Here is a 72,089-nt window from a genome sequence, read left to right on the forward strand (position 1 = left end):
TTATATATTTGTTAAAATTTATTGGTGATATATTTTTATTGGATTTTTTGTTAAGTATTAATGTTGGGTATGGTTAATATTTGTTTGGATTTATTGGTGAGGAATTTTTTTTATTTATTGAATTATTTATTTTTTATTTATGAAAGTTTTATTGACATTTGTTGGGTTTTGTTATATATTTATTAACTTTTAGATGTGTAAGATTTAGGGTTGGGTAATTTGGGTTTGATGTGTATTAATATTTATATATATTTGTTAGGATATTTTATATTTAATAGTTTTTAAATTTTAATAATAATTATAGAAATTAAAATTGTTTATATTGATTTGAGGCTATAATTTATATCTTACTAATATCTATCTCGTTTTGAAGTAAGTTATATATTATTAAGATTTATATTTATTTTGAAATAATTTATATATTTGATAGTTTAATGAAATTTATATATTACTAATTATTGAAATATTATAGTTTTATTGTATTGATCAAACTTAATATAAATAACTTAAATTATTCTATTTTATTCTTCTTTTCCATAATCTATCCATGAATGTGTGTTATGAAAGTAGGTTTAGGTGGATGTGTATTATTTTATTAATAAGATTTTTTAATTCATTTTCATCATACGAATTGGCTTAATTTTTCCATTTCAACTACTTTGAAAATAAAATAAGTTTCATATGTAGAAGTGTCTCGATCAAAGAAAAGTTTCCCAAAACTGATGGAGTTGCTCTAAGAAGGCCAAGATTAAAGGTAAAATTCTTTCATTAAAACCAATAATATTTTTTCGTGAATGTGTTGGCTTGTAGTATGTATGATGAATTTTTGCAAGATCATTTGTGTCATTGATGGATTGTTTGTTAAAGTAGACTAATAATTACCTTATATTATCATTTAGATAATTTTGTTTAGTATAACAATAATAGCTCATATGGTCAATCAATAAAAATGTTTAACACTTTATATGACTTTAATTACTCATATTTCAATTTAATTAGGGCTCAATAATGGATAAATCTTGCTCTTGGATGTACTCTCATTTAGATGTTAATGGATTCATTATTCAAAACTTCTGCGATTGTGTGAAGGAATTTATTAAATATGCTTATCCTTAACCAAACTTTATTAGTAATGGGAAGATTAGGTGTCATTGTCCGAATGTGAGAATAAAAGGTTTTTAAAAGCGGATGATGTGCATAAGCACCTTTATTATAAGAGGTTTACAATAAGTTATACAAGTTGGATCTCACATTGAGAGTTAGAAGTAGGACAACCTTCTTCAATAAATAGAGAAACCTTTGAACCAATAAAAAATGAGAATAAAAAAGTCCTTTAATAAAATGTATGGATGTTATATATCCTAATTTTATGGTGGATGCAGCAAGAGAATTGGGTATGGATACCAATGAATCCAAAGAAGAGCCAAATGGAGATGCGACAAACTTTTATTTTTTATTGAATGATGTGGATGAACCATTGTGGTTAGACTGTATGGAACACATAATCCTCTCTGCTATGTCTCAACTTTTAAATAGTAAATCAGAGTTTAACATTAGTGAGTCATGTTTTGCTCATTTACTAAGCATAATGAAGGATATGTTGCTAGTAGATGATAAATTATCAGAAAACTTCTACAAAATGAAAAAAAGATGATGAAACTGGTTCTTAGTTATAAAAAATTTTATGTTTGTGAAAATAATTGCATGTTATTCTTATAAGGAAGCAGCAAAATTAACATATTGTTTGGTTTGTAGTCATCCTTGATATATAAGGAATAAGTATGGTGGTGAGATAAAAAAATTTTTAATAAAATCTTACATTATATGTTACTAATATCGAGACTTTAAAGACTTTATATGTTGACTAAAACTATTGATATATGATATGGCATGCCTATAACTAAAGTTATGATGGTGTGTTTTGATATTCTATTGACGGTGATGCTTGGAAACATTTCAATCATAGCCATGAATCATTTGAACTTGAAGTGAGAAATGTATTATTAGGATTATATGCTGATGGTTTTTGTTTGTTTGGTTCAAATGCGAAACCATACTCTTGTTAGCTAGTAATGATAGTGGTATACAATTTGAAACTATGATGTTTCAAAAAGTTGAAGTTTCTATTCCACAAAATGTTACTATCTTAGAAAAACTTGATAATCCTACACTTTTTGTTGCCGGTGAATATGAAAAGATAGATTTAGTAGAACAACTTAAGCTGAAGAACAAGATGATGATGATGATGAAACACATGAGTTTGCTTATTTTAATAGTGATTGGTATATACAATGTGACTATTAATGCTATATATAATGTTTATTTGATGTTCACAATATATCTCAAGTAAATATAATACTTTGTTGCTTGTTTTGTATGAAATTAAATATATTTTGTTGATTTCATTTAATCTTGTATTACTAAAATAATATTATATATATTTTTTGTGTTATTGGAATACTAATGGAATGTCTTTGTTCTGTATAGATCAGATGATGGGACTTCATGCAAAGAGTACTATCCATCAAAGTGGTTCTAGGGCATTTAGTAGAGGTGATTTACATATCGAGTTATCATCAGAACCAATATAGCATAATCCATTATTTGAGTTAGCTTCACCACATAGGTCAAGTTCACCCCAGATATAGTTTGATCGACCATACTGGTCACCTCTAACACTGATCAAAGGTGATCCATTAATGAAGTAGTACCTTAATCTAGAATTAGCTAATGATCAACTAGTTGGAAAAGAAGAAAAGAGGACAACTGGGTAGAGAATAAGAAGGCACATAAAGGGTTACCAACTTTTTCAGATCCATATAAGCGAGTTTTGATTATTTTTCTTAGAGACAAGTATTAATTGATTTCTTATTTGTTAATGAATTTATTCAGTTAAACTAATCTTACTAACAAATGGATGTTGATAGTTGTTTTAAGCAATCATCGGTTAGCTCAACAATTTTAAGAATAATTTAGTGAATTAAACTAGTCTATCACCGACATGGGGTAAAGTACTTGCGTCAATTAAGTATATGATGTTTGATAAATTTAAGGTAGTAAATGGATTTTTTTTCGTATATATTTTTATTTCATTTGAATAAAAAGTTCAAATTATTGTCAATGACTTATTGCATTCCTATTTATTATGTTAGGAAAAATATTAGTGGCCTAAGTTAAATGATGATCTTATTCAATGAGCTTGGAACAATATTTTGAAAAATCGATAGAAAGACTTATTGCCCTACAAGAGAGACTTGGCATGAAAAAGCGTGGAGTTGATATCATCGTAGAGTGTAAAGGTACGAAACAAAGGTAGATCACAACTCCAATTTGGAATGCTCTTATTGACAATGTATGGGACACTTCCCAATGGCAAAATATCTTGCCAAAGCTAAACAAAATCATCAAACACAAAAAAAGAAGTATTACAAAGTATACTGGTAGCTCAATTTCTTTCCCTATTCATAAAAAAAAATGATACTATCTTATTTCACAAGTTATTTTTATCATCAAATGTCAATAAATTATATAAATTGTATTGTTGCATGTTTCACTGAATGTGTCTAAACAAATGCAGTCACTTGAGTAGGAATGAGAACTCGCCTTTATAGAACTTTTCAATCACACTTACAAACGTTCAGGAGGATGTGGTGACTTCATTGACAATAAGTCCAGAGTTGTCAGTATAAATGACTTTCAAATGAACGAATAATAATAAAATTACTGCCTTGCTTATTGAAATAGATAATATCTTGTGTGTTTTGTGATGTAAAGACTTTGTGAAACTATGAAAACTATTGCGTAATTTGTTTTATATTTCTGATCATAAATTGTGATGACAGTTGTGTATTATGGTTATTGAATAAGTATTGCATTTTTTGCATTATAATGATGGTTGTGTGTTATGATTATTGATGAACTATATATGTTAATAGTATATTGCAATAACTATTTATTTGTGAAAGGTTTCTGCGTATTATCTAGATGAGATCACATTTGTAAAAGGTAAAAATTATTGCATATTTTCATTTGTGATTTTGTTTATGTATTTTTATTGTTGATGAAGTACATAGTGAAGTAATTGAAAGCAAAAACATTGTAGGAAATCTTGTATTGAAGTAGATAATTTGGTATATATTGAAATGCAATGAATTTGTAAAATGTGAAAATTATGCTTGAAGTTGTGATATTTTAGTGAACTATACAGATCATGTAGTAACAATTATTGTTTTAAATTTTTTGTAGGAAAACTATGCTGCTACATTATCTTAGAAATATGGTGAAAACTATTTCAATTATCCAGATTTCAATCCATAAGCATGGACTAAAGTTATTAGAGAGGTTGAAGCTACATGCTCTTATGTGTATGGCTTAGGATCAGTAAATAGATCTAAGGGCCTCCTTCACTCAACTCAACCCACTATTACAACATGATCATCTAACTCAGTTTGTGGTCCATCAATTGTGCCTTCTTAGACTCGTCAACCTTAGATAGAAAAATGAACTGATGAGTTGAGAACTAAGCTGAGAGTTGAGCTTAGGTCATCTATGGAGCAAATGACGTAGTTGATGAGGTCTAGACAGAATCAACTATCACAATATTCTATACCTGATGACGACATCGAAGGTTCTGAATCATGAGATGTAGTAGCTCATTGACATTTTTTGTTGGATTTATATGAGGTGTTAGATAGATAGATGCTATGGATGTTTTATGGATTGATATTTTACGATGTTTTATGGATGTTATGGAGATTTGATGGATATTTGATGATGTATTTGACAAATGTTACTTGGATTTGATATTTTAATTAATAACAATAGCATATTTAAATAATTATACATGTTTAAATTATAATTTACAGATTTTTTTAATAATTATAAATCTTTTTATTTAAATTATTGATGAATGTGTACTTTACTAGTGGAATTTTACTATTACTGATGGAAATTTTATTGTTACCAATGGATTTACCGACAAAAAAAATTCTTTTGTGACCATTTTCATAGTTATTATTGATGGAATTTTAATTATTACCAATGGATTTTTGTTATTATTGATGGAATTTTATTATTACTGATGGATTTACCGATGGAAAAAAAACTCATTACTGACGATTTTATTGATAAAAAATTTTGTAGCTAATTACCAACAGAAAATTCTATGGGTAAGATCATTGCTAATAAATCTATTGGTAATTACCAATGGATTTTAAGCATTATTGATATAGTTAGCACTGTCGAAATTTTTCTATCAATAAAATCGTTGCTAAAACTATTACAGACGAATTTTAAGTATTACCAATGGAATGGCATTACCTTACGCTTGTTATGAAAATTTTGTTATCCCAAAAGAATTCAAGATAATTGCCAATAAAGCAAGCCAGGATATAATTTTTGTTTCAACTCGAAACATTTTTATCCTTGTCTACCATTACTCCCTTTAATCTCATACACTAAACACCAACAAGTTTGCAACATTTTAACAATTTTCTCTCGATGCAAAAATGAAAATAAAATGATTTCGATATTTGAAACTTTCTATGCATGTTTCAAAAGTCAATTTTGTCAATTTTTTTTTCTTGTATCTTTCTCATATGAAATATGAATTTCAAATAATTGCTTTTAAATTGTTAGAAAAAATAATTAAGAGAAGAGAAAAGATAGAAAAGAATTTTTGGCTTTAAGACATGAATAACACTTTCTTAAAGATAATTATACCTCTGGGATATAACAAAACCTCAAACTCTCTAATCAGAAATATTGAGAATGGTTATGTTAAAAGATTTATTTATAATGAATGAACAAACATAAATTTATATTCAAATGATTATGACCATTTGTATAATTGTAACCATTTGTATAATTATGACTTATATGAACAATCACCTATTTATATTTAAATAGTTATAATCATTTTTCATATAATAATTTTTTTATTTAAATATAATTATTCAGAATATGAATAAAATTAATATAAAAATTAAGTTTATTTATCAATAATTAATTATTTCTATTCAATGTAGAATGCACCATATTTCAAATCAATACAGAATATGAATACGTTTGAACTCACAAAAAATAATCATGGTTTCATTCCTAATAATATCATAATTTAAGACAGAAGAGAAGATTCGAGTGACAACATAATTGCTGAAAATACAGCAGATAACAAAGTAATAGATGGAAATACTAGCCTTGTCCTTCTTAAGAATGCAATAAATAAATAAATATATATAAATATATATATATGTTTCATTAAGAACTCAAATAATATATCATGAATTGATATATTATATCATGAATTGGGAACTCAAATTCTGCTAGTACTGTGGTTTGCTCCAGTGACTAAAATTAAACTAACAACTTCAAATATAAAAATAAATCTAATATAAATTATATTCAAGATAAAAAATTATCGGATAAGATGTGCTGACATGAACACCTATGTGGATGGTCTCTCTTTATGACACGTAGGATAATATTTCTATTATATTATTTATCCAGTAACCCTATTTAATAAATTATTTAAATTTAATATGTTGGAATAATTATGTAAATTTAATATGTTTGGATAATTATTTAAATTCAAATCAAAATCTATAAAATATTAAAAATTTTACATACATTTTAAATTCAAATATATTAAATTATAAATTATCTTTTTTTTAATTTAATCATAATTCCAAATACATATATGCTTAATAAACTTTTATTTGCTATCAAATAATTTTATTTAATAAATTATATAAATTAAATATTTTTGGGTAACTATTTAAATTCAAATCAAACTTTATCAAAAATTAGAAATTTTACATAAATTTTGAATTTAAATATACTAAATCATAATTTATCTTTTCTTTTCAAATTTAATCATAGCTCTACATATACATATATATTATATATGTATGTGTAAGCTTAATAAATTTTTATTTGCTAAAATCAAATAAAAATAAAAATAAAAAGCTCATAAAATGATAGCGTTATCCCCTAACCAATGTTATTTTATTCATTATTATTAGAATTAGAAATTAAAGAATACAATTTTTTTTATTTGACGATTATGGTTTATGAGTTTTGACAAGAATGGGCAAAAATTAGAAAGAATAATAACCACATTATACTGAGGAACAAGTAAATTCATTTTATGTTTTTATTATTCTTTTATTTTTTTATTATTTTTTTAGTTTTAAAAATAAGTTTGTGATGGTGTTGGATTGTTTTTTCTTTGTTTTTATAATATTGATTTTTATTTCTTAGATTTAAATAATGAAAGGAAAATGAGCACACATTTAGATTGGTTTCAACTAGATTATAGGTATGGTTCATTACTTTTCTCATATTCTATTTCTTTTTTTTTTTTCCTCTATTTCTTTGTTTCTTCCAACATTTTGTTTGGTGTTATTTACATTATATGATATATATACATTTAGATTTGATTTATTCTAAAAAAAATTGGTTCATATGTTTATATATATATATATATATAAAGTTAAACTGGATATTTACTATGCGTAAGTATAAAAAAATTAAATTATATATACATTTTCAATTTGTATATTTGGTCAAATTAAAATTTATAAAATATTAAAAATTTTACATAAATATTAAATTTAAATATATTAAATTATAAATTACCTTTCTTTTTTAATTTAATCATAATTCCAAATATATATAGGCTTAATAAACTTATATCCGCTGTCAAATAATTTTATTTAATAAATTATATAAATTTAATATTTTTGGATAACTATTTAAATTCAAATCAAACTCTATCAAAAATTAAAAATTTTACATAGATTTTGAATTTAAATATATTAAATTATAATTTATCTTTATCTTTTTAAATTTAATCATAACTCTACATATGTATATATATATATGTGTGTGTGTGTGTGTGTGTGTGTGTGTATGAGCTTAATAAATTTTATTTGCTAAAATCAAAATCTCAAAATAAAAATAAAGAACTTATAAAGTTAGCGCATCACCTTCTAACCAATGTTATTTTATTTGTTATTATTAAATTTAGAAATTGAAGAATACAATCTTTTTTTTATTTGATGATTATGGTTTATGGGTTTTGACAAAAATGAACAAAAGCTAAAATGAATAATAACTACATCATACTCGTGAATAAGTAAATTCATTTTATGCCTTTAGTATTTTTTTTATTTTTATTTTTTAGTTTTAAAAATAAGTTTGTGATAGTGTTGATTGTTTTTCTTTTTATAATATTGATTTTTCTTTTTTTTTTTTTAGATTTCGATAATGAAAGAAAAATGAGCGCATATTTGACTGTGTTTCAACTAGGTAATAGGTATAGTTAATTACTTTTTTATATTATATTTCTTTCTTTTTTTAAATTTCCTCTCTTTGTTTGTTGCTTCAAACTCATTATTTGGTTTTATTTGCATTATATGATATATGCATCTAAATTTGATTTACTCTAAAATAAATTGGTTCATATGTTTATACATTGCTATGCATAAATACAAGAAATCTAAATTATTTATAATTCTTAATTTGTACATTTGGTTTATGTTCTAATAAAAAAACAACTATGTATATTAAAGTATATATGTAAAAAAAAAAGAACTAATAAAAAGATAATGGTTATGAGCAAATTAATAATTATGTTTTGTAGTTCAATCATTATTATTATTTTTATTATTATTTGATGTTTTATTTTTTGTTTAGCTTTATAAGATTTAATAATTTAAGAATATTTTGCCACTATATATGTCTTTTACAATTTAATCAAATGGTATATTTTTTATATATTCATATCAACATATAAACAATTATTAATTTTGACTATTTTCTTTTTAATAAGCCAAAGTAAAATTTTATTAAAAGTAATGAAATGATTCTAAATATCCAATCACAATTAAGAGTACAATAAAGCATAGAAAGAATGTAAACCTTAAAGAAATTGTATTAACATTGCGTGAGGAACCCAAAAGCGTAGATAACAACATTTTTAACACAAAAAAAAAAAAAACCAATAATAAAAATCTTTATTATTTAAAATTGAACTTTGCTTTTTTGACCGAACAAGCAAAAATGAGTAGTAAAATTTTCATTTTTTAGTAAATAAATTAAAAAAATAATTTTTATGAAAAAGAATAAATTTTTACAATTCTTTGAAATTTTACAAAAGTTTTTACTTTGAAAAACTATTACAATATATATATATATAAACTTTTATTTAGTTATACCTTAACTTATATGAATGTATGATTATATATAATAAATCAATAAATGTTTGCATATTTTTTATTAAAGTAATATAAAAAATTAAGATTAATAAAAATTTTTAAATTATCAAAAAAAAAATCCCGCGCATGGCACGGGTTAAAAAACTAATAATAATAATATTTGGTTCGGCCAAAAAAATCCTGATGGGGTCGTTTGCAGGGTGTAACAGTATTGGATTTGTCTTTCTATGTCTAAGCCCAATTTAGGGGCCCATAGAGAATAAACCAATAACCATCATGGTATGTGTCGGGTCGTCTGCAAGTGAACTCAAAAGACTAATGGTATTCTCACCCATAAAGTTTATGAAGTCCAGCCATAACCTAGTTTTTACAAAATTTATATACTGAAATGAAAATTCGGAGATTATTAACGTGTTCTTCAGGTATCAAACAACATAGAATTAAGCGTAAAGAATATTAAAATTATTTATAATCTTTTAATTTCTTCCATTAGATGCAATCAGATTTGGCCTGTTCGGCACATCCCTAATTCCCAACTATCTTAAGGCACATATTTGCACTTCCGATTGTTGCCCCTGAAGCAATAATCACAACAATATAGAAGCAATAGATAACAATCAATAATAAAAAATGTAGGAAAAATAAAGCACACCAAGATTTACATGGAAAACCTTCCAGTGTAGAGGAAAAAAATCATGAACCACCAGAAAAATCTCCACTATCAAATAATAGGTATACAAAGTTCTTTTCTAGCTAAAACTAGAGCTAATCAACAACTAGAGAAACAATTGAAGAAATCTCACCAAATAAGTGACTCAATAAATACACCTTAGATTTGTTCTTAGAGAGCTTCAAACTCGATCTTCACCGTTCAAAATGTAGAATTCTGAATCATAAACCTTCTGATAAGGATCTAACTCAATCGGACCACAGATCGACTTCCGTTCAACCAACTCTCCCTTCTTCTTTTTCTCTCTACTTTTCTTGGCTTTTCTTTTTTCTCTACTTGGTTTTCGACACACACTTAAAGTAACCCCACCTCTTTTTTATTAAGTAGCTAGAGCTCCGTGTAAAATGAAACCTTTACTTGGTCCAAAATCACTTACATGAGGCTAGACCCAATTTTTCTAACAATCTCCACCTTCAGCCCCATTAGGAAGAGATTCATCACCATAGCAGTTTCATTTGGAACTTACCTTGGCCAGGGAACTCATTCCGACCAAGTTACTACAAAGCTCAAGCTTTTTTCTAGAAAGTATCTTAGTCAACATATCTGCTACATTCTTATCAGTATGAACTTTTTTCAATAGCATCTGCTGTTCTTCAATCACTGAACGTAACTAATGATATCTAACATCAATGTGCTTTGTTCTAGCATGGTACATGATATTCTTACTCAAATTTAAAGCACTTTGACTATCACAAAATATCACATACTCTTTTTGATTCAACCCTAATTCAAGAAGAAAACGTTTCATCCAAAGCATTTCTTTACATGCTTCAATTGCTGCAATATACTCAGCCTCTGTAGTTGACAAAACAACACACTTTTGCAACTTAGATTGTCAAGATACAACTCTTCTTGTAAAAGTGAACAAATACCCTGAAGTAGTTTTCTACTATCAAAATCGCTTGCCATGTCAGCATCAGTAAACTCTTCTAGAATTGGTTGTGAAACTCCATAAGTCAAGCACATTTTTGAGGTACCCCTCAAATATCTAAAAATTCATTTCACTGCTTCCCAGTGAACCTTTCTTGGATTAGAAAGAAATCTGCTCACTACACCAATTGCATGAGCAATGTCAGACCTTGTACAAATCATAAGATTCATTAAAGAACCGACTGTAAAAGAATAAGGAATACTAGACATAGCTAGTTACTCTTCTTTAGACACTGGATAAGATTTTTTACTTAGATGAAAATGGTTAACAAGTGGACTGCTAACTAATTTAGCATGTTGCATGTTGAATCTATCAAGCACTCGTTCAACATACTTTCCTTGTGACAACCACAGCTTTCCAGTTCTCCTATCTCGAATAATATCCATACCAAGAATCTGAGTTGTTGGACCTAAATCCTTCATATCAAAGGACTTAGACAATTGTTCTTTCAACCTGTAAACCATACTAGCATCTTGTCCTACAATTAACATATCATCAACATATAATAATAGGATAATAAAGTTACCGTTGGGGAATTGTTTAACATACACACAAGAATCCGTTGCTGTTCTTTTATAGCTAAGACTCACCATAAAAGAATCAAACTTTTTGTACCACTGTCGCGGAGCTTGTTTCAAGCCATACAAGCTTTTCTTTAATTTACAAACTAAGTGCTCTTTCCTTTTCACTTCAAAACCCTCAGGCTGATTCATATAAATGTCTTCCTGTAAATCACCATGCAAAAATATAGTTTTAACATCAAGTTACTCAAGTTTAAGATTCAAACTATTTGTTAATCTCAGTACCACTCAAATAGAACTCATCTTTACAACTGGAGCAAAAATCTCATCAAAATCAATGCCTGATTTCTGAGAAAAATCTTTTACTACTAATCGAGCTTTGTACCTCACTAGTTTGTCACCATCTTTTTTTAACTTGAACACCCATTTATTCTTTAATGGCCTCTTTTTTGTTGAAGGTTTAATAAGATCATAAGTACCATTCTTTTACAATGACTCCATCTCTTCTTTCATTGCTTTTAACCAGTGCTCTCTATCCGGAGTAGCCTGTACATTTGGAAAGCTTTCTGGCTCCCTTTCACTGGTAACTAAAATAAAATCTGAACTTGGATACTTGGTAGATGACTTACGCTCTCTAGTAGATCTTTTGGGCTGAGACTCTACATCACTTGATGCCAAAGGTAGCTCCCCATACTCAACACTCTCAGGTAGAGATGATTGCCCCCCCTGCTCAAAACTAATTGCATCTGGCTCATCACCAACTGTGCCTGGCTCATTCATATCTCCAAGTTCTGTTTCTTACTCATTTTCACCATCTGTGGCTCTTTCTTGTGGAATTCTTATCGGTGTTGAAACATCACACTCAACAGTAACCTGTGTAGTCTTTTCATTTTTCTCAAGGTCTACTATAGTTTCTTTTTCATGAAAGATCATATCTCTACTTCTGACTGTCTTTCTCTTTACTGGATCACATACCTTGTAGCTAAATTCTTCATCACCATATCCTACAAACACACACTGTGTAGCTTTACTGTCAAGCTTTGATTTCTGTTCTTTCGATACATGCATGAATGCTTTACACCCAAAAACTTTCAAGTGAGAGTATGAAGTATCTTTCCCTTTCCACACTCTTTTTGGAATGTCAAAGCTCAAAGGAACTGATGGTGACCTGCTAAGTAAATAACAAGCTGTGCTAACTGCTTCACTCCAGAATGGCTTTGGTAATTTTGTCATCGTCAACATACATTTGACTTTTTCTACAATGGTGCGATTCATTCTTTCAGCTATACCATTATGCTATGGTGTTCTAGGTTCTGTCATCTCATGCCTGATCCTATGCTTTGAGTAATACTTTTCAAAGCCTTTAGATGTGTATTCCTCACCATTATCAGTTCGAATATACTTCAAGGATAACCCTGTCATCCTTTCAACCATGGCATGAAATTTTTTAAAATACTGTAGTACCTAACTTTTGTATTTCAACATATACACCCAAGTCTTACGTGAAGCATCATCAATAAAAGTAACAAAATATCTGCTACCACCTAATCACTCAACCTCAATGAGACCACATATGTCAGAATAAATTAATTTCAATCTATTTTATTTTCTCTGAGAACTTTTACGAAAAGAAACTCTATGATGCTTACCAAACAAACAGCAATCACATGAATCGAGAGACATACCTTTGGTCAAGGGAATAAAAGACTGCCTTGTCAAAACCTGTAACCTTTTTTCACTCATGTGTGCTAGCCGCCTGTGCCACAAATTTGCTGAAGCATCATTTTCAACGGTATTTACCTAGTTGTCGTTCAATTGCATCCATGTCTTATACATTGTGCAGCATAGTTTTCCCCTTGCAACTACCATAGATCCTTTGAGAAGCTTCCACTGTCCATTCTTTTGTCAACTTTCATATCCCTCCTTATCAAGGACATTAATAGCAAGCAAGTTCATTCTCATATCTGAAATGTATCTAACATCCCTCAAAGTTAACATGCAGTCTGTACTAATTTGTACAATAATATCACCAATCCCAACAATTTGTGAGACACTCTTGTTTCCCATTTTGGTACAATCAAAGTCTCTTGCTTTGTAAGTTGTAAACAACTCTCTCTAAGGAACACAATGATATGTCGCTCCTATGTCAACTATCCATTCAATGTTGGGATCACTAACATGATTACAATCATCATGTGTACAAATAAAAATAACTGAATCACTATCTGAATTCACTGCTGCAACATTGCCATCATCTGAACTCTTGTCTTTCTCATCTTTTCACTCTTGCTTCAAGATTTTATAGTTTCGTTTTATATGACCTACCTTACCACAATAGAAACATTTCACTTTACCTCTAGACTTAGACTATGTTTAGACTTACCACGACCTTTTAAGTCCCGACCTCTGTTGATGTTTTTACCCCTGTTCTCTATGACCAAAGCTTGATTCTCAGAGTCTACATCTTTTCACCTTGCTTCTTCATTAAGCATATTGTTCTTCACCATCTCTAATGTCACCTTATAATCAGAAGCTGAATTAAGAACAGTCACAACTAGAATATTCCAACTGTCTGGCAATGAACCCAAAAGAAATAACGCCTTCATTTCATCATCCATCTTAAGCTCCATAGTAGTTATCTGATTAAATATATCTTGAAAATCATTCAAGTACTCTGTAACAGATCGTCCATCCCTGTATTGTAAAGTTGTAAGCTTTTTAACAAGCATAACTTTATTCATACCTATTTTTCTCTCATACTGCTGCTAATTTTTCTCAAACAATGTGAGCATCTGACTCCTGTGCTACATGATGGAATACGTTGATATCAACTCATTTTCTAATTGTAGCCAGCATCTTTCTACCTAGCTTCTTTCAGCTTTCATCTTTTATATCTATTAGTTTAGCCGAATCACCCAATACTGGCTCATACAAATTTTTACAGTATAGATGATCCTCCATTATAGGCTTCCAAATTGAATAATTCGATGTTGTCAATTTTATCATGGAACCTGTATCACCCTCCATGATCTCAAACAGAATTTACTTCTATCCTGGGTTGCTTCTGTATCGATGTCTCAAAATACCCCTCGCTCTGATTCACTGGCTGCGCCTGAAGCAATAATCACAACAATATAGAAGCAATAGACAACAATCAATAATAAAAAACGTAGGAAAAATAAAGCACACCAAGATTTACATAAAAAACCCTCCAGTGTAGAGGAAAAAAATCACGGACCACCAGAAAAATCTTCATTATTAAATAATAGGTATATAAAGTTTTTCTCTAGCTAAAACTGGAGCTAATCAACAACTAGAGAAACAATTAGAGAAATCTCACCAAATAAGTGACTCAACAAATACATCCTGAATTTGTTCCTAGGGAACTTCAAACCTGATCTTTACTGTTCAAAATGTAGAACTCCGAATCATAAACCTCCTGACAAGATTCCAACTCAATCGGACCACGGATCAACTTCCGTTCAACCAACTCTCCCATCTCTTTTTTCTTTATGCTTTTCTTGGCTTTTCTTCTTTCTCTACTTGGTTTTCGACACACACTTAAAGTAACCCCACCTCTTTTTTATTAAGTAGTTAGGGCTCTGTGTAAAATAAAAGATCAAGGCCCATGACTTTTACTTGATCTAAAACCACTTACATGAGGCTGGATTCTATTTTCCTAACACCGATGTGTAATACATTATCCGAACTCGAAAATCACAACGAATAGTTACCAATAGGCAAGAAAACAACAGAAAACTATACTGAAATTTCACCTCAATGTCTCAAATCTTCAACCAACTCGCTAATGTTATAGTTGGGGAAACATCAATTATTTTCATCGGTTTTGGATGATCCAGAAATCTGCTTTCTGAGAAACTCTAATTGCATCTCCAATTCAAAGTTCTTTCGCCTTTCATGCTCCAACTCCAACCTCAGTTTCTCAATCAAATGCACCAATTGATTTTCCCTGTTGATCACTTCCCCTCCAAACAAGTTAATAATATATGTCACCTTCTGCATTTGATCCTCCAAACTCTGTTTCAACGTCATCAGGTCACCCACCACTGTATATGAATTAACATTACTGTCAACTCCAGACTCATCCCCTGCAATTCGCTCAGTGCCGGACCTTTCTTCACTATAAGAACCATCATTTCCCCCCTCCCCGACTCCCCCTGGTGAACTATCGAACTTGGCTCAGCCTCTGGTAAATTCAAATGTGATCCACCGGAATCACCTGATCCATCCGCGTCACCTGCCTTTTCTGGAATGATCGTTTCGCCACCAAAACAAACCTGTTTCCCAATTGGATCGTCTTTGGACTGGCTGGCGAACACAGGATCAAGCTGGAACCTATCTTCATTGAAGTTCCACCCACTAATCATTCTATGTTTAACATGTTGAGACCTGGATTCCCCATCAACATCTTCGTTATCTACTCCAATATCAACACCCTCCCCAAGAATCTTGCTTACCCTGAACCTCTCTTTAACACTAACACTATTGGCATACTGTCCAATCGAATGCTGAAAATTAAAAACAGAGCGGTTTTGCCAAATCTGTTTCTTCAATTCCTAAGATCTTCATTCATCTACCTTATACCCATTAATTTGTTGCAGACAAATTTGATCACTAAATTTGAATAAAAAAAAAAAGAAGCATAATCACCAAAATTTATCCCTTGCAGTCTTATATTTGAAATTTTTCTGCTTCCCTAGTCACAAACAGAATGGTTGAGGATTTGATACTTGAAAGCAAGAGGCCAATAGCACCTGATGAACTTGACAATTCAACACATGAGAATCAAGGATCCAAAGCACAAAAATATAGTGGAAATGGCAAGAGATAATAGGGTAACTGAAGGCAGAATCCATGCTTTGTCCTTTTCATGAACATCATCCCTTCAATTATAAGGTAATGCACCATTAGGATGTAAAATGAGGGGAAATTTTGTCCAAACATATCATTCCAACCTCTTCCCTTGATAATTATTCTGGCAGGCCCTCCGGAAAACGAGATCATCTTCAAAGTGACTAATGTAACCAGTGGGGCAAGAACGATGGTTGATGCTTGGAAATTGAATATCCTCTTTTGGTAGAATGTTACTTGTTTATCATCTGCAACTTTATTTGTGGGCGCGAAGTTAGCTTCTCTCAAGCCAAAGCGGTACTTCAAAATAGCGTTCAAACCTCCATTGGTGTAAAGAAATAATTGATTTCATCATCCAAATCCTCTGTTCATTCCACCATGTCCAGATTGGATGATCATCCGTTGATAGAATTTCCTCCAAATGTTTCAATTGTGTCATGATAAAAATGTATGAAAAGATCATAAACCAGGAATTTGGAACCTATGTAATTAAAGATTCAGTTTATATTACAATCATAATAAGGGTCAGTTGACAAAAACATCAGTACTGAAACTACAGCAAAATATTGTGATGAAGATGAACAATATCGTCCCTTCAATAATTGAACATACAGAAAGCAGCAATGTAATTTTGTTCCTAATAATGTCATAATTTTAACACAGAATGGTAGATCCGAGTGACACGATAATCACTGAAAATACAGTAGATAACAAGGTAACAGATGATGGAATGCTGGCCTTGTCCTTTCTGATTATCATCCCTTCAATAACAGCATAATTCGTGATTAATATGTACAATGAGAGAAAGATTTGTCCAACCATCTTTTTCCACTGATCTCCGTTATCCTCCATGACCATAATTCTAACAACACCTCCAACAATTGATGCAACGTTCACTTGAATTATTGTAACCAATGGCGCAAGAAACATGGTTGCCGCCCGGAAATCAAATACACCCATCTCATAGAGCTTAAATTGTTCATAATCGGTAACTTTATTGGTAGGCAAGAAACTGGCTTCCCTCATGCCAAGCTTATGCAAAATAGCATCCAAGCTTCCATAGGAAAGACATGTAACTGCTTTTATCATCCATATTCTCCATTCATTTTTCCATGTCCGAAATTGTCCACCGGTAATGAGAATCTCGTATAAACTTTTTGAAAGAGAAGATACGAAAATGAACAAAAATATGCTGAAATTCGGATCCGAAACCTGTGAAACAAAAGGTAAAGATTAATACTAATTGAAAACAAATGAGATTAAAGTTAAATTTACCATTATACTATTGATCAATATTGAATTTTGTTACTGTCAATCATTTTTATTTGTTTCTGGACTAAAAAAATAAAAAAATTTATAGAAATTTGGAGCATTCATTAACAGAATAATTATATTTTATGCAATATTATTCTAATCTTTGTTGTCTGTCCAAAAATAAATAAAATTAAATGTATAATGACAAAATTAAATGAAATTAAAGTATAATAACAAAATTTATTTATTTTTATAAAATTTAATATTAAGTCATAATATAGGTAAAAATTTGATTTTAATCTCAAAACAATTAAGCAAAGAGTTACTCTCAGTTTTTCTCACTTTACCTCTGGATACAAAGGAAAGCCGTGCAGTAGACAGAGTTGAGGGATAAGAGCAAAGCCCCAAAGAGACAGGCAAGAAAGAAGAGGCATAAATGCCATTTCTGCATAGCACATGGCCTGAAGCAAAGACATCCTTAGAGGTCCATAAATAAGAGGGCAAAACCTAGAGATAGCAACATCAACCAATGCAGAACACCCTCTTGTGTACTGAATCGATAGGTCATTGAAATTTGTGGTAGAAGTTCCCAAGAATTGTGGCCTTGGCGGATTAAGATAGACAGATTTCCAGCCCTTGCAGTGTAAAACAAATCCTGTGAAGTAATCTTCCAACACACAAAAATACATAAAACCCACCTGCTGATACAAAATCCATTTAGATTAATTATACTTATGAGAATCTGAAAGAATTTTTAATTTTATTATTTTTTATTTGTTGTTGTTGATGTGCTTGCCTTTGTACCCCATGTTGTCTGATTTTCGTAGGGGCAAGAGGCTAAAACTTTGGCCTCTTCCAGCAACATGCTTGACGATTCCCCATCATTGATGAAAGTAGGCTTATAATCTTGACCAAGGGCTTTAATGAACTCGTTGGATGGACCAAACGATCTCTTAAGTGCTGCAAGGTCTATACCTGTTATTTCCCACATACTACACATTAATTATTTTCAAATTAATTAGATTCCAAGAAATCTCTTTTGGATTTTGATTTCAGCTTTAAATTAAGATTCCTTATGATTGATCCTTTTATTATTTCCTTTTTTAAGCAAAATTTGAAAAAAAATAAAAAATATTGAACATTAAGCAAATCAAATCTAAACATCTTGAAATTAAATTAATTTCTTGCATAGAACTATCGATATAATGGACTTTTTTAAAAATTCAACATTTTATTAATAAATTATGGTAAAAAAATATAAACTTAAAGTGTTCCAAGAATCAAAAGATAAGTTAAAAAATTAAAGAGTAGATTAGGAATTTAAAAAAAATCCAAATTTTATAATTGGATAATCAATGCTACAATTAGTTCAGTACCAACAAATTGACTAACCTTCTTGCGTACTAAAACTGTCCAATAATGCCTCCCTCTTCATATAAAAGTTTGTACCAGACAAAGGTGGTCCTCTTAGCCCATCAAAACCATGCCAGTGTATCTGAAGTCAGGGAAAAAAAAAATAAAAGTTCAGTACCAACAGTCCATATATATATATATATATATATATAACGTTGTAATCCAAGACAATGAGGAAAGATTATAAATAATGAAATGTGAATCTCATATTTGTTAAATATTATGTTTTATAGTAATTATATAAATTAATTAAATTAAATTTTGAATTTAAATATATATTTTTCACGAAGCCACCAATAAAAAATTGACCCTGTAGAAGATTTCAGTTATCTACCTTGAATACAAATCGAAATTGGCTATCGTAGATATCGTATTCACTAATGTTCCGAAATGTTTGAGGGAATTGTACAAATGCTAGTGAAGGAAATATCTCAGGATCAAAATGATAACACATTGCTTGCCTAGCTGAAGTTGGGTCGTTGCAGTACATGTCACAATCAAGCACCAGAATATAAGGAGAATTGCTCATCATCGCCGAAACCCTAAGCTGCATGCCAATGGCAGTAAGACAACTCCATTTGTTAGCAGAAAATAGACATAGACAAGAACATTAACAAGAGTACGACAGTGTCATACAAGAACATTGAGGGCTCCAGCCTTGAAATTATGATGATGAGAAGGCCTTTTCTCACGAGAAACGTAAACAAGAAGAGGCATTTCAACTTGATCTTCTCGTAATTCCTCATTGGAATGGTCTTGAATAACCTACAAATATATAAAATAAAGTTAGAATTTTTTTTTTCAAATAAAAGAAATGTGAGAAAAAATAATGGGTATCCAAATAAAGTTTATAGACATGACCAATTAAAATTTTAAAATGCATGTGTAAAAACTTATTAACAAGTGGGCTTTACTGAGCTTATAGTCATGAGCAATTAAAGTTTTAAAATACTATTTAAAAAGTAGTTTTTTCATTTAATGTGCTTTATTCTAAACAAATTTAAAAAAAAAAAACACAATGCATTGATTACAAAAATCTTTCTACTTATAAATATCAATTTAACATTTCCCTTAATAAATCAATATTTAAAGTTGAATCCTAAATTATCGTTAAATTGGAAGAATATTTGGTATAAAAAGTAATGTGAATAGTGTTATTTTCATTACGTATAAATATGAACTCTCTTCATATTTTGGTTTTAATTAAATTATTAAATCAAATTAATTTAATTTGATTAATTGGATGATCACTAATGAATTTATGTCGATTATTAAAAATTATTGTGAAAATTTTTTATTTTTAATTAATTCTTTTTTAATATTCAAATATAAAATTAAAATATATGAAATGAACAATTTCGTTTTATACATTGTCAGAATTTAATTTAATACTTTTATATTTAAATATTTTGTTAGATAATTTATTTAATTTCTTTCAAATATAATAAATTTAAAATTTAAAATCCAATTTGACTTTAATATATTTTATTATTTAATTAATTCAAAAATTAATCAAATGAAATTTAATTGATTAGATTAATAAATTGATTAAATGAATCTTTTGAATTTATTAAAAAAAAAAAAGCATGTATAGCAAGGAGTCAATAACTAATGAAAATAAAGAGGCCTGTGGGTAGGTAGATACCTCAATGACAGTTGGGTGATCACAACTGTTGGTAGTGGCAGGAGCTGCTTTCGCCACCTTACAATGTTCTTCTCGAAAGCTCTTTATCCTTTCCTTGAACATCTTATATTTCTCCTAAAAATGAAAAATCACATTTATCATATATTATGTTTAGTTATACGTGAAACATGACATCGGCCCAAATTGAAATGTTCAAGCCTAACATAAAAAGCAAGTAAATTTAAATAGATTAGGACAAAATTAATAGTTTACAATCATATATGAATTGACGCAAAATGGTTATTTGAAAACTCAACTACATGATGAGAATTCTCTCTTTTTGTCTCTCATAAAGAACTTAAGAAATGAAAATTAGATTTTTGATAACAATCAACAATTAACAAACAAAATAATATAGAAACAATATATCATAATAAACTTACAATAAATAGACAATAATAAAAAATCAACAACATAAGAAAAATAAAGTACATCAAGATTTACGTAAAAAATCTTTCAGTGTAAAGAAAAAAAATCACGGACTACTAAAAAAATCTTTACTATCAAATAATTGATATACAAAATGCTCCTCTAGCTAAAACTAGAACTAATCAACAATTAGAGAGGTAATTAGAGAAATTTCACCAAATAAATGACTTAACAAATACACCCTGAATTTGTTCTTAGAGGGCTTCAAACTCGATCTTTATCGTTCAGAATATAGAATATTGAATTGTGAACCTGCTAGCAAAATTTCAACTCAATTGGATCGTAGATCGACTTTCTTTTAACCAACTCTCTCTTATCTTTTTTTTTTATCTTTTCTAGTTTTTCTTTTCTTTCTTTTTTGACGCCACCCTCACTTTCTTTTTCACACAAAAAATCACCCCGCATTATTTTATTAAGTAGAGTTTCTATTTCAATTAAAACAAAAAGGCTTTGGGATTCTAATTGGTAAGAAACGATGGAATGGGACTGGACCTCACGTTTCTAATAATCTCTCCCTTTAACCTCATTAAGAGGAGGTTCATCATCATAACAGTTTTATTTGAAACTTACTTGACGAAAGAACCTATTATGGCCAAGTTACTGCAAAGCTCAAGCTTTTTTTTAGAAAGTGTCTTAGTCAACATATCTGCTACATTCTCATCAATATAGACTTTCTTCAACTGCATCTGTAGCTTTCCAAACACCGAATATAGCCAGTGATACCTAACATCAATGTGCTTCATTCTAACATGGTATATGACATTCTTACTCAAATATAAAATACTTTGGCTATGACAAAATATCACATACTCATTCTGATTTATCCCCAATTCAAGAAGAAAATGTTTCATTTAAAGCATTTCTTTACTTGCTTTGGTTGCTGCAATACACTCAGCTTTTGTAGTTGATAAGAAAATATACTTCTGCAACTTAGATTGCCAAGATACAACTCTTCCTGCAAAAGTAAATAAATACTTTGAAGTAGATTTTCTACCATTAAAATCACCTGTCATGTCAAAATCAAAAAATCCTTCTAGAACTAGTTATGTAGTTCTATAACTCAAGCACCTTTTGAGGTGCCTTCAAATATAAGAAAATCTATTTCATTGCTTCTCAGTTAATCTTTCTCGGATTAGAAAAAAGTCTACTCACTACACCAACTGCATGAGCAATATCAGGCCATATGAAAATCACAAGATACGTTAAAGAATCGACTATAAAAGAATTAAAAATACTAGATATAGCTAGTTGCTCTCCTTTAGTTATTGGATAAGATTTTTTACTCAGATAAAAATTGTTAGCAAGTAGACTACTAACTGATTGAGCATGTTGTATGTTGAATCTACTCAACACCCTTTCAACATACTTTTCTTATAATAACCACAGCTTTTCAATTTTCCTATCTCGAATAATATCCATACCAAGAATCTGCTTTACTAGACCTAAATCCTTCATGTCAAAAGACTTAGACCATTATTCTTTCAACTTGTGAACCATACCAGCATCTTGTCCCATAATCAACATATCATCAACATATAATAGGAGAATAATAAAGTTACCATCAAAAATTTTTTTTAACATATATACAAGGATCTGCTGCCATTCTTTTATAATTGTGACTCACCATAAAAGAATTAAACTTTTTATACCACTGTCATGAAGCTTGTTTTAAGTCATACAAGCTTTTTTTTAGTTTGCAAACTAAGTGTTCTTTTTTTTCACTTCAAAACCCTTAAAGCTAATCCATATAAATGTCTTCATGCAAGTCACCTACAAAAATGCAATCCTCACATCAAGTTGCTCAAACTCTAGATTTAAACTAGCTGTTAATCGTAGTACTACTCAAATATAACTCATCTTCATAACTGGAGAAAAGATCTCATCAAAATTGATGTTAGATTTTTGAGAAAAACCTTTCACCACCAATTTAGCTTTGTACCTCATTAGTTTGTCACTATTTTTTTTACCTTGAACACCCATTTATTTTTCAATGATCTCCTTCCTTTTAGAAGTTTAATAAGATCATATGTACCATTTTTTTCATAATGACTCTATTTTTCTATTCATTACTTTTAACCAGTACTTTTTATTTAGAGTAACCTGTAAATCTTAAAAGTTCTTTTGGCTTCCTTCTACTGATAATTAAAATAAAATTTAAACTTGGATACTTGATAGATGGCATGTGCTCTCTAGTAGATCTCTTAGGTTGAGACTCTACATTACATGATATCGAAGGTAGTTCTCCATGCTCAACACTCTTTGATAAAGAGGATTGCTCACCCTATTGAACACTTTTTTGCGAAGAAGACTACTCTTTTTGCTCAAAACTGATTATATTTGGCTCATCGCTAACTGTGACTAGTTTATTTGTATCTCCAAATTCTATCTTGCTTATTTTCACCATCTGTGGCTCTTTTTATAAAACTTTTATCGATTTTGAAACATCACACTCAAAAGTAACCCATATAGTCTTTTCATTTTTTTCAAGGTCTACTATGATTTTTTTTTCATGAAAAATCACATCTTTACTTCTGATTGTTTTTATCTTTATTGTATCCTATACCTTGTAATCAAATTTTTTATCACTATATCCTACAAACAAACACTATGTGACTTTACTATCAAGCTTTGATCTCTACTCTTTTGGCATATGCATAAATATTTTACACCCGAATACTTTTCAAGTAAGTATGAAGTATCTTTCTCTATCTATACTCTTTTTGGAATGTCAAAGCTTAAAGAAACTGATAGTGATCTGTTAAGCAAATAGCAGGTTATGTTTACTGTTTTACCTCATAATGGTTTTGATAATTTTGCCATCCTTAGCATACTTCTAACTTTTTCACAATAATGCAATTCATCTTTTCAACTATATCATTATGCTATGGTATTTCAGGTTATGTTATCTCATGCCTCATTTTATGTTTTGAACAATATTATTCAAAATCTTTTGATATGTATTATCCTCCATTATCAACCTTAATACATTTCAAAGGTAACCTTATCATCCTTTCTACCATGGCATAAAATTTTAAAAATATTACAATATCTAACTTTTGTTTTTCAACATATACACCCAATCTTACGTGAAACATCATCAATAAAAATAATAAAATACCTATTACCACCTAATAACTCAACTTCAATAACACCACATACATCAAAATGAATCAATTCTAACATGTTTTTTTTCTCTGAAAATGTTTACGAAAGAAACTTTACGATACGTGCCATACAAACAATGATTATATGAATCAAGAGACATACATTTAATAAAAAAAATGATAGATTATCATACCAAAACCTGTAACCCCATCTCGCTCATGTGTGCTAACTTTTTGTGTCACATATTTGTTAAAGCATTATCCTCAATGGCATTTATCTGATTGTTCTTCAATTGCATCAATGTCTTATATATTGTGCAACATAATTTTTCTCTTGCAATTATAATAGATTTTTTAAGAAGCTTCACTACCCATTCTTTTGTCAACTCTCATATCCTTCTTTATTAAAGACATTAATTATAAGCAAGTTCATTTTTATATCCGAAATGTATCTGACATCCTTCAAAATCAACATACAACCCTTACTAGTTTGTACAATAATATCACTAATCTCAATAATCTGTAATATACTCTTGTTTTTCATCTTAATGCAACCAAAGTTTTTTACTTTATAAGTTATAAACAACTTTCTTTTAAGAACACAATAATATACTGCTCTTATGTCAACTATCTACTCAAAGTTGAGATCACCAACATAATTATAATCACAATGTGTCTAAATCAAAGTAACTGAATTACTATCTAAATTCACTGCTATAATATTGTCATCATCTAAGTTCTTCGCTTTCTTATCTTTTCGTTTTTACTTCAAAATTTTGCAGTATAACTTTTTATGATGGAGTTTACCATAATGGTAGTAATTTATTTTATCTATAGACTTAGATCTATATTTAGACTTACTAAGATCTTTTGAATTGTAACCTCTTTCGATATTTCTACCCTTATTTTTTATGACAAGAGCTTGATTTCCAAAGTCTAAATCTTTTCGCCTTGCTTCTTCACTAAACTTCCTGTCCTTTACTATCGCCAATGTTATCTTGTAATTAGGAATTGAATTAAGAACAGTCACAACTAGAGTATTTCTATTGTCTGGTAATGACCCTAAAAAAAATAACACCTTTATTTCATCATCCGTTTTAAATTTCATAGTAGTCATTCGATTGAATATATCTTAAAAATCACTCAACAGTTCTATAATCGATAGTTTATCCTTATACTGTAAAGTTGTAAGTTTTTTAAATAACATAACTTTATTCATGCTTATTTTTTTTATCATACAAAATTGCTAATTTTTCCCAAATGGTGTGAGCATCTGTTTCATGTGCTATAGGATGAAACACACTGATATCAATTCATTTTTTTATTGTGACCAGTGTCTTTTTGTCTAGCTTCTTTAAGCTTTCATCTTTTGTATCTGCTGGCTTAATTGAATCACCTAATACTGATTCGTACAAATCTTTACAGTATAAATGATACTTCATTATAGGCTTTCAAATTGAATAATTTGATGCTGTTAATTTTATTATGGAACCTGTATCACCCTTCATGATCTTAGACAAATTTTACTTCTATTTAGGTTGCTTCTGTATTTATGTCTCAAAATAACTTAGCTCTAATACCATTTGTCAGGCTTGAAGCGATAGATACAACAACGCAAAAGCAAACAATCAACAATCAACAACGTAAAAAAATAAAGTACACTAAGATTTATGTGAAAAACTCTCTAATGTAAAAGGAAAAAACTACGGACCATAAGAAAAACCTTCACTATCAACTAATGGATAAACAAAGTTCTCATATAACTAAAACTAGAGTTAATCAATAACTAAAAAAACAATTAAAAAAATCTTACCAAATAAGTGATTCAATAAATACGTCTTGAATTTGTTCCAAAAAGCTTTAAACTCGATCTTTACTGTTCAAAATATAAAACATTAAATTGTGAACTTATTAATAAAATTTTAGTTCAATCACATTATATATCGACTTATGTTCAACCAATTATCTTTTTTTTCTTTTCCCTCTATTTTTTCTAGTTCTTTTTTTCTTTTCTTTTCCTTTCGGCGTTACCTTCACTTTCTTTTTCACACTAAAACCACCCCCACACTGTTTTATTAAGTAGAGTTTTTATTTCAGTTAAAACAAAAAGGCTTTGGCCTATAATTGATAAGAAATGATGGAATGGTAATGGACCCATGTTCCTAACACTATTAAGCATTCTAATCCACCTGTCATCCATAGAGATCTGAAATCATCTAATATACTTTCGGATTCAGACTTCAATACTAAAGAAATAATTAAAATGTAAATTGTTAGACTTCCTACATTTTGTTAGTATAAAACTTTTGTGTTGATACTGTTGTTGTTGAACATTATTAATGTCATTTTCAATTAATCTTTTGAAGCTTACTTTCTTTCGTTTTATTTTGATACAGTTTTTCTGATTTTTGTTTTTCAAAAACTGATGCAACGTCTATAACAAGAATAATTTGAAGCTTGTACACTAAATTGGTCATAATTGCACAATCAATTCTATTAAATTGTTATTTATATTTTTCTATAGTTTGTCTTCCCTCTTTAGGAGTAAAAATAAAATTGTCATAAATGTTAAGGACCTGTCTCAATAAATATATGCTACAATTATTTATTTTTTCTACTGTTACCAGAAGACATCTACACTAATTATGTTGATCTTTTTTATTCTGATGTTGGTTTCACATTAAAATAAAATTAAAAAAATTATACTATTATCAAATGTTTGACACTAAATCGCAAAGCAGTTCTCATAACGAAAACAAGCTTTTCAACATTATCACACCCATTAGAGGCATAAAGCGACCAACCCAGTCGAATATTGTCCTAATTACATCTTCACTATTTAACAATGGTATCAGCATGGCCTTAAAGGAAAGAGAGGATGGCTTAGCATGGTCATGAGGAAAGTAAAAGACTTTTGGACTTCATTGATGCATATGGGTTTTGAACCATGAAATAATACTAATTGTTTGACTAATTCTCGTATAATAAGGAATAAAATTAGTAAATTTAAAATTTTAGATTCTTCAAAAACAAATATTTTTAAATTTTTAATATTTAAATACATTAAAACAAATTAATTACCTCAATCTTTTGCCACTCTGCCTTGAACTCAGAACACTGGAAGTCACCATGGTCATCTTTGGGTCCTGAAAAATAAGCCTCAGGGCAGCTTGTCTTGATACTATATCTCCTACAAAATGGAAGCCATGACCTTGCAAAGTTCCAAGCCTCCTTCGCCCCAAGCAAAGTTACATCGGAACCACCATCGTCAGAAAGATAAACATGAAGCTTTTCGGGTGGATAATCTAGCGCCATAGCTGATATCACAGTGTTCATGACCTCCACAGTCGGCTCCTTGTTTGGATCCGCAGTGCAAATAAACACATCAATGGCTGGGAGTTTATCATCGCCTGGCAACCTTTCTGGAAACACAGTCCGAGAAACAGGACGCCAACGATAAGCCTGTTTTAGGAGCCAGGCTAAAGAGAGCAGCAACTCGGAGGTAAAGATTAGAAGCCATGGAAGTGTGGGTATGGTTCTGTTTTTGGTTTCCTGGGAAAGGAAAGAAACCCTGTAGTATATCAAGAAAGCGATAGCTATCGAGTGGAGGATTGCATATGACCTATTGATGATTATGGAGAAGTTGTTGACATGGCAGAGATGGAGAGGAAGAGACTTATCCATGGCTTCTTGCTTGCTGCGCTTGATTTACTTTAGCTCAAGAACAGAGAGCTTTCTGCCAGTTGCTGGCTAGAGCCATCTCTATAATAATAATTGGGGTTAAATATTTAAAATAATGTAAAAAATAAAAATAAAAAATAGTTAATTTATAAAAATCGATAAAATTAAATTTTTTTAAAAAATTAATTCAAATTTAAATTAAAATTTAAAAAATCTATAATACTATATATTAATTAAATCGAAGCCAGATATTATAATACTAACGATAAAAGGAAAAAACAAAGTAAAAAAAATAATTTATATACCGACATTGGACTCTGGTGGTTGCCAGTTGGCCATTTGGATTACATGTGATGTAAAAGCTAAGGTCATCAAAATCTTGGTATTTACTTGTCCTTTCCTGCATTTAACAAATATTTTCATTTACATAAGTTTTGTGAAATAATTAGCCAGACACGTCATTGTTTCTTTTTTTTTTTCTGTTTCAAGAGGTAAAGCCCGAGAAAGAGAGAGAGATTGAGATCAAACCTCAATCTTTCGTCTTCTTAAAGTTCGTTTAGTCACTAAGCAAGCAGCTGATGACCAGACACGTCATTGTTCAATAATTATGTTAGGCGCAAATTCAAAGTTGGATTCCTATGCGTCTCAAAATGCCGCCGTGCGTAAATTCAAAGTTGGATTCCTTGCGTCTCAAAATGCCGCCGTGGGTAAATTCAAAGTTGGATTCCTTACGTCTCAAAATGCCGCCGTTTATCCTGAACTTTCATAAGCAGTAAAAAAAATTTTGAACTTTTTTTTAATGCAACAAATTTCATATTTAAAATATTTTAAAAATCTAGAATAAATAGATAATAAAGAGATAATAAAAAATATAATAAATACAAATTATAAAAATAATATATTTAAATTTCAAGTGTTAATTATAATTATTATATTTTATTTATATTGTATTACTGTAATTAATTACTGTTATATAAATATGGATCCCAGAAAGCAAGACATTTACACTAGTTATTATATTATTGTATTTAACACGTGACCGCACGTGATTGATAATTTTATTAGATGTGCCATGTGGTAGTCAATTATTATATATTATTTGTCATGTAGCACACCTAATAGTAAAAATATTTTTTAAAAAATTTAGAAACCTCCAAGTGCCTACCCTCCGAATGAAACAACATCAATCTTTGGTTTTAGTTTAAATCCAACACTGCTGATGGTTGCCTGAATAGCTATGGAAACTATTTTGTGATCTTGTTTGCTAAAAAATAAATCTTCATATTAAAATTCAAACTTTCTTTTATTAAAAAAAAGAAAAATATTGGATAAAAATTTAGAAAAATAAGTTATTGGATGGAAAATGAAAATTTTGAAAGGGAAAATAGATCATCGATGATTTTTAAGGGGTTTTTGAAGGGATTTTTAAGAATAGACAGGGAAGGAAGCATTCACATGTGATATTTCAATTTCACATCGATATTTTTTAAAAATCTGCTATAATATATAAGTTGACACTTAAATTTAAATTTGTGAAATATTTTTTGTGAGATAAAATTATAAAACCTTTGAATTAAAATAAATAATACTTGGTTGGTTGGATTCAGATCTTCATAAATGGTATAAAAGGCGGTTATTAATTGGATATGAATTAAGTGCTATATGATAAGAACCACTTCTAGAATCTCAACGTCTAGTTAATCTTGATTTTATGGTTATATAATTATGTATGTACTTTGTGTTGGACTTGATTAGGACGTCAAATTTTAATGAAGAGAGTTTGTGACATCTCAATCTTATATCGAAATATTTTAAAGATTTATAATAATTTATAAGTTAAAATTTAAATATAAACTTGTGAGACATTTTTTATGAGATAAAATTATGAAATTTTTAGATTAAAATAAATAATACTTCACAGATTAGATACAAGACTTCACATTGAACCTCATCATAAACAAAGGTGACACGCCCTATGACCAAAGTCATTCTAATGGCAACAACATCAATGATAGTGATCAAAGAAAATGATATCAAGCCTCGTAAAACTAATAAAAAACTCTAGCTTCGAATTTTTTTCCCAAGAGCTCTATCTTTTTCACCCATTAGAAACTTTTTTTCAAACTGATAAGAGGGTAGAGAAGGTTGCAATAGAAAAGAGGAAGGCTTTACTTGCAATGAAAAGTGTCAAATGATGTTGGAAGAAGTGGCAACAAAATTTGAATTTTAAGTTAGATCTAGGATTTTTAAGGAAAACTAAAATTGAAAAATTGATCATAAAGTTGAGAGAAGTCCAAAGGTGGTTTTCGTTGGATTGTTAACATCCATAAGCAACGATTGACATGACGATACAACATTAAATTCTAGTAAAAAAAGTAATTTTTAAATTTTTAAATTTACGAAGAAAGAGATCGTAAACAAAAACGGAAAGAGAAAATATGATAGAAAAAATTTTTTGTTGGGTTGTCAAGTCATCAACCATGTGACGCTTTACTATCTTATGGACTAACATGTGGTAATAAGTGTTGATATGGTTGGTTATATAGCATCTTACGTGGCATCCTTAATTGTGCTATCAGTCAAGTAACTGTGTGTCATGGGTCGAGACTTAAGCTCTGAACTCGCACAGTTATTGTGAGGTATTGTCCGCTCTGGCCCCCCTGACCTTACGGTTTTATCCTACAATGTGGGATTTATGACTCCTCTTTAGGTCCGTGACATTCTCCCCCACCCAACGACATTCCTTTTATGTTCGATGTGGGATTCATGACTCCTCTTTAAGTCCGTGACATTCTCACCCACCCAACCTCGTGACGCCTTCGTCACGGAAGCTGGCCACCCTGCCTACCTCCCTCGAAGTACTTGGCGTGGATCGAACGGTATAGAGCTGGCTCTGATATCACTTCTTATCATGGGTCGAGACTTAAGCTCCAAACCCGCGCGGCTCCGAGACCCGGGCATCCACTCATCCGACGTCCCATATCAGCCTTCTTGTCACAGTTTACACCCTTGTGAGGTATTATCCGTTCTGACCCCACTGGCCTCACGGTTTTATCCTACAAATGGCACCTCACAAGAAAAAGGTGGTGTGAACCCTTATATACTCTAGTGACCTTCTTTTTATGTTCGATGTGGGATTCAGGACTTCTCCTTAGATCCGTGACAACTGCACGTGACTTTTTTTTTTAAATTTGACACTTAAATAAAATATCAAGAGTTAAAATTATCTAAATAAGAAATCAGAGATCCAAATGATCCTTTTTTTATAATTTAAGAGTCAAAATAAATGTTGTCATTTCTATATGTATATATATAAGTGATATCATCTTACATAACGATAATTTAACAAGATTCGATCAAATTTCAATTGAGCAATGCAAAGTTTTTTTTTTTTTTTTGTAAGATAAAGGATTCTTAATCATTCATTAAAAAAACCATTTGAGTCATTAAACACAACACCATGGACAAATGAAGGAACCTTTTTTATCTAGTACATATCCTCGTTAATCCTTAACCCATGCCTATCTACAACATTGACATTTCTTTTTGTGTGCATAAATGAAACGTGTTGAAGCCATCTACTTTTCTCTCTTGCCTCCTTTATAATATGGCCAATAGGTGACAGATCTTGTTCCCATGCCTATAGTTTCTTCACTACACATAAGGCATCACCCTCAAATTCCATAGCAGAAAAACCATCTCAGAGCAAACTTCGTCGCCTTGACTGCTGCACTGGCTTCCACTGCAAATGGATTATTGACATTTTCCATCCTAGCAGAACATGTGCCCAGAACTTTTTGTTCAGAGTCTCCCATAATAACCCCTATACCTCATCTTTTTTGTTTTCTGCATAGCGTCCCATCAAAATTTGCTTTAAAAACCATATGATCTGGTGGTTGCCATTGTTAGGGGTTCTCTACTTGGCTTTCTTCCCGAGCTTAACCTCGCTTTGTTGTACTCATGTATATATTGTTGTATAACTTACACATTTTTGTCGCTGCCATTTTTGTCTTTCGTGAAGCTCTTTGTTTCTACTTGACCAAAATGCCCAACTTGTAATAGCTAGTTGTTAGAATTGTTTTGTGTTTAGTTTTTCAACCAGTTGCATAATCCCTTCAATCCCATCTTCATCTTCATTTTGGTTCCATGGAAATTTTAGAAGTCTCCACATGTCCTTTACTGTTGCACGCATTCTCAGAACTTATTCCACTGTTTCGCTTTGTTGCCCCCATCCGATGCATTTAGGGTCCATCTGGATACGTTTATCAGCAAGATTCTGCCTCAATGATAAAAAGCCATTACATACTTTCCAGAAAAAGATCTTGTTCTTGTTCGATACATCTACAGTTCAAACCTTTCTCCATAATCCCAGATTATTAAAATTATTATGGCCAGGACTGTTTTGGTCTCCATTACATAGCAGCTTGTATTCAGATTTAACAATATACACACCTTTATTATCATGATGGCAAACTTGCACATCAAGATAGCTCCTCTTATTCAAGGGCAGGGTACAATCAGTATTGCTTCTTAATCATTAATCCTGGTCTTGAGAATCTCGAGGTTCCATAGCTTTGTTTGACTATCAATGAGCTCACATACCCTTTCTTCCTCATCAGATTCACCTCTGGACGATATTGGAGTAAAACCCAACGTAAATGCAACCACTTATGCTTTCAGATTTTTGTCTCCTGTCTATCACCCATTCTCCACTGCACCCTTTTCTGTAAGATTGTTTTCAACTCTCAAATACTCATACTAAAGAAGGATTGCTTCCCAACCTGGCCTCTAGGAAATTGACATCCGGGAAATACTTAGCTTTTAACACACCATATGCCATCGTTTCAAAATTTTTCAGTAGCCACCATTCTTATTTTGCTAATAGAGCTACATTGAATTTTTGCATATCTCTGAACCCCATTCCTCCCTCGTATTTTGGTTTACACATGCGATCCCAACTCATCCAATGGATCCCCTTTTTTTCCTTACCATGCTGCCACCATAATTTACTAATAATTCTATCAAGTTCATTACAAAAAGTTTTTGGCAGCTTAAAACAACTCATGGTATAAGTTGGTATTGCTTGCACCACTGCTTTTAAGGAAACCTCGTTACCATCCAGAGATAATAGCTTGTTACTCCACCCCTCCATTCTAGTCCTTCAACTCTCAAAAAGCTCTATTTCGGTTCCTACCCACCATAAAAGGCAACCCCAAATATTTCTTGAGATTTGAAGTGATTTAGACACTAAAAATATTCTTGATTTCGGCCATCCTGTCCTCCGTTGAGTTGCTGCTAAAAAGACACTAATGATTTGTCAAAGTTAATACATTGGCCCATGCTTTCTTCATATTTTCTTAACATGTCCCTTGCCACTTCACTTTTGCTACTACTTGCTTTAGCAAATAGCAAGCTGTCATCAAACTTAAACAGGTGAGTAACTTTAGGACCTTTCTTACTTGCTTGCAAACCGTGTAGCAAACCATCCCTTTTAGCTTTTATTGAAAGAGTTGAAAGTCTTTTCAGTGCAAATCAAAAATAGGTAAGCAGAGAATAGATCCCCTTATCGGAGCCCTCTCCCAGGACAAAAACCATTAGTAGTACAGCCATTTACCACAATAGAATATGAAACAAAAGTTACACAATTCATTACAAAATCTACCCATATAGAATGAAATCCCAATCTAAACATCATTGCCTTCAGGAAATTTCACTCTACTCAGATCATAAGCCTTACTCATGTCAAGTTTTAGTGCACAAAAACTATCCTTCCCAGTCTTTTTTTCTTTTTGAAGTATACAATATTTCATAGGATACAATGACAGCTTGAGCCACCTTAATGCCACCTTACCCTATATTTCCCAATCCCTACCACTACCTTTTGTAGCTGAAATTTAACTAGCATTAACCCATCTTCATACCTAAAACCCTATTCTTTCATCTATTCCTTCAAATGATCTTACCACACTTATAAAACTGAGCCAAAATCAAGTAGAAAAAAGGTAATTTTGAACAAAAAAAGACCCTACCACCACTCTAGCATCATTGCCTGACCTATTTCCATTACCCAAACCACCACACTTTACTGCCCAAACATAGACCCTCAACCTCGCTTCCACCCTTACTGAAACAACCCTCTATAAACAAAAACAACACACCATAAAAAAAAGGCATTCACCCACAGCAAACCCAAAAAGAAAAAAAAAAAAACCCATAAAAGAGTTCAACACATTCCTTAGTAGGGGAGTTTCGACGTTAAAAGCCAAAAAAATGAGCAACAAAAACACTATAAGGAGGTTCAGTTGTAAAGAGTTGAGGCTCGTTTTAGGACTTGGTTTTTAAGGATGTGGAAGGTCTCAACTAGAAGCTAAACATATAAAAAAATAGTGGTGGTCGAATTTAGGAAAAATGATTGTTTTTTATTTTAAAACCGATAGACTTAGGCCTAGATCTAATGCTTTATAAGCAAATCTAGGGCAATCCAAGCATAGATTTGAGATGAGGAGGTCAAGAGGAACATCTCGATGAAATTTGAGTTCAAACGGACGGTTGGCGCGATAGCCACCAGTTGGTTCTAGGTTTGAGTGGTTTGCCATTTATATTTTTTTTCAGAGTGTTTGAATTTATTTTAGCGAATGGGTTTGATATGAAAGAAAAAATGTTGGTTTTTATAGCTTGAAAAAAAGATCCACGTGTTTATCTGATTGGACTCAGGCTTGCGCGATCAATCTGGATCCAACTCCTATTAATAGAAGTTAGATCTAAGACGAAAAGGTCAAGAGGAACATTTTAGTGATATTTAGGTTCAAACTAGTAGCTAATGTGATAGTCATCGACTGATTCTTGGTTTGAGTGGCTGGCTGTTTAATTTTTTTTACAGTGTTTGAATTTTTTTTTTAGCAAATGGGTTTGAAATGAAAGAAATTTTTTTTTGGCTTTTATGGCTTGAAAAAAAAAGACCTGTGCATGTACCTAACCCGAATTAGGATTCGTGCGCCTGACTTGGATACAGCATTTGTTAATAGTACTGGATTGATCTGATTGAACTAGCATAAGATACCATTGAACAGGATTGGATCATCATTTAATCGTTGATCGATTTTAACTAGTTTTTTTAGGTAATTTTTTATATTTTGTTAAGTTATTATTTATTTATCTATGCACATTTAAAGTTTAAAGTTTTGAAAATAAATAAATATATATATAAGTGTTGAAAAATCTTTTTAAAACAAAAACTTAAATCCTCCAATAATGAGATACTAGGAAACTTAAATAGTGATTCTTTAAAAATTTTTAGGTGAAGATATTTTTTAAAATATTACCAAAGTACTAGAGTATTTAAGAAATATTCAATACAAAGAATTTTCCTTTACTTATTTTTTATTTTAAAATGAAGAAAATAAAAAATGAGTTTTTCTTAAGAATAAAATTACATATAATAATGCATGAATATTATGTTTCATTATTTGTATTACATATACATCACGCAATTATGAAAAAAATAGATGTGAACATTTAAAGATAAGATTTAAAAAAAATCTGAGTAGTGATTTTTAAAAAATCTTTAAGTATGAAAAATTATTTTAATATTACCAACTACTATAATATTTTAAAAGTTTTTTAATAACATGATTTTAATTTATTTTTTCCTAATAAAATTAGAATAATAATTTTAAAAAAAAAAGAAAAAAGAAAAAATTTTGTGAAAAAAGTGAAATAATAAGAAATGAAAATAAAAACAAAAGCCAAAATTATGACAAAATTGTGATAAATAAAGGAAGTCAAGAAAAATAATTTTAAATATCAAAATTAAAATTATTTTTATCAATATTAAATGATAACACATAATTAATTGATATCATTTTTAAAGTAGACGTTGTGAATTGTTAATTTTTTTCATGTGTAATTACACTCTAAATCTAAATTATTTTTGTAGATTCAAAAATTAAGTTTTAATAAATTTTAAAATTTTATTAAAAAAATAAATTTTAATAAATAACCAATCATAATTAATTAAAAAATATAACAATTTTTTTTATATATTTTAAAACGTCTAGAGATAACTAAAATCATTAAAATAAAGCCAACAACCACACCACAAACATAACGATTTCCTTTTGCATTGGCAGGATGACAAAAACGTTAATTTTTTTTTTTTTAAAAAAATATAGATTTGGTAAAAAAAAAGTATTTTGTGTTTCATCCAAATAAAGAAATATAGATGTACTTCATCCAACTGGAAGAGAGATACGAAACATTGATATGACTTTCACGCCACCTGCCCCCTTTTCGAACCTTTTTTTTTCTAATTTGCTCATTTCAGCCATATTAGCTAAATAAAAACAAAAAACACAGATATAATGTATGTTCAGGGAAAAATGCAAAGCTAAAACCCCATCCGTTGCAATAAAGTTTCTTCAACCTTCTTTTTTTTTTTTTTTAAATTTATTTGATTTCGTAAAATATAATTTTCAGTGTAATAGAGTTGGTGTTATTAGGAAATTAATAGTATTTAACTTAAAGATTTTCATTTCATACAATATATGTAAAGTTAAATTTACGAGGAATCATAGCTTTAACACCAAAAGAAGACTAGAAAGAGCAAATATTTGTTGAGCAATGCTAAATAAGTTTCATAAGTTCTATACATAAATATCACTTCCTTTTAATTGGTCAAGAATCAAAGTAATCATAACAAAAAATATTCAAAAAAAATCCAAATTATGTTACCTATATCATCCTGTTGTTATAAATTCATCAGGATCAAAAATATTTTGGAAAGATCTGATGAATTTTTATTATTTCTGAAACTATTTGTCATGCTTCTGCTGTTTTAATCTCCGTGGCTAAGTTCAGAGCCTGAAATGTGGCAAGCGGAAGTACCACAAGGGCATTTTGCGTTGAAGTAGGTAGTATAGTCTTTGACAGTGGTTTCCTGTATTTTGGAGGGTTCTCTTCTGATAACAACTCCTTACTAGGTCCAAACAATCTTGAGTCTGGCAGAAGAACAGGCAATGCATGAGAAAGCTAAATCAAGAATATCTGAAATCAAACTTGCCACATCCCAGGAGGAAACTTCAGCTACGCTAATTTCAGAAATTGCCAAGGAAGAATCGCTTTAAACAATGAACGAATGGAACCGTAATCATGAGATAGCTTCAAACCAAACAGAATGACTTGAACTTCAGCATGTGCGGAATCTTGGTTGCCGAACTTAAAAGGACATACTCATGTATATCTCTAATATGTACTGCCGCATACGCAACAAAGATCACCAACCCGAATACACTTACTTCTAAGAGCATCTTTTGTTGGCAAAATGCCCCAAAGAATACAAAATGACCTCAGTTAGGACTATTTTGTCTCACTCCTATTCTGAAAGGCTTGATGGTGCCTGTTCACTATCAAATTTCAAGCTGTGAAACTGAGTTGAATTTACAGAAGATATTAAGAATCCACCGCCCTTTAGGATTCATTTCATCAGTTTTTTTTTTTTTAATTTATTTTTTTGGTCATTTATATTTCATAACTCGCTTTCCAGGACTATTTGAGTTGGTTTGTCGTTTTGTATTTTTTGTCTTCTATACTTTTTTCATTTTTTAATCTTTGTCTTCTATGCTTTTGGTTTTCTGCTACAGGGTGAAAGTTGTAGTGTCATGGATATCTTGTCCGTTTATATTTGTTCTGTCCCCACCTGAAAAGAAGTTTCAGAGTCATCGGAAGGAGTCATATCAGAGGGATTCGGAATGGTAACAAAGATCTATCATGATGCTCACTGAAAGTAGAAAAATTCAAACAGAAGCTAACTCTGATTATGATCTTAAAAGTGAAATCAAAGCTTTTGATGATTCAAAAGCTGGAGTCAAGGGACTAGTAGAGTCTGGGATAACCAAAATTCCTCGTTTTTTCATTGATCCGCAACTTTCCCTTGAGAAGAAATCAGTTTATACCAATTCCCAGTTCAGTGTTCCAATCATAGACCTTCAGGGTGTCAAAGAAGATTTAACCCTGCGTGCAAAGATAATTGAGTTAGTTAGAAATGGTTCTGAAAATTGGGGTTTCTTTCAGATAGTTAACCATGGAATTCCCGTCAGTGTTTTGGATGAGATGATTGATGGTGTACGAAGGTTTCATGAGCAAGAAACTGAGGTGAAGAAGGCGTTTTATACACGCGAGCGTACCAGAAAGGTACTATTCGTGAGCAATTTTAATTTGTATAAATCACAAACAGCTACTTGGAGGGACACATTGACTTGCATCATTGCTCCTGAATCACCGGACCCTGAGGAATTGCCTGGAGTTTGCAGGTATGTGGAAAGACTGATGGTCTGATACTAGCATGGAAGGCACTGGGTTGGTTAAAATTGATCCTAAAACTAAACAGTAAACACTTTTTATGTGACTGACTATTTCTGTTGAATTTTCATCTTACTATTAAGTTCAGTTAATGTCTCTTTCCACCTTGGTCGGAGATAATTCAATTGACTATGTAAGATGATTTCTGTAGATAATAATGTTTTTGTGGGTTCTATTTTGTAGTCCTATTTTCTGTTGAATTCAACTTAATTGTTACTGCCTCTGCTTACTGTTACTATCATTTATCATGTGAGAATTACAATTCTCTTGGCTGCTTGAATTTGCTTTCATCAACAAACATGCAGAGACATAGTGATGGATTATTCCAAGAGAGTAATAACATTGGCAGTTACATTGTTTGAAGTTCTCTCTGAGGCCCTGGGGCTTAACCCAAGCCGTCTCAATGACATGAATTGTGCTGAGGGACTCGTCCTCCTGGGACATTATTATCCTAAATGCCCTGAACCAGAATTAACCATGGGCACTTGCAGCCACACTGATACCAACTTCATGACAATACTTCTGCAAGACCAAATTGGTGGTCTGCAAGTTCTTCATGAGGATCAATGGATTGATGTACCATACATTCCTTGAGCCCTAGTAGTAAATATTGGAGATCTTCTACAGGCAAGTCCATCTGATAACCTTGAATACTGCATTAATTCTGTCTTGTCCTGCAATGTTTCTGATATTTTTTCGCAAGCGTCTTTGTTGCCAGTTACAAATGGAATATATCATATTGTTTAAGCAGATGCATTTCTTATTTCTATGCAGCTTATTTCCAATGGCGTGTTTAAAAGTGTCAATCATAGGGTGTTGGTAAAACGTGAAGGCCCTAGAATTTCAGTGGCAAGTTTTTTCAGAACACAAGCTCATGATAAAGGAAATGCCTCTAGACTTTATGGACCAATCAAGGAATTATTATCAGAAGAAAATCCCCCCATCTATAGGGAGACATCCATGCATGATTATTTGTCACACTACTATACACAAGTGATTGATCAGACCTCTTCACTGTTACATCTCAAGCTATGAAGTCAAGAGGAGATATTTGCAGAAAGTTTGTGCCACCTGATGCGTTGTGTGTTATTTCTTCTATTGAACTTTTGATCAAGGATATCCATATTGATCTCATATGTTTGGAGCTTTATTATTCTGTGTTAATGATATGTCTATGCTTCTGTGCTTGCTTGGATTGATGCATAATGCTGAAACTCAAGTCAAATTTCTCGAATTTTGCTGATTGTTAATTTTTAATCACTAATTTTCTGTGAGATATCAGTGAGGCGTGTAATATTATTTTTAAGTTTTTCTTTTGATTCTTTCCTCTCAAAAAGAAAAAAGAAGCTGTTCTTTAGCTACCTGGGCCAACAAGAAAAAATAAGTGGGTGACCACAAGCAATTTGAAGGAGATATTTCAAATGATGTGTTGCTGCATTAGTACGACTGATGGTCCAACTGTACAAAGAATGAGAGGGACTATGGACTCCACTTGGAGGGCTGTAGAAAATTCATCAGGTTTCCATTGCTTAACCTCTGAAGATATTGCTAAAGAAAGGGGAAAAAAGATGAGAATTCCTCGTATATTTGTTGATCAACAATTTATCCTCGAGAAAGATCAGCTGGTAGTAATAGCGGTTCACAGTTCAGTGTTCCAATCATTAACCTGGAAGGCATAAACAAAGATTTATCTCGACATAAAGAGACAATTGAAGAAGTTCGAACTGCGTGTGAGAATTGGGGTTTCTTCCAGGTTGTTAACCATGGTATTACGATCAGAGGTTTTGGATGAGATGATTGATGGGCTAGGTAAATTTCATGAGATGGATGCGGTGGGGGATTTAGGATTTTTTTTTTGGAACGTCCACTTAGGACAGTAGGTGTCTGCTAGGTGATGGATGTTGGCTAACTGTATTGTGCTGTGACTCGGTATTGATTATTGGCTGTGAATGAAGTGGTATGGAATTAAGAAAGATATGTTTAAGAGAAAATTTTGGGATGTTAGGAAAAATTTTTGGGATGTCTGATGAAATATTTTTCTTCATATTTTTTTGTTTTCCAAACTTTGGCAGTATCCATGGACTCCCTATCTTTGCATTTGCATCCTCCACTGGATGGATGTCGAGGTGAATAAAGAGTTCCACACGCCTGATCTCAGCAGAAAGTTTTCTTTTCTAATTAATGTTGGTTTGTATAAATCACAAGCTGCAAATTGGAGGGACAAACTCAATATTACCATTGGCTCCTCATACGCCTAGTTCTGCAGATTGCCAGAGGTTTTCAGGTCTGTGATGAGGATTGTAATGTTCCACATTCTCTTCTCTCTTTCTCCGTATTATATAGTCTGCTTGAATTGCACAACTTTAATCAATTTGCAGAGACATAGCAATCGGTTTTTTGAAAAAGAGTGATGGAGTTGGGACTTGGGATTGACTCTGCTTCAGTTGCTATGTGAAGCTCTTGGACTTAATCCTGATAGCCTAAAAGACATAGGATGCCCTGACCCTGAATTAACCCTTAGCGTTTGCCCCGCACTGATCCTAGTTCTTGACCGTACTTCTGTTAGAAAGAGTGGGGTCCAGCCCTTGTGTTATTTGACTTTTCAAAGGTCTTGGCCCTTATGTTTTAAGTTACTCTGTGTTATTTGACTTTTCAAAGTCACGGCCTTTATGTTTTAGGTTAGTCTATCAGAGCCTTACATAATAAAATATGTGAGGGCTGGTTTTGGTGTGAAAAAAAAGGGATGTGGAATAGAGAAAAAAGAAAAGCAAGAAAAGATAAAAAAAAAAAAAAAAGAGAAGGGAGAGTTGGTTGAATAGAAATTGATTTGTAGTTTGATTTGATTAAAATTTTATTAGCAGGTTTATGATTAATAGTTTTACATTCTGAATGATGAAGATTGAGTTTAAAACTCTTTAAAAATAAATTTATGGTGTATTTGTAGAGTCACTTATTTGGTGAAATTTCTCAAATTATCTCTCTAGTTATTGATTAACTCTAGTTTTAGCTAGAAGAGAATTTTGTATATCCATTATTTAATAGTAAAGATTTTTTTGGTAGTTTATGATTTTTTTTCTTTACACTGGAGGATTATCACGTAAATCTTGGTGTGTTTTATTTTTTCTGCATTGTTGATTGTTGATTGTTGTCTATTACTATGAGTTTATTACGATATATTGCTTCTACGTTATTATGTTTGTTGCTTCAGGTCCAACAAGTAATATCAAAGCAAGGGTTATTTTAAGACATCAATGCAAAAGCAACTCAAGATAGAAGTAAATTTTATTTGAGATCATAGAGGGTAATACAGGTTCCATGATAAAATTGATAATATCAAATTATTCAATTTAGAAGCCTATAATGGATGATCATTTATATTGCAAAGATTTGTATAGGTCAGTATTGGGTGATTTGGCTAAACTAACAAATTTAAAAGATGAAAGCTGAAAGAAGTTAGGTCGAAAGATACTGCTACAATTAGAAAATGGATTGATATCAATATGTTTCATCATGTAGTGCAGGAGACAGATGCTCACATTGTTTGAAAAAATTAGTAACAATGTATGAGAGAAAAACATATATGAATAAAGTTATGCTTGTTAAAAAACTTGTAATTTTATAGTACATGGATGGACGATCAGTTAAAGAGCACTTGAGTGATTTTCAAAATATATCTAATCAGATGATTATTATAGAGCTTAAGATAGATGATAAAATGAAAGCGCGTTATTTCTTTTGGGATTCATTGTCAGATAGTTGAAATACTTTAGTTGTAACTGTTCTTTAATTTAGCTCCAGATTACAAGGTGACATTGGAGATGGTAAATGATAGTATATTTAATGAAAAAGTAAGGCGAAAAAATTTAAACCCTAAGAATCAAGCTCTTGTCATAAAGAGTAGGGGTAGAAACATTGACAGAGGTCAAAACTCAAAAGGCAATAGTAAGTCTAAACATAGATCTAAGTCCATAAAAAAAAGGAAGTGTTTTCATTATGGTAAAGTAAGTCATATAAATCAATACTTCAAAATCTTGAAGTAACAGCGAAAAGATGAGAATAACAAGAGATCATATGATAGTAATGTTGTAGCAATGAATTCAGATAGTGATTCAGTTACTTTGATTTGTATACATAGGGATTGTAATCATGTTAGTGATCTTGGCATTGAATGGATAGTTAACACAGGAGTGGCATATCATTGTATTCCTAAGAGAGAGTTGTTTACAACTTACAAAGTAAGAACTTTGGTTGCACCAAGATGGAAAACAAGAGTGTGTCGTAGATTATTAGGATTAGTGATATTATTGTACAAACTAGTATGGGCTACATGTTGACTTTGAGAGATGTTAGACACATTTTGGATATGAGAATGAACTTGCTTGCTATTAATGTCCTTGATAAGGAAGGATATGAGAATTGATAAAAAAATGGACAGTAAAAGCTTTTCAAAGAATCTATGGTAGTTGCAAGGGAAAAATTATGCTGTATAATGTACAAGACATTGATGCGATTAAACGGTAACTAAATAAATATCGTTGAGGATAATGCTTCAGTAAATATGTGGCACAAAAGGCTATCATATATGAGTAAGAAGAGGTTATAGGTTTTGGCAAGGTAGTCTCTCATTACCTTGACCAAAAGTATGTTTCTTGATTTATGTGATCATTGTTTGTTTGGCAAGCATTGTAAAGTTTTTTTTAAGAGCTCTAAAAAAACAGGTTGTAATTGATTCACTCTGATGCATGTGATTCCATTAAGGTTGAGTCCTTAGGTGATAGCAGGTATTTTATTACTTTTATTGATAGTGTTTCACATAAGACTTGGGTGTATATATTGAAAAATAAAAGCCAAGTATTGCAATATTTTCAAAAATTTTATGCCATGGTGGAAAGAATGACAGGGCTGCTATTGAAGTTTTTTCAGACTGATAATGGTAGGGAATACGTATCCAACAACTTTGAAGAGTATTATTTAAAGCATGAGATCATGCATAAGATGATAGAACCTGAAATACCGTAGCATAATGGTATAGCTGAAAGGATGAATCGTACTATTATGGAAAAAGTCAAATTAATATTAAGATGGTAAAATTACTAAAGTCATTTTAGAGTGAAGCAGTCAACAAAACTTGTTATTTGTTTAATAGATTACCATAAGTTTCTTTAGGCTTTGACATTTCAAAAAGAGTGTGGGCAGGAAAAGATGCTTCATACTCTTATTTGAAAGTTTTTGAGTGTAAAGCATTCATGTATGTGCCATAGGAGTAGAGGTCAAAACTTGACAGTAAAGCCATACAGTGTGTGTTTATAAGATATGGTGATGAAAAATTTGGTTACATGGTAAGGGATCTATTAAAGAAAAAAGTAAAAAGAAAAAATGTGGTTTTTTATGAAAAAGAAATCATAACAATTCTTGAGAAAAATGAGAAGACTACACAGGTTACAGTTGAGTGTGACATTTCAACACCAATAGGATTTTCATAAAAAAGAGTCATAGATGGTGAAAATAAGCAAGAAATAAAACTTAGGGATATGAATAAGTTAGTCATAGTTAGTGATGAACCAGATGTAATCAATTTTGAGTCAGATGAGTAATCCTCTCTACCTGAAAGGTTTAGCAAGGTGAACAATCCCTCCACCAGAAAATATTAAATAGGAGAAACTACCTTTGGCATCAGGTGGTGTAAAGTCTCAACGTAAGAGATTTACCTGAGAGCACAGACTATCTACTAGGTATCTAAGTTTAGATTTTATTTTAGTTACTAGTGAGAGAGAGCCAGATAGTTTTTAAGATGTGTAGATTACTTCAGATAGAGAGCACTGGTTAAAAGTAATGAAAGATGATATGGAGTCATTGTAAAAAAATGGTATGTGTGCTCTTGTTAAACTTTCGTAAAAGAGGAGGTTGTTGAAAAATAAATGGGTGTTCAAGTTGAAAAAAATGATGACAAACTAGTGATGTACAAAGCTCGATTAGCAGTGAAAGCTTTTTATCATAAACTTGGCATTGAATTTGATAAGATCTTTTCTTTAGTTGTGAAGATGAGTTATATTCAAGTGGTACTAGGATTAACAGCTAGTTTGAATTATGAGCCTGAGTAACTTGATGTTAAAACTTCATTCTTGTCTGGTGACTTGTAGGAGGACATTTATATAAATTAGCTTGAGGGTTTTGAAATGAAAGGGAAAGAGTACTTAGTTTTTAATCTGAAGAAAAACTTGTATTGCTTGAAACAAGCTCCGTGATAGTGTTACAAAAAGTTTGGTTCTTTTATGGTGAGCCACAGCTACAAAAGAATGGTAATGGATTTTTGTGTATATGTTAAAAAATTCTCTGATGGTAACTTCATTATTCTCTTATTATATGTTGATAATATGTTGATTATATGATAAAATGCTAATATGGTTTACAAGTTGAAAGAACAATTAAGTCCTTTGACATGAAAGATTTAGGTTCAACAAAACAGATTTTCAGTATGGATATTATTTCAGATATAAGAGCTCGAAAGTTAGGTTGTTACAGAAAAAGTATAATGAACTGGTGCTTAGTAGATTTAACATGTAACATGCTAAATCAGTTAGTAGTCCACTTGCCAATCATTTTCGTCTGAGTAAAAAATCTTGTCCGGTGTCTAAAGAAGAGTAACTAGCTATGTCTAGTATTTCTTATTCTTTTACAATTGATTCTTTGATGTATTTTATTATTTATACACGGTTTGACATTGCTCATGCAGTTGGTGTAGTGAGCAAATTTCTTTTTAATCCGAAAGAGGTTCATTGAGAAGTAGTAACATGAATTTTTAGATATTTGAAGGCACTTCAAAAATATACTTAAGTTATGAAGTTTCACAACTAGTTCTAAAAAGGTTTATTGATGCTAACATGACATGTGATTTTGATGGTAAAAAATCTAATTCAGGGTATTTGTTCACTTTTACAGGAGAAGCTGTGTCTTGGTAGTCTAAGTTACAAAAGTGTGTTGCTTTGTCAACTATAGAGGCTGAGTATATTATAGCAGCTTAAGTAGGTAAAAAAAAATGCTTTAGATGAAACGTTTTCTTCTTGAATTATGGTTGAATCAAAAATAGTATGTGATGTTTTGTGATAGTCAAAGTGCATTAGATTTGAGTGAAAATATCATGTACCATGCTAGAACAAAGTACATTGATGTTAGATATCACTGGTTACATTTAGTGATTGAAGAACAACAGATGCTATTAAAGAAAGTCCATATTGATGGGAATGTAGCAGTTATGTTGACTAAGACACTTTTTAAGGAAAAGCTTGAGCTTTATAGTGACTTGGTCAGAATGGGTTTCTTGGCCAAGGTAAGTTTCAAATAAAACTGTTATGGTGGTAAATCTCCTCCTAATAGGGCTAAAAGGAAAGATTTTTAAAAAGATTAGGGTCCAGCCCCATGTGTTATTTGACTTTTCAAAGGCCATGGCCTTATGTTTTAGGCTGCCCTAAGAGAGCCCTATATAATAAAAAATGTGATAGCTAGTTTTTGCATAAAAAAAAAAAAAGAGGCACTGAACAGAAAAAATAAAAGCAAGAAAAGATGGAGAGAAAAAAAGAGAAAGGAGTGTTGGTTGAACAAAAGTCCATTCGTGGTCTGATTGAGTTAAAATTTTATCGGTAGGTTTATGATTCAGAGTTCTACATTCTAAACGATGAAGATCCGATTTGAAGCTCTCTAGGAACAAATCCATGGTGTATTTATTGAGTCACCTATTTGATGAGATTTCTCCAATTATTTCTCTAGTTGTTGTTAGCTCTAGTTTTAGTTAGAAGAGAACTTTGTATATCTATTATTTGATAGTGGAGATTTTTCTAGTGGTCTATGATTTTTTTCTCTATACTGAAGGGTTTTTCATTTAAATCTTGGTGTGCTTTATTTTTCTTACATTGCTGATTGTTGATTATTGTTTATTACTATGGATTTATTGCAATATATTGCTTCTGCATTATTATGATTGTTGTTTCAGGCCTAACAACTTCTACAGGATCAATTTGTGGCTTGCAAGTTCTTCATCAAAACCAACGGGTTGATGTTGCACCCACACCTTGAGCACTGGTCGTAAACATTAGAGATATTCTTCCAACAAGTTTTTCATGATTATATTACTAGTACTATTACTAGGACATTGTTAGTAAATACCAAAATCCTATTACCAGGTTCATCATGTACAGGTTGATTAATTTTTGTAGTTTTTGTCTTTATATCTTCCTTATAAGTGTTTCTTAAAAATTTGCTAAATTTCTTATCTTTAAAGTTAGAAAGCCTGCTATTGGAGTTAAATCTACATTGTAAAATTTGTAATATGGCATGTATGGTTTTCATCTATAAGCTAATAATTGTTTTGACCTAAATTTAAAATTTCATGCAACTCATTTCCAAACACAAGTTCAAAAGTGTGAAACATAAGGCCTTGGTGAAACAAAAAGGACCAAGAAATTCAGTAGCATGTTTCTTCAGAACATAGGTTCATTTAGAGAACTCCTTTGGTAGTGCAAGAGTTTATGGGTTGATCCAGGAATTGTTATTAGAAGATAACCCTCCAATCTATAGAGAGACAACTATTTACAATAAGGCTATAATGCCATAGAAATACAATGTATCTTATGCTTGAATATTTACTTTTGAACTTGAAAACTTCTTGTAGCCTACTCTTTTGTGCCTCATTTTGAACCAAATGGAGTTTTCAATTTGTATGGAAATGGCTTTAAGGTGTGATACTATTGTTACTATCCTTAAAGCTTATTTTGTCTTCATCAACAATGTATGCAAAAAGGATATAATTGAAATACCTCTAAAATACGGTGAAACTTTATTCAAATCACCTTGCACTATTAAGTGAAAACCATTAAATGCCCTTTTATGAAAGACATAAATATCTTGTTTTCAACAAGGTTTTTTGCAACAAATTTTGCCAAAGTAACAAGCCTTCAATTGTGAAATAATGAGAGAAAGAAAAAAAGTTTCAAAAATTTTTGATCTGTCTAAATCAAACTTATACCATCTCTATTTATAGAGATTGAATTCTAAGGTTTTATCTTTTTAATTATTTTGTTTCAATCAAAGGTTATTTCTTTTGGTCATAAAGACCTCTTGTTAAATAATTACAGATATATTGGTTTATTTGAATGATCATAATTTTCATAAAAAAAAAAACCATTTTTCACATTTTAAAAATTTGTAAATTTCAATTAAGATGATCGACTCCACCTAAAAGGTAGTCGATAGCTTTTTTAGATTTCTAGTTTTCAAGATGTGACATAACACAGGCCAATCAACTCTTTATGAGGGCAATCAACTTCCCTTAATTTTGAAAATGTTTCTAGTAGCAGGGTAGTTGACTCTTTTTTAGGATAGTCAATTGTTTTGTTCATTTTCCTCATACAAAAGATCCTATAAGCTTTAGTAGTCGACTGCTTTTAGGTTAAGCTGTTGACTTGCCCACTTTTAACTATAGCAGTTGATTGCTCTTTTGTTAAAATTTTGTCGAGAGCTTAATAATTTTCTTGACTACATGATAGTCGAGTGCTCCTCATAGGTAATGCATGGCAGTTGACTTCTTAAGCTAACTAATCAACTGCCTCTATGGTAGGTTTTTTATTTTATAATTTTAAGCTTAGAATTATTGTTCATTGACCATTATCTTAAGTTTTTTAAGCTTAATATTGTTTCTCTTTGATTAACTCTTTTACTTAATCATATTTTTATATTTTAAAAAAATTTCTAACAATCATTTCTAGAGATTTTCTAAAATATAAGCACTTAAAGGGCTCAACAAACTTTCTTCTCTTTCACATTCAAAGTTGTGAGATTAAACAGAGATATCTAACAAGGGTTGACAATGTTGTTGGCACAAAGAATATTTTTTTGGGGCCAAAATGGATGATTGTTTATCTGTTATTGCTTACAAAAAACCTTTCAATAGTATTTTCAACAATTTTGTAACATCGCTCTGGTTCGTATATTATTGCTCACACAAAGCTATAGGTCCAAAAGTTTCAACGGCATATTTCTTTAGAATAATTCTTCCACTAGTCAATCCCTTAAGGTTATATGGGCCAATCAAGGAGTATTTATCTAAAGAGAATCCTCCAATTTACCAAGACATCATTATAAAAGACTTCGTATATCACTACTATGAAGAAAGGGTTGATTGTAAACAACAATTTTTTCTAGGTTTATATGTTCCAAACTAATTCAGTTTTAGGATTTATTTTTAATTTTCATCAGGTCAATTTAATATTATTATAAAATAAAATAATTAGTAAAACAAGAAAAAAAACAGAAACAGAAAAAACTAAAAGACTAGGGTGGTAATGGTGCCTTGCACAGCACCACTGGCCACCCACCCCTCTGGTCACCCATACCCTATCAATTCCATCTTCACAAACCCATACCCACTCTCCTCCACCATGCCCTGCCAAAACCCACTTCCTGTGCACCCAGAACCTTTTTATAAAGCACCAGCCTTTTCTAAAGAGCCCTCAGTTGGAGAGCCCTGGCACACATCTTGTACCTTCATTTCACAAACTCAGTACCTATAGACTAGCGTCCGAAACCACCATAAAACCACCCAGTACTGAATCCCAAGCCCACCAATTCTAGTCACGCCCCCATATCCCTCTCACAACAAACATAAAAAAGACACACCAAAAAATTAAAAAAAAAAACAACAAACAACAAAATCAACAAAAACATAGTCCTCGCTGAATCGACAAAGAACCTAGTGCCAAAGAGCTAGTTCCAAAAATAAAAAATACATATCAGTTTTCGGTTTCACAAAAAAAGAGAAAAAAATAAAAACTTTCAAACCCCGATCTATGCCGATCGGGGTTGTTTCTAGTGAAAGAGAGGCGAATTAAAGCTCAGGAGACTACAGGGAACTTTTTGGGGCCTTTTAGGATTTTTTGATTATCGACGACCGGTAATCGACGATCGAAGATGACGGTTGATGAGGCGGATGACCACCAATCCATTAGTTTAGAGAGAGAAGCTCTCAAAAAAGAGAGAGCTAAAGAGAGAGATAAGAGAAAAATGAGAAAAAAAATTTTGCTTTTATAGAAGATTGAAACTCAAAATGATGCCGTTTTAGCAAAGGAGGATCCGCGCGTTGACCCTGACCCGACTTGGAGTCCGCACAACCCGACTCGCGACCTACTTCTGCCTCAACTTAAGACCAGTCCAATTGAATCGGTATTGAACCGCTAATGAATCGATTCGAATTGGTTGAAACTACCAAACTGTCAAGCAGCTCAGACTAATGTTGATCGGACTGTTGACCAGTCTGGTTCATGTTTTTTTTACTTATTTATATTTTTTTTCAAAATTTCAAAATTTTTATATTATTATTTTTGGTATTTTGAGTTTTATTTTTTTTAATTTTTATGCATGATAAATTTTTAAATTTGTTAGAATAAATATTTGATTGTTTTTTATGATAATAAAATGAAAATAAAGTAGGATAATAACTAAAAAAAATACTAAAAATGCTTAAATAATAATAATAATAATCTAAAAAATGGTAATAAGAATAAAATAATTTTTTTATTATATTTTCTGCCTAGATATTGGAGGGAATAAAAATTGTCAAACCCTAAAATATAATTCCGCCTGAATGTTAGGGAATTATATAAAAAAATTAAAAAAATAATAATAATAAATTTCTATAAAAAGAAAATATATGATAAATTTTAATTAATTTTTAAAAATTATAAAAACTGAACTTGCTTCGAAAATTTGCCTAGATATTAGGGATTTTTAGAAATGTTCACGTTTTCTTTAAACCCTAAAATCCAAAGCTTAAAATCGAAGTCCTAAATCCCAAATTCTAAATCTAAGACTTTAAACCTTCAAACCCCACAACTAAACCCTAAATTCTCTAAACCCTAAAATGAAACCCTAAACCCTCTAAACCCTAAAATAAAACCTTAAACCCTCTAAACCCTAAAATAAAACCACAAACCTCTAAACCCTGAAACGAAAACCCCAAACCTCAAACCCTAAAATCGAAGCCTTAAAATCCAAAATCCCAAACCTTAAAATCCAAAACCTAAAATCCAAAATTAAAAAAACCTCAAATTTGGTATGCATTCCCGAATCATTACCAAAAAATCATTCAAACTTTAAAACTTCAACCCATACCTAGGTTCAAAACCATTCTGAAACTTTAATGATATGTATAAAAATCTCAAGTGAAGTAATTTATTCTCGAATGTCCCCTAAACAATGGGGTATTTAAGAAACTTTATTCCACTAAGTTTTTCTCGCAAGTCCTTAATGCGATTTAACAATGAATGATAACTAATAAATAAAAAAGAATAATAATAATAAAATGGGACCTTAAATATGAATAGTCACACCTAAGCTCCGCCTAGATGCTGGGGAGTCAAAATGGTCTTATTATATTTAAGAATCCAATGTCAAATTTGCATTTCATCTTCATAAACAACACCTATTGGCTTACCTGCATTTATTCGTTATTATTTGCACTTGTTTGCATTTTTTTGTCTTTAATTTTTACTTGCTATCTGATGATACCATCATTTACTTTTTTGCACAATTTTTTTTTTAATTTACTTACTTTTAAAATTATGATATTATAAAATAAAACAAAAATAACATTCCAAAGGAAATAATTCTTAGTACTCTGTCTAGATGTTGAAGAGTCACCAATAATCATTTCTTGGAAAGAGTGTTATTTTCATTTTAAGGGATATTATACTAAATCTCAAGTGAAAAGAGTTATCTTAAATTTTGCCAGATGTTGGAGAATTTTAAGATAATTTTTTAACTTAAAGATTTTTTCAATATTTCTAAATAAAGAATTTTAGCAAAAAAATATTTTTTAAATGAAGATAATTAGTATTAAATTTCAAATCAAAACCATTTCATCTAACATCGAAATAACGTATGATTAAATGGTATCAATTTATGGGTGTAGTAAGGGTGTTAGTCCTTCCCCGCACGTAACCAACTCTCGGACCCAACTTAAATTTTGTATACCGAAATTTTATCTTTTTAATAAACTTTAAATCCACATTTATAGTTTTATTAAAAAGATAAACTCTTGGGTGCCCAATCACATCTTAAAAAAGATTAGTAGTGACTTTTTTCATTTTTTCTCAATTTTAAAATTTTTTACATCTGGTGGTCTCAAAATCGTTATGGCAGCTTGGCGACTCTATTGGAGACTTTTTTAGAGTCAAGCTAAAATTTTAATTATACGCTATTAATAGTTGTTGGATTTAATTGGTTTTATTTAATATTTAATTTAATTCCCTTTATTTTAATTTTTCAAAATATATATACATACAAGTTAATAAATCAAATAAATTGTATGTTAGTTATTACTTTATTTTGATTTTGTGTTTTTTCTTATTTTGATTAATACATTACTTTGCACACACATTGCATATTCACTCGCATGCATGAACTTTAGACTCGAGCTTTTTTCCTTTTAGGAGGAAGTAAAGTAGTTACGCTCTCATGAGGTGATAACCTCCTCATTTGATAGTGAAATACTTCCACTCAGATTAAATCCTTTTCGTTAATAGCCTATAATAAATGAGGATTGGGGAGCCTTAGTAGTCTATAACAGACGATGATGTAAGGAATAGTTTAAGAACCTTTAGATATATAAGTCCTAACCTAACATATTGTAAGTCATAGGAAGCTTGCCTAGGGTAAAGCCCTGCCGACTTTTTTATAGAAATAACCTAGAAATATATTAAAATTTGAAAAATGGATAATAAAAGAAAAGCATTTTCTTTTTAAAAAATAGATTTTCTCTTAACATGTAGTTCATTCATTTGGTAATTGTCCAAATCTTACATTTTCATAAAATATTTTAGAATAAAATGTTTTTTTAGCATTATCCAACAAGCCAAAAAAAAAAAGAAAAAAAAGTTTTTAGAAAAAATTAAAGATTTTTCTTAAATTTTTTGTTTATTGGCCAAATAAAAATTAATTTTCAAGTCCTAGTTATTTTGTTTTTCCTTCTAATTTTTTTTTTTTTTGTATTTTGTATCATCTTTCACATTTCATACATCATAATAAATAATACATGTATCCCATCTCATGCACATCATAATAAGATAATATAAGCATTCCATCCCACCCATGTCAATGGATAGTACATGCATTCCATGTTATGCACATGTTGATAAATGATACATGCCTTCCATACCATCTTAATAGGTAGTGTGCACACTCCATTTCATCACATATTTAAAGGTAGTGTCAGTTTCACTAGGTTGGCATAACACAAGTATTGCATCCCATGTAAAAATATAACATGCACTTGATAGGTTCATGCATTCAGTACAAGTATGTTGCATTAGTCATAGGTATACATCTCATCATTCATGTAAGTATGTCATTGCATTTCATGCATATGGATTCATGAATAGTAGGGTTTTAGGGAACATACATTGCATTTTATATCCCACCATCAACATAATATTACATTCATTGCATACATATTCATGGACGGGGAAATTTTTACCATTTGGAGCTTGTACATATAAAAATCCATTGTCAATTTCATATATGCATTTCATGACATTCTTTAGTCATCATATTCATGTATTCGTAAACATACTTTATGTGTCATATAAGTTAGAAATTGTTTTTGTGGCATTCATTCAATAAGGGTACTAGACTAGAATTTTTTGTTTAAGTCTTAAAATAAAATGTCTATCTTGGTGAAAATTAGAGTGACAAAAATGAGAGATCAATTAGAAGCAAGGATTAGTGCTTTGGAGTTGAATCAAGAGGAATTTTGACTCGAACTTCGAGAAATGAAACAACAAATTACACAATTAATAGAAATGGTAAAAAGTAGCTATATGGTTGAGTTTATTACTCCTCAAGGATCATTGTCACTTTCAGCAAGTCAAGATTAATCGGCTCCTATTAGTTCCAACATTTTTTTAGAGCATACTAAGGCATTAGGTGATTTGAATAGTGACCAATTGGGTGAACTTAAGAGAGGAATGGGTGAACTGGCCACGCAAATGGCTAAGCTCAAAAGTTTGATTTCTAAGAAGGAGTCACCTGGCTTTAAACAACCATCACCAATTATCTCGAGTCCAAACTTGCACCTAAATCTTTCTTATGACTACTTCCAACCTTCTTTCCAAGCACCTAGGATTAGGCCCCCAAATTTCATGCAACCTTTGAGAATTTCACACCAGAATCCACTTCTACCACCTCATATTTCACAATCGCTTGCTCAGCATGCTATCCCATCACCATTTTCGTAGCCCAATCTTTAACCCATAATTTTTCAATTCACTTCAAGACCAACTGTACCATCATTTTTTCAGTAAACTAAACCAATTATAAGACAAAAAAACTCTGGTAACACCAAAGAAAAAACCCTTATTGATCTAATACCCATGTTTTACATAGAGTTATACCCATTGCTCATAAAAAATTACCTCATTACCCCTATCCTTGCTGAACCTCGCAAACCACCTTTCTCCAAATGGTATGACCCTAATGCCCGATGTGAATACCATTTTGGCATCACAAGCCATTCTCTAAAAGACTACATGGCTTTGAAACATGGGGTGCATAGGCTAATAAAAGTCAGATATCTAAGTTTTGATGACAAAATGAAGCCAGTTCATAAAAACCTTTCATTGATCAATGTCTATACAGCAGGCAGTGTTGTAGGCAACAGTAAGGTTGGTCAAGATGATGAATAAAAAGTATAAGCTTTTAAATCAAAGGGTTGACCTCCCAACAATCATAGTCAAACTATTTTTGGATTTCTTAAACGAGACAAAAGGGAGTGAGAGTAAGTCTAGCATTTTTCAGCCTCAGCCCTAGAATGGTTCATGATGTGTAAACTTGATACTTTTAAGAATGAATGGAAACTTCTTTTAACTTGAATTTTCTATGAATTGATGCCTTTGTCCACTAATTGTATGTCTAAAGTAGCCTGTGAGAAAAGCGATGGTTGTAAATATGCTTTTACCAAGCTTTTGAGGAGAAAAGAATATCTTTAGATAACCCAGCCAGAATATAAAATGGAACTCAAGCTTCTACTTTTTAATAATAATAAAATTAACTTGCACATCATGCATCATCTGTTGAATTCATTATTTTCATGCTAGCTAAGGATAAAAAAATGATGATTGTGAATATGCTTTTGTTAAACCTTCAAAGCCAAAAGATTTTTTATAATAAAATTTATGTTATACATTTTTTACTTCTGGTAATTAATAAAAGGTTCAATGATAACTATCCTAAGAAATGAGATCAGTTAAGTCTACGCACTTATAGCATTTGAGCAGGTACTAGAATCATGAAAAATAAAAATACAAGTCAGATAGATAGAGTAGAAAAGGCCTAAGGAGAGATCAAGAAAATAGTCACAGGAATGCAATAGAACATGGATAGACAGTTGGTAGAATTAAAACAAATGTTAGCAGAGTTGACAAAAGGAAAAAGAATTGTTGAAACACATGGGGCAAGAGAGGAAATAGCTGTTGAGACACCATTGTATCCATTTGGGTTCACATATGTTCAAGATCCACATATGCCATAAACACCTCTAATAACTCTTTAACTTTATATTGACATTTCTGCCAAGTTGCCCTCAATTCAAACAAATGTCAATCCCAAGTGTACTCCTCATGACTTCACTACTGTGCCTAATGTGGATAATCCTAAAGAATTAAAAAAATTAAAAAATGTGCCGGATCCATTAGAAGATATAGTGATGAAAGATAAGTATGATTTGTTGGAATAAAGATTGAAAGCAATTGAAAGCCATGATATGTATGGGAATGTCGACGTCAGTAAGCTTACTTTAGTGCTTGATCTTATTATTTTGGCAAAGTATAAAGCTTCAAATTTTGAGAAGTATGATGGAACAAAATACATTTTAACACACATCTCCATGTACTATGAAAGATGACAGCTCATACCCATGATGATAAGTTATTGATCTATTGCTTTCAAGATAGTCTCACTGGATCTGCGATAAGATATTATGCTCAGTTGGACTAAAATAAGATTTGCTCTAGAAATGACTTGGCTAGCGCCTTCTTAGCACAATATAAGCATGTTGAGATATGAGGCCAGATAGGATGTCCTTGTAAAACATAAAGAAAAGGTTAACTGAAACTTTTAAAGAATATGCATACTGATAGAGAGACATAGCAGCCCAAGTACAACTACACTTGTCAAAGAAAAAAATTGTTGTTCTATTTGTCAATTCCTTGAATATCCCCTATTATGAAAGAATGATCGAAAATGTCTCCAAAAACTTTTATAACATGGTGATTTTTGGTAAGATCATAAAAAATGCAATCAAGAATGGTAGGATTAAGTTAAAAGATACGATAGATGTTGAAGAAAGAAGTATGTCAGAAAAGAATGAAAGAAAAGTGCAAGCAATCACAATGGAACAGCATCTACCTAATAACTTTATCCTTTTCATAAATCTCATTACCCTGTCACAAGCAATATCTCTTATAATGCATAGTGTTTCCAACCAAGCCAGCATGTAGGCTTTCCAACAAATTCTCATCCTCAAATGACCATTCATGATCTTGTTTTTACATTTGAACCCACCACTCAATCAACAAAGAATCGTAAGAGACCAAGGAATGATCAAAAGAAATTACCCATCCCTATTTTGCACCTTTTGTCTTTACTAATAAAAGGTCAGTATCTCACTCATGTGTCTCTGAAAATCACACTAAATCCATTGGCAAGGAGCTATGATCCAAATGACAAGTGTGATTATCATATAAGGGCAATCGACCACTCAATTGAAAAATGTAGATAGCTAAAAAAAAAGGTTAAAGATATTATCAAAAGTGGCATTCTACTCTAGAGGTGATAGAACAATAGAAGTTGACTCCATCCAATTACCAAATGTAAGGAGTTGAGATGAAGAGGAAGGTCTGAAGTTTTGAAAAATCAAGATAGGATGATTTCTTTTTAAATCTTTTCACTATTTATATATGACATGTGCATGTTATCTTTATGAGTTATCTAACTTATTTAGGAATAATTGGATACTTCAAATTTTTGTCATGAAATTTTCTCTTTATGCATTTGTTTGAATAAAAAGTCCCACTTAAGTAACTTTAAAAAAAAAAAAAGATAAGAAGGGAAAAAAAAGACAAAAAAAGTTTTCTTTAGTAATAAAAATGGAAGGATTCTTGAAAGAAATGGTGATTACTATTAAAAAAGAGTTCATCAAATACCTCTATACCTTTTTGAATGCTTTCATATCCCTAATCACTCAAATTATTTGACCCATCAACCATAACCCTTTAGGGAATGTGAGTTTGAATTCATACTTTAAAAGGGTGATAATCCTTTATTAGGCAATAAGCAAAAAAAGTCAAATTTAAAAATTTATTTTAAATGTTTTTTAAAAAAATCAAGTATGATGCACTTTCAAGCTTTTAATTGGTAATTCAATATGTGTCAAAATTTTGGTATGACCATAAACATAAAAATGCTTGAACTTTTTCTCTTAAGTAACCTTTGTTTCATGTCTTAAGGCACATTGATTTAAAAAAAAAAGAGAATAGAATCCATTTTTACCTAAGACAATTTGTTGCATGCCTTTATACTTTTTCGCTCCCTCTCATCAAAAAAATACAAAAAAAAAAAATTTGAAACCCAAAGAGCCTTTTTGAACTATGCGATCAACTCCATATAACTTGATTTGTATCATAAGAACCTTGAGTGGAAAACAAGACTGGGCATCACAAAAAAAAAAAAGCAAAAGCAAAAAAAAAAAAGATTCATTTTATCTCATCCTTCAGTAATTTACTCTTCGAACCAAGTGATCATGTTTGAAATGATGAATGACCATCTTTCTTTATCCTTCTCATATATAAAAATTATCCATTTGCTACCTATTTGAGCCTATTAAATTTTTGTTTTAAAATGAACCCTGACCAAGGATCATTTTTTACATTAGGGGCAAAATAAGGATACCTTCATGAAACCAACTTCAATGAAAGTGTTTGATACTTGAAGATGAGAGTTTGGGATAAAAAAATGAATAACATTTCAATTGAAATCCCAAGAATTTAAGAGAGTAGATAGCCAAAAATGAAGTTAGGCATTTCCAAGGAAGAGCAATAAAACTTTAGAGATAAGAATCTGAAGCTTCAATTAGAATTAAAAAAAACAAAAAAATAAAACAAAAAGAAAACATGTACCTTGCAAATGAGAATTAAAAAAAAAGAATAAAGTTGTTGAAATTTATGCTAGATGTTTTAAAAATAATTGAAGAAAAGCAAAGAAAGAAAAGCCAGAGAATGCTCTTTAGGATCCTTGGCCTAATTATCCTGAATAATATATTTTAAGCCTATTTATCTATTTTTTTTAAAACCCCCTAACCTCAGCCTACATTACGTACTTTGAAAAGTCTATTTTGATCAAATGTGGACACTTGGATTGAAGAGCAATGTCCTTGAAATTTTGTACATATTTGTTGGTATTTGGTAAGATTTCACCAAGTTTTTCAATGATAAAAAAATATATAGCTCTAAGGTAAAAACTCCAAGAGAGCAATTTAGAGCTAAAGTCATTCTTGAGGCCTCAAAATGAATTTTAAAGTTTCAAGGTTCTATCTAGAATAAAAAAAAGATCTCGATGCAAAGTCTTTTGAAAGACCAATACCCATTAAAGACATACATTTTATAAAAACAAAAAAAAAAAAAGAAAACCAACCTTGTTTTCTTCCCAAATCTTGTTTGAAAGGTAATGGCTAGTTTTGACACACATTGAAGTATCATATTTTCAATAAAAGAAAAGTGCTTCAGAAAATTAACTCTTTCGTGAGCCTAAGAGAAATCCTTGAACCCTCGTCGAGCTCTCCATGAGATATGCCCACTAATGAAAAGAATTGAATTGTCAATTACCCCCTATCCACAAGTATTCTAAATAGTAATAATTAATTTCCAAGAGATTCAGAAGTCTTGAATTTTTAAATTTTCTCATCGATTGCAAAGATACTTTATGTGGGGTAATTTTATGATCTTTTGAGCATTTTGTATAGAATACTAAGATCATTTTTTGGTGAAAATTAAACGTTAAAATTTTGAATAGAGATCTTTTAAGAAAAAAAAAATAAGGGGCAAAAGAGTCTTTGCATTTGCATCGCTTGTATAATGAGAAAGACATTTGACCTACAAATGAAAAAATAAAAAATAGATATTCGTAGTTGCATCACTTGCCTATGTATCATTAAAAGGACATTTTTATTTGTATCGCTTGCATCTATATCACAAGAAAAACATTCACATTTGCATCACTTGTATTTGCATTTGTATAAGACATTTACATTCACACTATAAGAAAAATTTGCATGTGCATCATGACATTTGCATCCTAGGAAAAAGTATTTGTAGAGGCATATACATGAAAAGAAATTGTCATTGTCAAATGTATTTGCCTCAACCATTTGCCTTCTTGCATTTGCATTGACATTTGTATTCACATTGACATTTTAATTAACATCATTTGATGAGAATAAATATTTATATCATGATTGTATTTATCAACTTTGACTGGAGGAAAGGCATTTTCAATTTTAAATTTTTAAAGTTTCATGGCCTTTGATTAGAGGAGCATTCAAAGATTTCGTAATCTTTAAAACCTTTGACCTTCGAGCATAATTTTGATTTACAGTGTTGTCCCAATTGATTCTTTATTTTTTGACTTACGGTGTTGTCTAGTCGATTCTTTAAGACCTCTTGACATGATTTCTAAGACCTTTGGGCATAATTTTTAGAACCTCTAGGCATAATTTTGACTTGTGGTGTTGTCCCGGTCGATTCTTTAATACCTTCAGGCATAATCTCTAAGACCTTTGAGCATAATTTCTAAGACCTCTTGGCATAATTTTCAAGACCTCTAAGCATAATTTCTAAGACCTTTGGGCAAAATTTCTAAAACCCTCGGGCATGATTTCAACTCACGATGTTGTCCCAGTTGATTTTTTATTTTTTGACTTATGATGTTGTCTCGGTCTATTCTTTAAGACCTTTGGGCATAATTTCTAAGACCTCCATGCATAATTTCTAAGACCTCTGACCATAATTTCTAAGATCTCTGGGCATAATTTCTAAGACCTCCAAACATGATTTTTACTCGCGATGTTGTCTCGATTAATTCTTTATTTTTTTGACTTACAGTGTTGTCCTGATCAATTTTTTAAGACTTTCGGATAAAATTTTTAATACCTTCGAGCATAATTTTCAAGACCTCCGGACATAATCTCTAAGTTTCAGGCATAATTTTGACTTACGGTGTTGTCTCGATTGATTCTCTAAGACTTTTGGGCATAATTTTCAAGACCTCTAGGTATAATCTCTAAAGCCTCCGGGCATAATTTTGACTTGCGGTGTTGTCCCAATCGATTCTTTATATTTCGACTTACGATATTGTCCCGATCTTTTTCTTTATTTTTTGACTCGAGGTGTTGTCCCAGTCGTTTTTCTTTATCAATTGACTTATGATTCAAGCCTAAAAAAAAACAACAAAACAACAAAAAAAATCCTCGATTTGCTTCCAGACAAAATTGTTATCTTTGTCTTTGCCCTATTCCTAATTTTCAACAATGTGCAAAGAATGGCAGCTATAGACACCAATTTTTGTCCAGGTTTATATGTTCCAAACTAATTCAATTTTAGGATTTATTTTCAATTTTTATCAGGTCAATTTAATATTATTATAAAATATAATAATTAGTAAAATAAGAAAAAAACAGAAATAGAAAAAAATAAAAGACTGGGGTGGTAGTGGTGCCTTGCATGGCACCACTGGCCACCCACCCCTCTAGTTGCCCATACCTTGTCAATTCCATCTTCACAAACCCATACCCACTCCTCTCCACCATGCCCTACCAAAACCTACTTCCTTGTGCACCCAGAATCTTTTTATAAAGCACCAACCCCTTCTAGAGAGCCCCAGCTGGAGAGCCCTGGCAAATGTCTCATACCTTCATTTCACAAACTTAGTACCCATTGACTCATGCTCGAAACACCACAAAACCACCTAGTACTGAATCCCAAGCCCACCAGTTCTATTCACGCCCCCATATCCCTTTCACAACAAACACCAAAAAAGACACACCCAAAAATTAAAAAAAAAAAACAACAAACAACAAAATCAACAAAAAACAAAGTCCTTGCCGAATTGGCAAGGAACCCAACACCAAAGAGCTAGCTGCAAAAACAAAAAATACATATCAGTTTCGATTTCACAAAAAAAAAAAGAGAAAGAAACAAAAACTTTCAAACCTCGATCTACGTTGATCGGGGCTATTTCTAGTGAAAAGGGAGGCTGGATTGAAGCTCAAGAGACTACAGGGAACTTTTTGGAGCCTTTTAGAATTTTTTTATTACCGACAACTAGCAATCAGATATCGAAGATGGCGGTCGATGCAGCGGATGACCACCAATCGATTAGTTTAAAAAGAAAAGCTTTCAAAAAAAGGGAGAGCTAGAGAGAGATGAGAGAAAAATGAGAGAATTTTTTTTTTTTTGCTTTTTATAAAAGATTGAAACTCGAAACGATGTCATTTAGGAAAAGACCTGAAAACAACGTTGTTTTAGTAAAAGAGCATTGACGCGTTAACCCTGACTCGACCTAGGGTCTGCGTAACTTGACCCATGACCCGCTTCTACCTCAACTTAAAATCGGTCCAATTGAACTGATATTGAACTGCTAGTGAATCGATTCAAACCGATCGGAACCGTTGAATCGTCGAGCGACCCAGAGTAACATTGATCGGTTCAGGTATTTTTTTACTTTTTTTTTAATTTTCAAATTTTTTATATTATTATTTTTGGTATTTTGAGTTTTATTTTTTTAATATTTATGCATGATAAATTTTTAAATTTGTTAGAATAAATATTTGATTGTTTTTAATGATAATAAAATGAAAATAAAGTAGGATAATAACTAAAAATGCTTAAATAATAATAATAATAATCTAAAAAATTATAATAAGAATAAAATAATTTTTTATTATTTTTCCTACCTAGATGTCGGAGGGAATAAAAACTGCTAAACCCTAAAATATAATTTCGCCTAGATGTTGGAGAATTATATAAAAAAAATTAAAAAAAGCATAATAATAATAATACTAATAAATTGATAATAATAATAATAATAAATTTCTATAAAAAGCAAATATATGAAAAATTTTAATTAATTTTTGAAAATTATAAAAACCGAACTTGTTTCGAAAATGCACCTAGATGTTGGAGATTTTTAGAGATATTCGCGTTTTCTTTAAACCTTAAAATCCAAGTTTTAAACCCCAAACCCTAAATCTAAGACTTTAAACCTTCAAACCCCAAAACTAAACCTTAAATTCTCTAAATCCTAAAATGAAATCCTAAACCCTCTAAACCCTAAAATGAAACCCCAAACCTCCAAACCCTGAAACTAAAACCCCAAACCTCAAACCCCAAAATTGAAGCCCTAAAATCCAAAATCTCAAACCCTAAAATCCAAAACCTAAAAATTATAAATTCTATAAGCCCCAAAATTGGTACGCATTCCCAAATCATTATAGAAAAATCATTCAAACTTTAAAACCTCGACCTATACCTTGGTTTAAAACCATTCCGAAACTTTAAGGATATGTACAAAAATCTCAAGTGGAGTAATTTATTCTTAAATGCCGCCTAGATGATGGGTTATTTAAGAAACTTTGTTCCACTAAGTTTTTCTCGCAAGTCCTTAATGCACTTTAACAATGAATCAATAACTAATAAATAAAAAATAATAATAATAATAAAATAAGATCTTAAATATGAATAGTCACACCTAAGCTCCGCCTAGACGTTGAGGAGTCAAGGTGGTCTTATTATATTTAAGAATCCAATGTCAAATTTGCATTTCATCTTCATACACAACACCTATTGGCTTACATAGGTTTATTCGTAATTGTTTGCACTTGTTTACATTTTTTGGTCTTTAATTTTTACTTGCTAACTGATGATACCATTATTTACTTTTTCGTACAAAATTTTTTTTTAGTTTACTTACTTTTAAAATTGTGATATATAAAATAAAACAAAAATAATACTTCAAAGGAAATAATTCTTGATACTCTACCTAGATGTTGGAAAGTCACCAACAATCATTTCTTACAATGAGTGTTATTTTCATTTAAAGGGATATTGTAGTAAATCTTAACTGAAAAGAGTTATCTTAAATTCTACCTAGATGTTAGAGAATTTTAAGATAATTCTTTAACTTAAAGATTTTTTCAATATTTCTAAATAAAAAATTTTAGCAAAAAAATATTTTTAAAATGAAGAAAATTAGTATTAAATTTCAAATCAAAACCATTTCATCCAACATCGAAAATAGCGTATGATTAAATGGTACCAATTTATGGGCATAGTGGGGGTGTTAATCCTTCCTCACACATAACTAACTCCCGGACCCAACCTCATTTTTGTAGACCAAAATTTTATCTTTTTGATAAATTTTAAACCCACTTTTATAGTTTTATTAAAAAGATAAACTCTTGGGTGGCCAATCACACCTTAAAAAAGATTGGTGGCAACTTCTCTCATTTTTTTTCAATTTTAAAATTTTTTATGTCTGGCGATCACAAAATTGTTACGACATTGATCGATGGTCACATTGTCAGGATTGACTCAAATCTCATAAAAGATTTATTGGAAATTTGTTAGATATTATTTGATGGACATGAAAACTTGCAAAACAAAGAATTTTAAAAGGAAAATATATTATTGATAGGTAAGTTAGTATGCTTATAAATAGGTATGCTTCTACTGGCTTAATTGTTTGATTGGATTATGGCTTTTTTGTCTAACAACTGGTATCAAAGTCATGTTCAAAGTTTATGGATGAGATTCCTAATAAATGATATTAGAGTGAAGGTTTGAAAAGTGAGAAAAGGCAAGCCCAGAAGAGCTCTATTTAGTAGAGGAGTTCAAGTTCGTATGTTAAGAGATAAGCTTATATGTCCGAGAGGAGTTCAATTCAGTAGAAGAGTTCGAGTTCCTATGTTAAAAGATAAGCTTGTTTGAAGCAATGAAGACATACAAGAGAAAAGGATTTCAAGACTTCCATTACGTGTGTAGCCAAATATAAAGAATGATGATTTGATGGAATTTGAGTCAAAGTGGATATTATTGGGATTGACTCAAATCTTATAAGAGATTTATTTTAGATTGGTTAAATATTGCTTAATAGATAAGAAGACTTGAAAAAAAAGAATTATAAAAGGAAAAAGATTCTTGATATGTAAATTTGTATACTAATAAATAGGTAAAGTCTCAATAGGGTTAGCTATGAGTAAAAGATATAAAAGAGTTGTAGAGTTTTATTGGGTAGACATCCTATAAGACTAGAGAAAATTAAGATGATTCTTATGGGTGTGTATGTTTGAGTGGACTAGAAGAGAATGGGAGGATCCACATATGTATGGTAAGTCACATGAGTTTGTACTTGTTGGGTTTGAAAATACTTCATAGGACTAGAGGAGAATAAAAGGGTCTATGGGTATTGTTTGAGATTGAGTGTTGATGATTTGCATGTTTATAATTTTTTACAATTAATGGATCTTTTTTCTCATCGATGGATGTAGGTCGATTGGATTGAATCATGTTAAATTGTTATTTCATGTGTAGTTGATTAATTGTTTGATTATACTTTTGCTAACTTGATTGTTCAATTAGATTAGAATTTTTTCTTAACAACTAGAATTAGAGCTGTCATAATTCTAACACACAAGTCTCTTAAACATTTCAGCTATAATCAAATAAATCTTAATCATTCAAGGCCATAACAAGAAAATAAATTCTACCCTGGTGGTAGAAAATGATTTTCAAAAAATTATCATTGAAATTAATTATGTTATTTTGTTTAATGAGGTTGAAATTGATTCTTTTAAACGGATCTTGTCATAATGATTTTTCATTCGGGGAGACTCGATCGCTAGACTTAATTTCGAAGTTGCCACAAATCTTTTTTTGTAAGGTGTGATTGGCCACCAAAAAAATATTATCTTTTAATAAAAATTTTAAAATTAATTAAGATTTACTAAAAGAAGTTTTTGTTTACATAATCATAGTTGAGTTCGAAAATACAGTTACGAGTGAGAAAAGTATTAGCACCATTCGAAGAACGTTACCATTTAAATATGTGTAATCTTTTACTTTTGATGATATGATCTTTTTTATATTTAAATTTAATTTTCTTAAATTTATTTATGAAAAACATTTTTTTGTTGTGATGTTAGTATTATTATTATTTTCATATTTTATAAATTCTCTAACACTTTAGCAAAATTTATAGAAATTTTTTATTTCAAAAAATTTTTGAAAAAATTAACTATTTACAAAATTCTCGATATTTCGTCATAGGATATTTTATTTATTTATTAAAATTAATCTTATTAAATTAATTTTAAAATTATCTTGACTCTTCGATAAAATCCTAAAAGTTTTAAATAGATATTAGGATTATCTCAACTTTCTTACAAGATCTTAAGTAAAACTATTTTTATTGATGACAATTAAAAAAAGTTCATTTTCCTTAAAATTCTTACTTAAGAGATTCAATTAAACCGTTAATTTTTTTATTTATTATTATTCGTTATTCATTAAATTTCATCAGTTTATTTATTTAAATAAATCCTTGTTTAGCGAAAAAACAAAAAAATTTTTGAATTATCCCAACTCTTTAATGAAATTCTCTTTGTAATAGTTAAGAAATTTATTTAAACAAATACATTTATTAGTTTTTATTGAAACAAAATTTATTTTAATAAAAAATAAATTTTAAATTATTCTGACTCATTGTCAAAATCTAAAAATATTTTTTTAATTGCATTAATTAAAAAATTAAACTTTTTTATTTTTCTTTAAATATTGTATTTTTAAAAGATTTATTTAATTAAATAATTGTTATTAGTATTAATATTATTATTTTCTTAGCAAAAATAATTTTTTGAATTATCCCATCACTTTGGCAAAATGCAAGAAATATTTTTACTTGTAAAATTATAGGAAATTAAAGCTCTTTTTACTTTTCCTTAATATTATTATTATTTTGTTTATCCTTTTATTTTAAATTAAAATATTTGTATTTATTTGTTTTTTTTATTGTATTAAATTTTTTTTATTATTGATAATTATTTATTTTTAGTAAAAAAATTATAACTATTATAAATCATAAATTGTAAAAAATCTTAAACAAATAACAAAAATAAAGTAAAATCAAAATGAAATCAAAAAATAAAAATAAAATGAAAAAAAAAACTTCCATATGGATTGGGCTATCAGTGGGTTAAGGAATAGGTCGCTTTACAGGTCATACGTCAAAACAGCGTCATTTTGGGGGCTTATAAAAAGCCAAAATCAAATTTGTTTTCATTTTTTCTTTTCCCTCCTCTCTCTCTCTCTCTTTCTTTACCTAGAGCCTCTCTTTCTAAAAAAAAACCAACCCCTCTTTGGCCATCGTTGTTCATAGATTTCAGTTGGTTGCCATATTGCCGTAGCTGAAATCTTTAATTGACACTGGAAACACCAACAAATTCCTAAAAACGAACCAAATTTCTAGTTTTCGATGACTGAAAAATTCATTCGGTCTTCAAAAAATTCATAACTTTTTCAATTTTTGATGACTTAAAAAAATAAAAAAATTCAAAAAATTCTTAAAACAATCCTTTTGATCTCCTAAACACTTTTGCAGAACTAGATTTTAAAAAAAAATCCTAAACTTCCTAGATTGAGAATTTCATTCTCAGGGTTTTTTTTTGTTTCTAAAATTTTTTTTGACTTTACTGCTGGTTCCTCTTATTCAAAGAAGACAGTGATGATTTTTTTTTTTTGTTTATGCTTGTGTGTGTGAATGGATGTAACCTAGTAACCCCTAAAAAAATTGCTCTCTATATTTTTTTTTGCAGTGTTCCCTTAGGTTTTTTTTTTTTATTCTCTCTTTTTATGTGTTTTTTTTTCTGACAGTGTTCTCTACCTAGCTTCTTTTTTTTTTCTACAGTGTTTTGGCTCTATTTATAGAGTTTTTTTTAGTCTTTAAATCTCATATAATCTGGGATTCAAGAAGACTTTTGGGGTTGTCACTTACTAGATTTGGTGCTACAAAGTTACATTTGTGGCAGAAAAGAAAAAATAATTCTAGTAGTTTGATTTCAATTGCCAAAGTTGAAACTAATTTTTTGACTTTTTTTTTTATTATTATTAGTTTTAGACAAAATAGGTGTCCACAGTTATCTCTCATTGCATATTGCTAAGAATTAAGAATAGGGCAAAGATGAAAAAATGACTATTTTATCCAAATGACATTATAAACATGAACACCTTTTTTTATTTTTTTTATTTTTTTGAAAGAAAATTTGGACGGTTCTTTTAAATTAGGGCTTTTTTACTTTTGAAATTTTAAAAGCTCTTTTAAGCAAAGACTCAACAACTTTTAAAAATTTAAAAGCTTCTTTAAGTAGAGGCCTGATAACTTTTGAAAATTTAAAAGTGCTCATCTAAGTAGAGGCTATGACACTTTAAAAAAAAGCTCTTTTAACTAGAGGCAATGATACTTTAAAAGAAAAGTCTAAGAGGACTTATAGATTATGCTATTTGGTCTTACAAATCATACCTAATTTTGAAAGTCCTTTAACCAAAGGTTCTTAAAATTAAAAGCTCATCTAATTAGAGGCTATGAAACTTTAAAAAGAGTTTTTCTAACTAAAGACTATGAAACTTTAAATTGCTCCTTTAACTAGAAGCAATGAAACTTTAAAAGCTCATCTGATGAAAGGCAATGAAAATTTAAATTAAAATCCTATGAAGTAATTGTATTTGAAAGATTCTTTTAAACAAAGGTTTACATCTTTTCAACTTTTGACTTTTCTTTTTGTTGGTCTTGGATTATCCTAGACCCATATATTTTTTGTTGTGTCACATGTGTGCATGAATGACATTTTCATGCTTTTGCAATGTTATGCAATGAATGATGATCATGATGCAAATGCACTTATGATGTAAATAAAGAGACTATCTTCTTTTTTTGTCATTTTTTTAATCCTCGTAATTTTTCAATATTTGTTTCCCTTTTTCTTCTCTTAAATCTTATGCATTCTAATAGATAGTAAAGTTTAGCTAAGGTACTTATCCATGATTTTCCATATTCAAATTTTACCATTTTTATAACTTATAGGCCTCTTTTCTCATCGACCTTGTTCTTTACTATTTTGCTTATCATTTTGAATTTCATTCAAAATTATGTGTGTGTTTTTCATGATCATTGTCACTCACACATCATTTTTTGAATTTCATGACTATTATAACATATTACACTTTTTTCTTTTTAATGAGAGAGACAAAAAAAAGAATAAAAAAAGGTGTATTTTATTTCAATAAAAAGAAAAAATATTTCATGCATCATTCAGAAAGATGTAACAAGGAAAATAAGAAATCATATAATGAATATTCATATCATTATAAACTAATTCATCATTGATTTTTTTCTAAAAACACTTGATTAATGCCCTTTGACTTTTCAAAAATGTAACAAACCAAGCTAGCTTAAAACCAATGAGTTCTTCTCTCATATATTGAGAATTAGCACACTCCATTCAATACTTCTTTATCTAGGTTACCTTTTCAGGTTTTCAACCCAAATATCTTTTTGGTTTATGTTACCTTTTTGCCTTTTTTTTAAGCATAGTACTTATTTACTGCATTGGCATTAATTGGATTTGACAAATCATCCCCATCCATTCCTGCCAATATCGATGCCCTACCAGAGAATGCTTTTTTTACCACATATGGACCTTTCTAATTAAGAGTCTATTTTTTTGAAGATCTTGTTGGTTATGAAGAATCTTTTTTAATACTAATTCTCTTTCTCAAAATTATCGAGGGCATACTTTCTTTCCATGAGCTCACATTATTTTTCTTTGACACAATTGACCAGGGCAAAGTGCAGCTAGTCTCTTTCTTCAATGAGATTCAACTATTCATAATGAGTGCAAACCCACTTAGTTTCTTCTAACTCAATTTTCATAAGAATGCGTAAAAAAAGAATTTCAACTTTAATGGGCAACATTGCCTCTATCCCATATACCAAAGAAAATGGTGTAGCTAATGTAAATGTACAAATCGAAGTTTGATAAGCATGAAATGCAAATGGTAGCTTTTCATGCCAATTTTTATACACATCCGTCATATTTTCAATAATTTCCTTTATGTTCTTATTAGTCGTTTCAATTATCCCATTCATCTTAGGATGATAAGATGCCTATTTGTAGTGTTTGATTTTAAACTAAGCATAGACTTCATTCATCATTTTATTATTCAAATTAGGAGCATTACCTGAAATGATCCTTTTTGGAAGTCTATATTGATATATGATCTTTTTTTTTGGTAAACTTGCAAACCACCATTCTTATTACATTAGTATATAACACTACCTCTGCCCACTTTATGAAGTAGTTGATCACCACTAAAATGAATCGATGTCCATTTGAAGTTTTTAGTTTAATGGGCCCTATCACATCCATTCTTCACGTAGAAAAGGGCTATGGTGTCAATATAACATGCAAAGATGTTGAAGGAACTTGTATCTTATTTGTACAAATTTGACATTTATGACATTTTCTAGCATAATGATTGCAATCTTTTTTCATTGTCAACCAATTATATCATGCTCTTATGATTTGCTTAGTCATCATGTGGCCATTTACATAAGTTTCACAAATGTTTTCATGGATTTCTTTTAGCAACTTTTTAGCTTTAGCAGCATTCATTCATCTCAATAATGTTTGGTCTCGACTTCTCTTATATAAAATTTTCTAATCCAAGAAGAAATCCATTGCCAGTCTTTTCAAAGTTCTTTTATCATTCTTCGATATGTGCTCTAGGTATTGTTAATACTTGACATATTGTAATATGTTAGAGTACTATGGTTTTCCATTAATACTTGACATATTGTAATAGTGAGCTGGTTTTTCTCACAAACTCAACTTAATGGGTCAGATTTCAGCATTTTCATTTAGCTTGAATATTGTTGCCAATGTAGCCAAAACATCAGCCATCTGATTCTCTTCTCGGGGTAAATAATGAAACCAAATATTTTCAAAAAAATTTATCAATTATTATATGTACTTTTGGTATATAACTAACTTTGAATCTCTGATTTTTCATTCTCCTTGCAACTGATATATGACCAAGGCAGAGTCTACATAAACTTTTAATGTATGGACCTTTCTTTTAAAAGCAGTTTGAAGACCCATAAAACATGCTTCATATTCTACGATGTTATTGGTACAATCAAAACTTAGTTTTACAGTGATTAAGTAGTAATCTCCTTTTGGAGATATTAAAACTATTTCTATACCATGCCCTAAAGCATTTGATACACCATCAAAATACATCTTTCATGCACCTTCATTGGGCTCTTTTTCATCTATATGCAATACAAACATTATGTCTTCATTTAGGAAATTGAACGTCATAGACACATAATCTTCTTAAGCATGTTTTGTAAGAAATTCAATAGTAGCATTTTCTTTGATTACCTTTTACAATATGTATACAATGTCATATTCAAAAAGTAGCACTCACCATCTTGTTATTCTTCCTAATAACTAAGGCTTTTCAAAAATGTACTTGATTAGATCTAATTTTGCAATGAGCTAAAGAGTAGGATACAACATATACTGTTTGAGTCGATAAGCTATCCATGCTAGTACACAACACATCTTTTCTAATAGTAAATACTTAGACTTTTAATCGATAAATTTTTTGCTCAAACAATAAATGGCTTGTTCTTTCCTTCCTGTTTCATCATGTTGCCCTAAAATGCATCTCATTGATTTTTCATAAACCGTCAAATATAAGATAAAGGGTCTTACAGAGACAGAAGACATTAATACTAGTGCATTTAATAAGTATTCTTTAACTATTTTAAACATCATATGACAATCTTCATCCTATTCTTCTGACCCATGCTTTTGAAGAATTTTAAATATGAAGTCACATTTGACTGTAAGTTAAGAAATGAAATGAGCAATATAATTCAACTTCTCTAAAAATGTCTTTACCTTTTTTTAGGTATACAGGGGTGGTAGCTCTTATGTATCTTATTTGGATCCACCTTAATTTTTTTTTTATTGATGACAAATCCAAGTAATTTTCTTAAGGTTGACCCAAAAGTGCATGTAGCTAGATTAAGCTTGAGCTGAAACTTTTTTAATCTCTCAAATAATTTTATAAGATAAGCCACATGATTTTCTTCTTCATGAGATTTGACAATCATGTCATCCACATACCCCTCTATTTCTTTGTACATTATGTCATGGAATAGAGTTACCATAGCTTTTTGATAAGTTACCCAAGCATTTTTCAAACTGAAGGGCATGATTTTATTGCAAAAGGTTTCCCATAATGTCACAAAAGTAATATTTTCCATATCTTTTTATGCCATCTTGATTTGATTATAACCTAAAAACCCATCCATGATTGAAAATAGGGAGTGTCTAGCGATATTATCCACTAAGGTGTCAATGTGAGGTAATGGGAAGTTATCTTTTAGACTTGTCCTATTAAGATCTCGATAATCAATACACATTCTCACTTTGCCATATTTCTTAGGTACTGGAACTATATTCGCCACCTATTTAGGATATTTGATCATTTCTAAGAATCTCACATCTATTTCTTTTTCACTTCTTCTTTTATTTTCAACAACATTTCAGATTTCATCATTCTCAAATTTTATTTAATTAGTTTGCACTCAGGTTTCAGAGGTAGTTTATGTACTATAATTTTGGTATCCAGCCTTAGCATATCTTAGTATGATGAAGCAAATACATTCATATATTCATAGAGTAAATTTATTCGTTATTGCTTTATTGGTAATAGCATTGAAGTACCAATCTTAACCTCCTTTTAGTTTCTTTATCCAAATTCACAACTTTAGTAGCTTCTTAATGAGGCATAATTTGCTTCTTTTTTTGTTCCATTAATCTCAATAGTTCTGAGGATATTGCATAGTCTTTTACATTCTCTTCATTATCAAGTTCACCAATATAAATAAAATTTTCAAAATAAAATCCTGAAATACTTCCATGATGATCTTCACATTTATTATTTGAGTACTTGAAAATGAATGAAATGGATGAAATATAGAAGGATGTTTAGCAATGTGAGGAATTAAAATGAAAGAGGCAAAAGAAATGTGACAAATGCGTTATGCTTGTCATTTATTCAAATGAAAATAAGGAAACAAACAGATATACAATACATTTATTGCTTTTGACGAAAACATTTAGATTAATTTCAACACATTACTTTGAAAAGAAATTAAAAGCAATAGGTAGCTCCTTAACATGCCAATTCTTTAGCTCTGTACCAGAAGTAGGATATGCCCATGGATAACCTAAATCTTCATTCACCTCTTCACCTACCATATGTATTGAAAATTCAGTGAAAATATCCTCCAATGATGGTGTAAGCCTCTTCTTTATCTTTCTTGATACATTTGGATAGATATATCTAGTTGAAATGAAAATTTCATAGAAAGGAGAAAAAAACAAGCATTCAACTTCTACCTTTTGCCCTAAAAAATAAGTCAACCTCTTTTATCTTCTCTCTTCCATGAACTTCGTTCTTTTTTTTTCGAGTAGGCTTGTATCCTAGATCAAATCAATCATCTTTCTTAGGGATCATCCATGGTCATTTCATCCCTTGTAAGTTAGCTCACACTTGTTATCCTTTTTCTGCTACTTTTTTAAAGGTTATCTTAAAAGCTTTGGATAGAGATAGAGTAGGCATCTTTGATTTTTCACCCATATAAGTTGTATTAATGAATTCAAATGATCTAAA

At 30.5% G+C, this 72,089-nt stretch overlaps 3 protein-coding genes and 2 pseudogenes across 21 annotated transcripts in view; 2 read left to right on the forward strand and 3 right to left on the reverse strand.

The window, feature by feature from the left end:
• LOC149514201 (uncharacterized) overlaps nt 1-4,787 on the forward strand; it is a 15,956-nt gene extending 11,169 nt beyond the window's left edge. For 3 of the 17 annotated variants that reach the window (XR_016328560.1, XR_016328562.1, XR_016328569.1), the window contains 4 exons: nt 691-754; nt 2,493-2,553; nt 3,153-3,299; nt 4,246-4,787. Coding sequence is in view for 3 of the 17 variants with exons in the window: in XM_089745159.1 (XP_089601285.1) it covers nt 688-754; nt 2,493-2,553; nt 4,246-4,283 (166 nt within the window). In the remaining 14 variants the exon portion in view is untranslated. Of the gene's footprint in view, nt 1-687; nt 755-2,487; nt 2,554-3,152; nt 3,300-4,245 lie in introns of all 17 variants that reach the window. The other 14 variants (XR_016328566.1, XR_016328563.1, XR_016328565.1 and 11 more) reach the window with 10 other exon arrangements.
• Nucleotides 4,788-15,228: 10,441 nt separating this feature from the next.
• Nucleotides 15,229-16,009, reverse strand: LOC149514202 (serine/threonine-protein kinase BLUS1-like). The gene is made up of 3 exons (XM_089745709.1): nt 15,999-16,009; nt 15,489-15,903; nt 15,229-15,438 (listed from the first exon to the last, which is right to left on the reverse strand). The coding sequence occupies exons 1-3, from the start codon at nt 16,007-16,009 to the stop codon at nt 15,229-15,231; spliced, it is 636 nt and encodes a 211-aa protein (XP_089601835.1).
• Nucleotides 16,010-16,151: 142 nt separating this feature from the next.
• Nucleotides 16,152-16,737, reverse strand: LOC149514203 (quillaic acid 3-O-glycosyltransferase CSL1-like; annotated as a pseudogene).
• On the reverse strand, nt 16,737-27,914 carry LOC149514204 (quillaic acid 3-O-glycosyltransferase CSL1-like). 2 transcript variants are annotated; one of them, XM_089745162.1, is made up of 9 exons: nt 27,238-27,914; nt 21,921-22,007; nt 20,585-20,698; nt 19,576-19,704; nt 19,274-19,486; nt 18,919-19,021; nt 18,323-18,501; nt 17,874-18,224; nt 16,737-17,484 (listed from the first exon to the last, which is right to left on the reverse strand). In XM_089745162.1, the coding sequence occupies exons 1-9, from the start codon at nt 27,838-27,840 to the stop codon at nt 16,927-16,929; spliced, it is 2,337 nt and encodes a 778-aa protein (XP_089601288.1). In that variant the 5' UTR covers nt 27,841-27,914; the 3' UTR covers nt 16,737-16,926. The 2 variants fall into 2 exon arrangements, with proteins under 2 accessions (XP_089601288.1, XP_089601289.1); XM_089745163.1 differs by lacking the exon at nt 21,921-22,007.
• Nucleotides 27,915-37,146: 9,232 nt separating this feature from the next.
• LOC149514205 (1-aminocyclopropane-1-carboxylate oxidase homolog 1-like) lies at nt 37,147-39,469 on the forward strand (annotated as a pseudogene). The gene is made up of 3 exons (XR_016328575.1): nt 37,147-38,144; nt 38,499-38,820; nt 38,968-39,469. The product of XR_016328575.1 is annotated as a 1-aminocyclopropane-1-carboxylate oxidase homolog 1-like (transcript).
• Nucleotides 39,470-72,089: the final 32,620 nt, after the last annotated feature.

The sequence above is a fragment of the Durio zibethinus genome, chromosome 16 (genome assembly GCF_047325235.1).
Source record: "Durio zibethinus cultivar Kanyao isolate XHJ-2024 chromosome 16, ASM4732523v1, whole genome shotgun sequence".
Lineage (NCBI taxonomy): Eukaryota > Viridiplantae > Streptophyta > Magnoliopsida > Malvales > Malvaceae > Durio > Durio zibethinus.

Coding starts and splice junctions, on each gene's coding strand:
- LOC149514204 (XM_089745162.1), bottom strand. CDS start 27,840: ATGGATAAGTCTCTTCCTCTCCATCTCTGCCATGTCAACAACTTCTCC. Junction 22,008..27,237: donor CAGAGTGGCAAAAGATTGAG/GTAATTAATTTG, acceptor TTACTTTTGCAG/GAAGAGTTGTATCTTGGCAA. Junction 18,225..18,322: donor AGACAACATGGGGTACAAAG/GCAAGCACATCA, acceptor TTGTATCAGCAG/GTGGGTTTTATGTATTTTTG.
- LOC149514202 (XM_089745709.1), bottom strand. Junction 15,439..15,488: donor GGATGAGTCTGGAGTTGACA/GTAATGTTAATT, acceptor ACGTTGAAACAG/AGTTTGGAGGATCAAATGCA.